The sequence below is a fragment of the Papio anubis genome, chromosome 2 (genome assembly GCF_008728515.1).
Source record: "Papio anubis isolate 15944 chromosome 2, Panubis1.0, whole genome shotgun sequence".
NCBI lineage: Eukaryota > Metazoa > Chordata > Mammalia > Primates > Cercopithecidae > Papio > Papio anubis.
The window spans coordinates 97,549,685-97,621,579 of NC_044977.1; the positions used below are offsets into that span (position 1 = coordinate 97,549,685).

Genomic DNA, 71,895 nt, shown 5'->3' on the forward strand with positions numbered 1-71,895 from the left:
TACTCTGGCCTCATTTTTCTGATGTGGACACAGCTTCCATTGGATTATCTGGCTTCCCATTTCCCCACTTGCTTTGAGTCTGAAGATAACTTTTAAAGACCCAAATAGATGCATGGGTTTTAAACTGAGTAGCGTTATAACAAGTTGCTAGAATTTCTTCATGCATTTAACAGACAAGTACTTTTTAAAAAATCTTATATACTTTTTGAAATGGCTAATATATATAGGGCCACCCTGTAACAGAAGAGTAGAAGCAAGACTGGAGGAGGATGAGGGGAAAAGATAGATATTACAGGAATTTACATAACTTGGCAGTGGGGAGGGAGAGGGAGCAGAAGGGGTGCAGCGTGGCATTGGGGAGAATGGAGGGAGAGATGGCAGGTCAGAGATGCTAGTGTGGCATCACACCAAGCTGGGTTTCATCTCTGTGCCTCCATTTGCTAGCTACATGGCCTGAGGCAAGACATTGAATGACTTAGCCTCAGTTTTTTCATCTGTAAACTAGGGACAAAAGTAATCTACTGCATAAAGTTGTAGTGAGGATTAAATGACATAATTTCTACATAAAGCCAAACACATGATAGGCACTGAACAGATGGTATCTCTTATTATCATTGTGGTAGGTAACCTCCAAGAAGGTCTACTATGATCCTTGTCTCTTGGTATTCAGCGCCTTGGCATGGTCCCCTCCCAAAATGAATCAGTGCTGACTGATGTGATCAACAAAAGACTGCAGAATTGATAATTTATGAGGCTCTGAGCCTTCTCAAGTGAGATCACAAAAGGAATAGCAGCTTCTGCCTTGGCGTCTTGAATCAATTGCTCTAGAGGAAACAAACCGTCTTGTCTTGAGGACATTCAAGCAGCTGCATAGAAAGGCCTGCATGGAGAGGTGCAAACTTGCCATCCCTTTGAGCTAGCCATCTAGGATGCAGATCCTCCAGGCCCACTCAGTCAATCCTTCAGTTGACTGTAGCCTCAGCTGACATCTGACTGCAACTTTATAAGAACCAATCAGCCAAGTCACTTGCAGATTTTGGACCTAAACAAATGGTGAGATACAACAAATGATCATTGTTGTTTTATGCCACTAAGTTTTGGGGTTATTTGTTATGCAGCAATAGACAACTAATACGGGATGATGATATTCATTATCTAATGCTACATAATCAGATTTGAAAACCTAGTGGCTCAAAAATAACAAAAATCATTGATTATTTATTGTGGTTTCTGTGGGTCAAAAATTTAGATAAAGCACAACAGAGACAGATTAACTTTGCTGTGATGCTCAGGGTATCAGCTAAGATGGATTGAAAGCTATGGGCTTGTATTAGTCTGTTCTTGCACCGCTACAAAGAACTACTTGCTACTGGGTAATGTATGAAGAAAAGAGGCCCAATTGACTCACAGTTCTGCAGGCCATACAGGAAGCATGGCTGGGGAGGCCTCATGAAACTTACAATCGTAATGGAAAGTGAAGGGGGAGCAAGCATATATTCACATGGTGACAGGAGAGAAAGCTTGCAAAGCAGGAAGTGCCACACACTTTTAAACCATCAGGTCTCATGAGATCTCACTCACTATCATTAGAACAGCAAGGGGGAAACCTGCCCCCATGATCCAATTACCTCCCACCTGGTCCTTCCCACAACATTGGGGACTGCAATTCACCATGAGATTTAGGTGGGGACACACAGCCAAACCATATCAGGGCTGGAGTCATCTGAGGGCTAATTCGCTCATACGTCTGGCAATTTATATTGGTTGTCAGTTGAAAGCCTAGCTGGGGCTGCTGGCTGGTATACTCATTGTTATGGACTGAATGATATCCCCCTGCCCTCGAATTCACATGTGGAAGCCCAAACCTTCAATACCTCAGAACGTGACTGTACTTGGATATACAGCCTTTGAGAGGTAATTGAGTTAACATGAGGTGAATAGGCTCATTTTAGGGTTAGGCCATAATCCAATCTGACTGGTATCCTCATAAGAAGAGGAGACTGGGACACAAAAGAGACACAAGGATGGGCATCCACAGGGAAAAGGCATGTGGGGGCTCAGTAAGAAGGCGGCCATCCTCAAGCCATGGAGAGAGGCCTCAGAAGAAACCAACCCTGCTGACACCTCAATCTTGGACTTCCAAGCTCCAGAACTGTGAGAAGTAAATCTTTGTTTTTTAAGCTTCCCAGTGTGTGAAATTTTGGTATGGCAGTTCTAGCATATTAATACACTCATGCATGTCCTTTCCATGTAACCTGAGCTTCCTCACAACATGGTGAATCTGTTCCCAGGGAAACCAGAGAGACAGCAAAAGAGAGAGAGAGAGAGGGAAAGAGAGAGAGAGAGAGAAGCTGTACCACTTTTATGACCCAGTTTCAGAAGTCACATAGCATCACTTCTTACATTTTCTGTTCATTAGAAGTACGTCACTAAGTTATGACCATACTTGAGGAAAAGGGAACTAGACTCCCCCTTTCAAAGGAAAAACAGTCAAATAATTTGTAGACATATTGAAAAACCATCCCAGTCTTTACCATCACCACCATGTTCATCATGCAGATTTTAAGATGCTGGCAGGCCAGGCAGGTGGAGGTGTGTATGCCCCGAGCAACTTGGATTGGGAATGTGGATCTGGAACTCAGGGCTAGAGATGTGGGCTTGGAAGGCATCCACACAGAGAAATAGAAAGGGAACGTGACCCTAGAGAAAGGGAGAGGGCTTGGCCTTGAGGAATGCCAAACTCAGCTTGGTGCACATGAATATGGATTTAAAATGCTGGGAAAGACCTCAAAAAGCCAGCTACCTAACCCAACTTGGATATTTAATAAAAAGAAATGTACTAGTTTTTTCCAGTCTACTAAAGCTTCCTACCAGCAATGCTCCACAGCCAGAATAGTTTTCAAAAAATGATGGACTCAAAGATGATCAGTGTGTGCAAACTGGGTCCTAGGTGACCTGCAGGCCATCCTGTTAGATCCTATCCAGGAGATTCGGCTTTGGCCAGAACCCAATCCCTGTCCACCTCCAGCAAGGGGCTGCTCTCTTGGGCTGTTAGGTGCCTCTTTCCATCAGTGACTATGACTGGCTATCTTGTGGAGACTCATAAACTCAACATAGGAGCTTTTTAAAACATAGAAGTTTTTAAAACAACTTGTATTTAAAATAACAAAACAATATATGTTCATTTCAGAAATAAATTCATACAGGTAACCAGCAAGATGGCAATAAAAACACCCATAATCTTACCACACTGGGTCATGGCTCATTGAAATTTTGTTGATATCCTTCTGTGCTCTGTGCTCTTACTGTGCACAAATATGTTCTTTTTAAAAATGGGATCATATGGAATGTTTGATACTTTTTTCATTAAATATGATATAATGTGAAATATCTTCCACTGCATTAAGTAAATATTATTTTGCAGCATCCTTTTAATGATTTCTGAGATGATCTGTGATTTTACTTAATCCTGTATGACTGAGGAATTAAGCAATTTCCAAATTTGTTTGGTTTCTTTTTTCCTACTTTTTATCTTGAAATAATTACAGATTTGTGAAAATCTATAATAAGATAGCACAGAGAGGAATCTCTTCATCCAGTTTCCCCCAATGGTTACATTGTACATAATTATAATACAATATAAAAATCAGGAATTTAACCTTGGTAGAAAGTTTGTGTGTAGTTTTAGTCATTTTATCACATGTGTAAATTTGTGTAACCACTACCACAATCAAGACAAATAACTATTTCATCAGTACAAAGATTTCCCTCCTGTTACCCTTATATATTCACACCTACACCCTGTCTTCAACCTCTGACAACCACTAATATTTTCTCCATCTCTATAGTTTTGACATTTCAAGAATGTTATACAAATGGGAACCATGCAGTATGTAACCTTTTGAGACTGAATTTTTTCACCCAGCATAATGCCCAAGTTGTGGCATGTGTCAATTGTTCCTTTTTATTGTTGAATGATATTCTTTATATAGATGTAATAACAGTTTATTTAACCATTCACCTATTGAGGGGCATTTTGTTTCTTGACAGTTTTTGACAATTACAAATAAAGAAAGTAGGAACAATTGTGTACAAGTTTGTGTGTTGACATAAGTTTCCATTTCTCTGTGATAAATGCCCAAGAGTGTGACTGACGAGTCATATGGGAGGTATATGCTTAGTTTTTTAAAAGAAACTACCAAGCTATTCCCACTAGTCAGTAATATATGAGAGATCCAGTTCTTTGCATACTCACAGCATTTGGTATTTTATTTTTTAAGCTGTCTTTTGTTGTTGTTGTTGTTGTTGTTGTTTGTTTGTTTTTGAGATGGAATCTTGCTCTGTCGCCCAGGCTGGAGTACAATGGCGTGATCTCGGCTCACTGCAACCTCCGCCTCCTGGGTTTAAGTGATTCTCCCCTGCCTCAGCCTCCTGAGTAGCTGGGTTTACAGACACGCGCAACTATGTCCAGCTATTTTTTGTATTTTCAGTAGAGACGAGGTTTCACTATGTTGGCCAGGCTGGTCTCGAACTCCTGACCTCGTGATCCGCCCACTACGGCCTCCCAAAGTCCTAGGATTACAGGCATAAGCCATCATGTTATGTCTTTTTAAGTTGTTTTAATAGATGTATGGTGATACCTCAGCATAGTCTTAATTTGCATTTCCTTAATGGCTAGTGATGTTGAACATTTGTCCATATTTGCCATCTGTATATCTACTTTGGTAAAATATATGTTAATGTCTTCTGTATTTTTTAAAATTTATGACCCAGGATAAAGTTTATCTTAATATATATACCTTGGTTGCTTGAAAAGAATGTGTATTCTGTTGGTGGGTGAAGTATTATGTAAATGTCAATTAGATCAGGTTGGTTTTAGTGTTGAGCTTTTCTATATCCTTGCTGACTTTCTGTCTAGTGTTCTATCAGTTGTTGAGAGAGGGATGTTGAAATCTCCAATTACAATTGCAGAGTTGTCTATTTCTAATTATAGTTCTATCATTTGATTTATTTATGTTGAGGCTATGTTGTTAGGTGCATCCACATTTAGAATTATGGCTTCTTGGTGAATTGACCCTTTTATCATTATATAATTATCCCTTTTTTATTCCTGGTAATTTTCCTCGCTCTCGATTCTACTCTCTGTGAAAGTAGTATCACCACTTCAGCCTTTCAGTTTATTATCATCTAAACAACTCTATTCAGCCTTTGCAGTCATCCACAATTAATAGAAATTCTTGGTTAGAGGCTTTTGACTACATGTTTTTAAAGGCTTTGGGCTGAACTGACAAATTGCCCTGCATAAATTTACCAACTTAATACCTAAACATTTGGGCTAATTTAAAATCATTATAAACTAAAGGCATGGCTTTCCCAATTTGATAGGCAGAAATCTTATAACCCTATGGAGGTGGAGTTGGTGGTGATAGGTGCATCTCTAGATGACTTAAATTCAAAAAAAGTCAAGAGATCTAAGAAAGAAGTCAATAGATCTAAAATTCATAAATTGAGAAATAGGGGCATATGTATATTCTTAGAATCCGCGGGAATGCCAGATGCCACAGCCATAAGTAGCTGCCCTTGAGGACTGGACAGCCAGGACTGGACAGTGGGATAAGGTGACAGCTGGTTAATGAAATGGTGCCGCAGAGGACTGGTACTTTTGTATTTAAGTTCTCTGTAGCATTACAATTTTTAAAAGCATGTAAACCTATTACCCTGACTTTACAAATGACATTTGGTTGTTCGTTAAGCTTGCATTTAAATTTATTATCAGAACTCCCATAACTGTGTAATCCTAACACTAAATAAAACTCAGCCTCTCTGGGAGCAAATTGTCACTCTCAACATTCCGCAGGCTGGTGGCGGCGCGGGCTGTCCTCGGACGCAAACTACACCTCCCAGGATTCCGCGAGCCAAGGGGGTGGTTCTGGCCGGGACCGGAGCGACTGAACTCGCGGCTTTGCGCACGCGCACAGGCTCCGCGCCGGGCTCGCCAGCCGGGCAGGCGCACGAGGGACACCTGCGAACCTGGAGGTGGCGGAGGCTGCGAACCCGGCGGCGCGGCCAAACCTGCGCTGGCTGCATGGGCCTCCTGGGCCAGGAGCTGGCGCTGGGGGCGGCGGCGGTGTGGGAAAGTGGCGCCGCAGTGGGGCCTCCTGGACGTGTTGGCGGAGGTGGCTTCAGTCCCGCGGAGCCCAGGCTTCAGGTAAGACGCGCGCGCTCGGGGCTGGCGCGGACTCTGACACCCGCCTGGGACTTGGAGTGGAGGGGCCGAACCCTCGACCCCCTGGAGGAGACGATGCGGTGCCGGGCCCCAGAGTGAGGGGGAGGTTCTAGGACGCCTTCCGGAGATAGGAGAGTTTGCAGAACTGAGGGGTGTCGTGTGAAGCGAGCTGAGGGAGGCGCGGGAGGTGGGCGGGGCGGGGGTGGACCCTCAGGGTCGGAGGCCGAGGACCGGGGCAGCGCCCTGGGGCTTGCCAGTTGGAGGCCTCAGCTCGTGGCAGGCACTGGCGTTGGGTCCTCAAGCCCTTTTGCTTTGGGAGGTGATGGGTGGTGCGCATTTGACGCGGGCGGTGGGGAGCCACGCGAGGTGCGCGGAGCGGGTCTGGGCCTCCCGAACTGCCAACTCGGGCAGGCCTGCAGCTGATCCCTGGGCGCCTTGGGGGCGAGTGGGGCACGTACCATGTGTGTCCGGTGTAAGAGCTTGCCACGGCCTGCTTGGCAGTGCCGGGGTAGCCTCTGAAGTAGGAACCCAGTGGACTCCTGACTCCGTGTGTGTGTAGGAACCCGTCTCCCGCTCACTGATGGGAACTCTGCTAACGTATGTGACCCTCAGGCTGGAGTCTTGCACCAGGTGCAGAGCGACCAGTGTCCGCCTACTTCATGCCAGCCAACACTTAGAGCCTGCTCTTGGGAGAAACAAGGATCCGCGTGGAAAGGGATGACTTCAGGGTTATGGGGCGAGCTTGGTAGGACTTAGTAGCTAAGAGCATAGACAGAGGAGGTTTCTTCACCAAATGTTTACTATAGTAAGCGCCCGGCCTTCAAATCCTGGTTCTCCGCCACTAGCGGTGTGCGCTTGAGCAAGTCATTTATCGTCTCTGAGCCTCTGTTTCTTTCTCTGTGAAGTGGAGATGAAAGTACAATGCCTTTATCACGGGGTTGCAGTGAGGATGAAATAATGCCAGGCAAGTCCGCAGCCCAGTATGTCTAAACAGTGAGTGTGCAGCAAATATCAGCAGTCGTGGTGACTAACGATAGAAACTGTTTGAGGTGCTTGGAGTCCAGGTTCATCTTTACTGGGACTAGCTGCCCTCTCTGGCTCTCGTGAATCTTGCCAGATCTTCCAGCTCATCCTTTCATATTAGTCATGAGGAATCTCAGTCCCGCAGAGCTAGGAAAGAGCATAGGTCCCCTCATCCCCAGGGATGGTCAGCACGTTCCTTCCTGCGCCTTGGGCCCCTGCGAGAAGAAGAGGAGAGTGGAGATCTTCAGCAGAAAGGAAGACATGGTGCTGGTGGCTGGACCCTCCGTGGCCATGTAAGTATGCTGGCTAGCAAGTTCTTGCTCTGAGCCTTGCTTTAGAAAATATTTAGCAATAAACAAAGCCTTCTAGTAAACATTGCACTAACTAGAAAATTAGATTACCAAATCCCCCATTCCCCAATGGTCCTTGACAATCTCAGCTTGGTTGTCAGTGGAATACTTTCCCCCCGGGAGCTGCTAATCACGTGATTCCCAAGGTTTCTTAAATTGGATGAAATAATAAATGTGAAAGGTGGAACCTACAAATGTCATCATGGGCTTTGGAGTCAGTCTTGGTTTTGAATCCTAACCCCTCCACTTAATCGCTGTGTGATGTTGGGCAATTCACTTAATGCCTTTAAGCATACTTCCTTAAATGTGAAATTGAATTAATAGCATTTACTTCAGGTTTGTAGTGGGGAATAAATGAGATAATAATGTAAAGCAGTTAGCACTGTGCCTGGCTGAGAGTGAAAGCCAGTGAACAGGAGTTATTTTACCATTATGATTAATAATAATATTAGAAAAATAATTGTCAGGCATGGTGCTTTGCCTTTGCTGTCTCTTTGAATTCACAAAACCACCCTGTGAAGTAGGCATAATTTTGTTTTTCAAATCAGGAAATGAAGGCTTGGAGAGGTTAAGAATTGGCCTAGGGTCACATAGCGGCTAAGTGACAGGGTTGGGAACTCATATCCTGACATCTCCAGCTCCAGAACTGGTGCCATGTAATTCTCCTTCTCTGCTGCCCATCATCCTTGCTGTTGTTGCATTCTTGAAGCCTAGTTATGACCTGGGGCAGCCTCCAGTCTTGCAGCAGGGAGTCTTCTCACACCAAGTGGGTGGGAGGCAGGACCCTGCAGCCTGGCTGTGTGCTTCCTCTCTGTGGCTGGTGTTGGGTGCGTGGTGAAGCTGTAGGGGACAGTCCCTGAGTGAGTTCAGGGGAGGAGGTGTTAGGAAGAGGCAGCCCAGGCAAGGCCTGTGACCTCTTTAGGGTCTCATCACCGGATGGCAGGGCCGGGTGAGGGTGCAGGCTGGGTGGGACCTGGGAAGCTTGTGTATGAGAAGAAATGCCTTCGTTTAGCTCCTGGGAAATGTTCTGGGGCTGCACAATTATCTGAGCCTGATCTCTGCTTTGTGAAGGAGAGCAGACCTTGAGCTGTGGATGTGAGGAGAAGGAGCCCCGGACTGAGAGCTAATATGCTGCCATTTTAATCCTGGCTGCCTGTGAGAGCTCACAGTGCCTCTCAAGATCTCTTTTATGAAATAAAGAGTTGGAGGAAATCATTTCTAAGGGTTCTTGTAGCTCTAAAGGTCAGTGGTTTTGTAATTCTAAATTGATGGCTTAACCCTCTCAGCACAGTACTAGGGCACATGGGATAATTATCACACTAATATGTTACCTAGACTCCTTAGGGTGAGAGAATGTTCACAGCTCCCTAAGCCACCTGTCATAGCCGGGTACTCTCTGCCTGGCTGGGTGGGGAGGAATTACAGCAAGAAGCCTTGGGTTGCTAAGTTACAGTCTAGGGCCTGTGGTTCTACATTTCCAGGGCCACCACACCTGCTGTGCCCTTGACTAATAAAAACTCACAGCTCTACAGTTTACTCTGCTTCTCTGCCATTGAGTGTTCCTCCAAGTCTGATGACAGATGAGCACAGTACTAAGAACAAGACCTCTGGAGTGAGAGACAGGTTCAAATCCTGGTGCCCCTTCTTGAGCTTTAGGAACTTAAGCAAGGTACTTAACTCCACTAAAACTTGGTTTTCTCATGCTAAAAGAAAGTGGGGATAATACTGGTACTGCATTGGAGGGTGAGGCTTAAATGAAATAGGTCAGGAAAAGGGCTTAAGACAGCGCCTCTCACATAGTAGGTGCTCAGTAAAGTAAGATGGTGAGACTGTTCATCTCTTTCCCCTACCCAGAGGCCAACATCCTCTTTCTTAGCTAACCTGGACAAGGATCAATCCTTTTGTTTTCTCTGACTTCCCATGTCCTCACTGGTACATACTCCAGCACCTGTAAGAGAATCAGATCTTTCACTCTGCCAGTAGTGACTGCCATTGGTACAATCTTATGCTACAAATTTCTGTTTTCTCCATTCTGAAAAGGCTAAGAGAGGGCCCCTTCTTTGCTGTGTAGTTGCTCCTCAGCCCTGAGCTAAGCCTCAGGAAGGGGTTGGGGACCTGGTCTGCTGTATTGCCACACCCAGTGATGAAACAGACCCCGGGGTCCTTTGACAGTGGAGGTTTGTGGCAGGAATCATGGCACATCCTGGAGTGGCATCTGGAGTTGCCACAGTTGTGCTGGGTCACAGAGCTTCAAAGAGAGTCACACAGTAGCCATTGTAAGGAACTGGAGATGCTGTCCAAATTTGCTCTATTCAGGGGCTCCTTTCTCAGGGGACCTACCTCCTCTCTGCTGGCTTGCAGGGATGGCCTTCTCCCTATGTCCCCAGCTGGTGGCTGCTTTAGACCCAGGCTCCATCCTTAGTCCATTTAGCTGTGGCCAAGAGGTCTGGTCTCATTTCTTGCCACTCCCATACCACAAGTGGTGCACTTTGTGTGGGAAGGAATGGGTTGGGGCAACTTGTTTCAAAAGAGAGCTTAGAGTCTGGCAGGCTTCTCAGATTTCCCCAGAGCTTAGGCTTATGCATCATCTTAGCAAAAGCTGGGAACAGAATTTATTTAGCCTTTACTGATACTGATGGGGAGAGTTATTCTCAATTGAATCAGTTGTTTAACCTGGGCTAGCTAGAAATGCCTTGCTGAGTATCGCAAAATTGTGAAATGTTAGAAGAACCTTAGAGCAGTTCTCTCAGTATTGTGCACACATTAAGAATCACCTGGAAGCTTTATTAAGACACAGTTCCTAGGTCGTCCTCTCAGAGAGATTCTGGTTCTGCAGGTCTGAAGTGGGGCCCAGGATTCTGCATTTCTCAGATCCCAGGTGATGCTGCTACAACAGGTCCATGGATCCACTGAGTCCTGCTTTGGAGGACACCATGGCCAGCCCTACTCCCCGCTATGGAGTAGCCCACATGGGTTGTTCTTGTTTTTTGCTAGACCACTTCCAGGTAGGGGGTTCACTGCCCTACAAAGTAGCTCATTCCTCCATGCTCAAACAGTTATAGTCTTTAGAGAAGTCTTCCTCCAGCCGATCATGCTGAGCTCCACCTCCCCATGACTTCTTTTTGCAGTTCTTACTCTAGGTCCCTGGAGCAGCTGGCACACCTGTGCTGGGCAGGACAGAATGGGAATCATACGTGCCACAGTCCACACTTGTGCCTGGGGCTTGGGTTGCACGTGTCACCATCATCCACGTGTGTCCAGTCAGGTAGAAGGGATTGTATCCACTCCTTAGGAGCGGCCTCACTCTTGTTGTGCAGCAACTCAGGTATTTGAAGACGCATGGGTGCACGGGCTTCTTTTCTCCAGGAAAGTGTCCCTACTCCTTCTAGCATCCTACACAGTATAGGGGTTCTCAGTCCTTCCTCATCCTGGCTGCTCCAAGGTGAGTGTCCCAGAAAGATTCACATAGGGTGGGGTCGTATTAATGACTAATTGTACAGACTCTAATTCCTGACGAAAATGCGTAACCTGAACCTAATCATGAGAAAACATCAGACATTGAGGAATATACTAGAAAATAGCTGGCCCTGACTCTTAAAGGTTGTCAAGATCATAAGTCGAAGATAGACTGAGAAGCTGCCCCAGATTGGAAAGGAGTAGAGAGATGTGATAACTGGATGCCATGCTTCATCCCAGACTGGATTCTGGACCAGAAAATAGAAATCATATGTTAATAGTATTATCATTATAGTATCAATATTCATTTCATGAATTTTTGTTGTGTAACAGAAGGTTTTCATTCTTAGAAAATACATGCTAAAGTATTGAGGGCTAAAGGGGCCAGATTTCTCCATCTTATTTTAAAATGATTCAGAAAAGAGAGAGAATTTGTATACAGTTGCCCTCCTCAGGGAGACTTGTTCCAGGACCCCCCACAGATAACAAAATCCAAGGATGCTCAAGTCCCTGTTATAATATGGTGCCATTATTTGCATATAACCTACGCAGTCCTCCTGTATACTTTAAATCATCTCTAAATTCTTTATAATACCTAATACAATGTAAATGCTATGTAAATAGTTGTTATACTATATTGTTTTTAAATTGATACTTTTTTATTTTATTTTTTTTTTTGAATATTTTTGATCCACAGTTGTTTGAAGTCACATATGCAGAACCTGTAGATATAGAGGGCTGACTGTATATAGAGAGAGTGATAAAACAAAGATGTCAAATTAGCAGTTGGTGAATCTGGGTAAGAGTGTAGAAGAGTTCTTTGTCCTATACATGCCACTATTTTGTAAGTTTAAAATTATTTCCAGATAAAAAGAAGGAGATCGCAGACCCTGTAGCCAGCCTACCTGGGTTAGTCTTATCATTGCTTCCTCTGTAAACCTGGCTTTCTAACCTCCCTGAGCTTTGATTTTTACCATCTATAAAATAAGGATCATCATTGCAGAGTGAAGAACCTGGCACCTAGTGATTGGCCAGTGGATCTTAGCTATGATAATATCATTATTATTAGGAAAGGGAGGAGTTCAGGGTGACACAGTGGTAATGAGACCAAAGGAAAACTCAGCCTTATCCTGTCACCTCCTTCTGCTTGCTAATGTGGGATCTCAGGCTCCCTGGGTGTCTGGCAGGGACCTGGCTGCTGTAAAGCGTCACCCTGCAGAAGGCTTTGCAGGTAGTCACCTGAGCCCATAGGGTTCCAATGTTGAAACCCAGGTCTCCTGGCAGCTTTATCCCCTGCCTTCCCTGGCACTTCTGTGCCTGCCCCACAGCCTGGGCTCCCCAGGCTCTACCTGTCTGGGTATGCAGTGCCCACTGAACTGCACATGGCTTTGGACCTGGCCATCACTGCCCATGGCTTGGAGGCCTCATGGTTTGCTGGACATATGTGAGAACTAGACAGTGATGCTTATCTTACTGTGGACAGATTGTAGCAGTCATGAGTAATTGGGACATGTAGACACATAACAGAGATGCTCATCTTATCCTCCATCACCACCAAAACACCTCCAAAAACTTGCTCAAAACTCACCCACCCTCCAGCCAGCTTCCCTGGACGATTTCCTGTTGTGCACACTGCCTCGTGTTTCTTTGTGAATATTTTATGCTTCATATACAGGGTGTCTTCGGACTCTCTTGATCAGTTCAACCCTCTCAAATTGGGCCTGACGGTCCATCTGGATGTGTGTACACACTGGCGTCTGAGCATTCCCTGTAAGAATTGTTTTCATTTGATTTTGCAGTTCCACCTAGAAAACCTGGTGTAGGTGTGTTCTCCGTTACCTTTGTGAGCCACACAGCAGAGGTTCCCACCATTCTGTTCCCTGTTTGCGTCCCTCTTTATAACCACATTGGTACACAGTGATGCCAGAGAGGACCAATACAGGCACATGTCACTTCCAAGTGACCCATTTGCGCTAAGCAAAAGCCAGATGACACGGCAGGCTATGTGGCAAGCAAAGGTTTCTGCGTTATTTGGAGGCTGAACACCGGTGAGAGGGTTGCAGATGAGCTGGTGGAAAGCCGAATGTCCTGCCCCATACTCAAACCTTGGTTTATCCTCAACAAAGACTGACATCACCCTTCTCACCAAAGTAGTACTTTGTAGTAGTATACAGATGACTGTGACTTAATTCTGTTGGAGGTTTTCCTGCTTTGAAGGGGTTCCTTTTCTATTGATAAGGCAATATAGTCACAGTCATCAGCTATTGATGGTGGATTAATGTCTCCAGCTTTGACTTTGCTTTGCTCTTTATTCTAAAGCAAGAAGATACTACCCATGTCAAAGTTTTAATCTAAAAAAGTGAGCCCTTAACTAAATGTTAAATATGCCTTGATAATTAAACTTACTAAGTTTTACAAGAACCACTCAGGCTGCCAGGATTTTGCCAAAGGATAAATAACCTTGGTCAGAAAACCTGATCTATAAATGCCTGAATTTATCAATAGCATTAGGTTAATATTTAGGAGCAAATGTAAGCATTATATTATTAATACCAGTTCCATGTACTACTTCTGATAACCAAAAAGAAAAAAAAAAAGAAAAAAGAAGGGGGAAAGAGATTATTCCAAGGATAAGGTTGAGTTAATGAAACATGTTTACTCCTTACTAATTCACAACATATAAGACCACAAATCAATACAGGACTGAAAGCTTCCACAATCTAGCACTAGTACTTCAGGCTGCATTTAGGACAAAGACGCTTTTCAGTGACAAAATAAGAATTCTGTAATTTTCAATTGAAAGTGTGAACAATCCTTAAAAGTCAAATTGCTGTAAAAGTAATATAAACCCTTCTGCACCATTGCTGACCCCCTCCTGGCTGGGGCCCTGCCTGATCTTCTGCAGCCTGGGTCTGGCAGGTGCTGGCTGTCTGGTCCCTCCACCTCTGTAACCCTTCTCATGGAGGAGTGACCGGTGAGCAGCTGGTTCTGTCAGTCACACAGCTGGGAACCCGGGCACAGGCCATGGTGAGGCCAGCAGGACAGGGGATTTGCTTTAGACCAGAGCTAGCAAACCAGCGTCCATTTTTACCCGGCAGCAGTGAGGCCAGCAGCCCCAGGCCTTGGTGCATGTTGTCTTCCCCCAATTTGAATAATTGTGAGAAGTTACAAATTAGGACATTTCACATTTTCAATAGGTTTATTGCTTCTCTGGGAAGATCAGAAGAGGGTTGCTATGGACTGAATCATGTTCCCCCCATTTATATGTTGAAGACCTAACCCCCATGTGATTATGTTTAGAGATAGGTTGTCCTAATAATAAAGCTTAAATGAGGTCATAAGGGTAGGGCCCTAATCTGATAGAACTGGTGTCCTTATATGAAGAGGAAAAGAGATCAGAGTGTTTCTCTCTGTCTCTCTCCCCACCTCCCTCCCTCCCCTTGCTTTCTCTCTCTCTTTCCCCCTCCCTCGCCTGACCCTCTCCTCCCTCCCCACCACACAGAGAAGAGGCCATCTACAAGCCAAGAAGAGAGGCCTTACCAGAAACCAACCCTGACAGACCTGTGAGAAAATTCTGTCATTTAAAGCACCCAGTCTGGTGTTCTGTTATGGCAGCCCAAGCAGACTGATACAGATAGGTACCACCAGACTGCTTTCGTGCCATTCTCTCATCAGCTGGCATTAGGTGTTCAGTCTCCAGGTCACACAGCCCACCTTCAGCTTTACTTTCTCCATTGGCTCCGGCCCTAGCAGGCATGTGAGTGTGCACCTCCTACTCTGGGCCCAGAATTTCTGGGGCTTTTACTCCTTATCAAACCTCAAGGCCCTTGTGGGCTTTTCTGTGCCCATGTCTGGGGCTGGCCAGGTCCCCCAGAATGGAGCCTGCACCCAGCACCAATGACCAGCCTCACATGGTGAGGCCCCCCCGCCCCAGGCAAGTGGCCCCACCCCAGCTGCTCAGCTGTTACTGGGGTCTGCAGATGTGACAACATTATCGACGCTATCCTCTGATGCTCACAACAGCTGGGGTCCTAGAAAGGAAGATTCACTAAGTCTGGGAATCTGATAACATTTAGCTGCTCTTGGGAGCTTAGTAAAGTGGTTTGGGGGAGTGAATTGATAGCTTGCTCCTGCCTCCCTCAGTTTCTAAAGGGATTTTCTAGGCATGTTTTTAATCTCTTGTTGATTTCTTTTTTCCCTGTCTTTTGAAAAAAATTTTGTTTTATCATGCTTTGTCCTGGCTGAGTCACTAAGCTCTTTGTTCCCCACTCCAGGTGGTCTCTAAATTTGGTGCCCAGTGTAGAGGCAGAAGCAGATAAACATGGTGGTGTTGGAGTACCCTGGTCTGTGTGACCCTGGAATGCCGAGAAGGCGAGGTCCAAATGGTGCCTGGGCTGTTAGCATAAGACAGTGCTTAGAATCCATGTTCAAATCCTGCCTCCATTCCATACATGCTCAGGGACTTGGACACATTTACTTAGCTTCTCCCAGCCTCTGTGTCCCGATCTATAAATGGGTAATAGAAATAGTGGTGTTAGCCTCTTAATATTGGTTTGAAGATTGAATGAGAAAATATACCTACAGTGTTCAGTATACTGCCTGGAACATAAAGTGTTGGAGGCTGGTGGTTCTGAGTGTGTGTTTCAAGGTAAGAGTGGGTTCATATTTAATAGTTGCTGGTAATCTGGGAATCAATTTTAGGTGCTGATTGGATCCTTGGTAGCAGGATGGGACGGGAGGTACAGCACAGAATCACTTGCTCGCCCGGAGCAGTGGAGGGACCAAAACTCTGCTTAGGGCACGAGTAAGAGGAGTGATGGGAAGAGGCAGCTTTTCCTAGTTTGATTACCTCTGCTTTTCTAAAGGAAAGCAAACAAATAAGGATCAAGGTTGTCATGTCCCCCTTGAAGCCCTTTTGTCTCCTTCAAGAGTTTCACCGCTGAGCATGGTGATCACATCCACCCAGCATTCACTCATCTTCCCTTCTCCCTGCTCCACAGCCTGATGACTCTCAGCTGGTCAGCCAGTGGCATTCTCTGGTCATTGTCATGGGTCCAGGAGGGGACTGGGCTACAAAGTTGGGTGGGATGTGTGTGCCCTTATTTGGGCTTGCTCCTCCCTGATTGAGTCCTCTGAATGTCTGAGGTGTTTCTTTCTCTTCTCTGCGCCTTGCCCCACTTTAATGAAGACTGGATCTTCTGTATCTTGAGGGTGGTTTTCAACACAGTCTTTAGAGTTCGAGAACACTGGGTTAAGACCTAACCTTGGACAAGTCACTGAAACTCTCCAACCTCCGATTCCTCATCTAAAAATAGGGAATAATGATACTTCATAGGCTTGCGGTAAGTACATAGAGGAACGCTTTAGGGCGAGACAGCCAGGAAGCACTGAGCACACAGCTGTCCTGGCTTGGAGCAGGGGCAAGACTGGAGAACCCTTTGTTAGGGCACCTGCCATGTCCTTGCCCAAGCAGGAAAAGGGCTGATCTGTTTTTTTTTCTCTGTGTGGAATGGCTCATGTCAGAGACCATCTGTCCTGTGCTGATCCCATCTCATTGGAGGCTCTGTAAGCCCAGAGGGTGGTGGGGTGCTTTGCATCAGTGACCATTGGACCTTCATGCCCACCCGCACATCCTAAAGAATCAGCCTCTGTTTTCAGGAAGGCACTAAGTAGAGACAAAATGTATTATCCTGGGTGGCCCATGCCTCCAAGTACCACCTCTCACCTCCTCATGACAAGACTCTGTCTGGGCAGCCCTTGTCTCTTGAGAGGCAGCACAGGTGGAGATGCTTGGGGTTGAATCCTGGACTGTCAACACATGGCTCAGCCTCTGAGCCTGTCGCTGAATGGAAAATGGAGACAAAGTGCACCACCCTGCTGAGCAGGGGTAAGGAAGGATTTAGCGAGGCTGTGTGTGCGTGTGTGAGGGACCTAGCATAGCACTGGGACGTAGCAGGAGCTCAACAGGTTGGGGTGCTAGCCAGATCTGACTGCAGACAGGGTGACCTTGCATGACTGCTCAGAAGTGGGTTCACTGGGGGACAGAATTAAGGACAGCAGGTGCAGGAGAGGCACATTCCAGCTCTGCTTTTGTGCTCTCAGAGTAAGTGCACAAAGGAGGGTGGGCTGCTTAGGACTGAGAGGGAGTTCCTCGTCACTGCACAGTCAGATTTCTTGTGATGCTGGGATCCTGGCCCCTGCCCATTTCAGCAAAGCCAGGAGACAGATGAAGTGGGGAATGGAGGTCTTCAGTCTGAAAGAGTTCTTATCCCTTTGTCGCCAGTGCTCTGGGGAGGCAGTTGGTGCACAGAGGTGCTCTGAACGATCAGACATTAGGACCAAGCAGACAGTGTCTGTCAGACCAGGCTGCAGTCCTGTGGAAGACAGTGGCTTAGCTTCAAGTCTCTTCAGGCTCCAAGGCCAAGGAGGGCCACCTGGGCTCTCTCACGCCCTGAACCTCGTTGCTGCTGTTCTGTTGTCAGTGAGACTGGCAGCCTCTCCAGGCTGTGATAGCCCCACAGCAGTGTAAATTGGCCCAGAGAAAGGGGAAATCACTGGGTCTGTTGCCCAGTAAGCAACTTGGCCCAGTTATTCTTCACCATTGTGAATTTTCCTCCTAGAGAAGTATGCGTTTATTATCCAGGAACATTTCGATGTGGTGAAGAGGAAAGGCCTCTTTATCTTCTTTGGGGCTGGAGATCCGATTAATGTACTCCTTGCCTCCATCTGTTGTCTTTTGAAAACCTTCCTGAAGATTTTGCATGATCCTTCAGTTCAGCTGGCTTATGCAGGCTGTTGGGAGGAGGGGCAGGTGCCACCGGGGTGTGGGAAACAGGCTGACAGTGTTTTGTAGTGACACTGACTGCTCAAGTACTTGTTGGCTTCCTACTACCACACTGTGGCTACCTACTTCACAGTAGGCAGAAGTGCAAGGGTGGCTTTCCATGTCTCCACAGTGACAAAATACAGTAATATCTGTTTATTAAGGTTCCCCTCTGGATTCAGGACTAGATCTATTATTTTTTTTAAGTCTCCCAGGAGCAGATCCTGAGATCCTAAGACAAGGATTCTTTAGCAAGTAGATGATTTGTATTCAGTCCCAATGGACATGTAAACATGAATGGGGAGTGAGAAAGTGAGAGAGGGAAGGGAAGGCAGCCAAAAAGGGTGTGTGTCACGCTTGTTACCATTGTGGACAGCTGGAGCTTAATCCCACTGGGGACCCCTGGGAGCCAGTGTAGAACATGTCTCAAAGCTAACCTGCCTGCGGAGTATGGGAGTGGGGTATTCATCCGACAGTGGTGTAGGCTACCTGCTTGTAAGTGGTAAAGTTGGTAGAAACTCCCAGGCAATCAGAACTCCAGGACCTGATTGTTGCTCTGTCCGTCTCCAGCAAACCTTTCTTCCCATTTTCCCCTTGGAAGGGTAACTCGGAAACCTGAAATGCCCAGTGCAGGTCCATGCAGGCCAGTCTGTCCTGCCTTCCATCAACACTATTCTGGCAGGGCCTGAGAGTGGGGATAGGAGGATGGGAGTTGGGAGGGATTAGGGACTGGGGGATTGGGAAGACTTAGCAGCTAATTAGAAGCAGCCCCCGTGTCCCCCAGTCTCGAAGGCTGGTCTCTACTTAGTTGCCAATTTGCCTCACAAGGCCCCCACCCATGTTTCCTAGTTTATGAGCTTTGCCCTAAGGCCCTGATATCAGTGCTTTGCTGGGATTGTCCACTGCATGTACACAGTCAGTCAGGTCCAGATGTGGACCCTAGACTCCTGCCTGCCTGTGGCTACTGCCCCATATCCCCACCTGCTGCCAAGCCTGCCTTAGAGAGGGGCAGGTGGCAGAATGATCACTAGAGAGATGATGAATACCTGGAATACCTGGGGGCTGAGATGCCCACTCACGTTGGAGGTAAGTCTTTCCTCTCTTCTTTCCGTATCTCCGTGAGGGTCTGGCTATTTGATATTCCCTGGGTTTGTCTGTTTTGGCTTTAGCTTCTATTGGAAGCTATTCTTTGATCAGGGCAAAATGTGTGTCAGCTCATAGGACATGCATCTGCCTCCCGTCTCTCCAGAGAGGGCTTAGTTTTGTTTTTTCTGAATATCAATTTATTTCTTGTTTACTCTTCAAAATTCTCTTGTTTATAAATAGTGATTTATTTAATTCTTTATTGTTTCCTTTTTAGTGTATTTATTATGTCAAGTAAACACAAAAGTGTACAAACATATAAAGAACCCCACCATCCCCCACCATCTTCCACAGTGATCAGTATTCCCCTGTCGGGTTCTGTCTGTCTACTTTGTTTGCTGGAGCAAACCACATTCATGTCATTTTACATGTCATTACCATTTATAAAGACTCATGTTCTCAGCTGGGTGCGGTGGTTCACACCTGTAATTCCAACATTTTGGGAGGTTGAGGCAGGAGGATTGCTTGAGGACAAGAGTTTAATACCAGCCTAGGCAACATGGCCAGACCCCTTTCTCTACAAAAAATTTAAAAATTAGCCAGGCTAGTGGCCCGTGCCCATAGTCCTACCTACTTGGGAGGCTGAGATGGGAGGATCGCCTGAGCCCAGGAATTCGAAGTTGCAGTGAGCTGGTATCATGCCACTGTGCTGTAGCCTGGGCAAAGCAACAGTGAGACGCTGTCTCAAAAATAAAAAATAAAAAATAAAAAAATAAAAATTCACGTTTCTTATGTAATTTATTTTAAAAATAAATAACTTTTTTATTTTGAATACATTTTAGACTTACAAAAAAGTTGCATAAACCACTTCTCCCCACTTCCCCTACTATTAACATCTTACAGAGCATAGTATAATGATCAAAACCAGGAAATTCACACAACACATTAAACCACAGACCTTATTCAAATTCTGCCTGTTGTCCCATTAATGTTCCTTTTCTGGTCCAGGATGCAAGCTAGAATCCCACACTGCATTAAGTTGCTGTGTCTCCTTAGTCTCCTCCAATCTGAGGCAGCTCCTCCATCTTCCCTTGTCTTTTATGACTTTAGCCCTGTCAAGTACTGGCCAGGTATTTGGTAGAACATCCCTTAATTTGAGTTTGAGGTTTTCTCTATTAGCTAACCTACAGACCTTATTCAGAGCCAGAACTGGAGCTAGAACCATGGATCCCCATTTAGAAATATAGATTGAAGTTACACATTTTGGGCAGGAAAACCATAGAAGTGAGGTCCTGTCTCAGTGCATCATATAAAGGGGTACATGATGTCAGTGTTATTACAGGTGATGTTAATTTTGATTACTTGGTTCGGGGCATGTCTGGCAGGCTTCTCTACAGTAGTTTCCATTTTTACTTTTGTAATTAATATGCACCTCATGGGGAGATACTTTGAGACTATGCAAATATCCTCTCATCATACTTTTTCACCCACTAATTTTAGCATCTATCAGCAGATCTTGCCTGCAACAGTTATCACTGTGATGTTTGCCAAATGGTGATCTTCTAGTTCCATGATTGCCTCTATATTTTTTAATTGAAATTCTCTAAGGAAGATCTGTCCATTCTCTCCTAATTATTTATTCATATCAATATTGACTCATGGATATTTTATTCTATGGGTTATAATTCATTACTATTACTTTTTAATTTTGGTACTAAAATTATACAAGATTTAGCTGTTGGGAGCTCTTTGATGCTGGCTCCTGTGCCTATTCACTGTCTCCTCATCTTTTTTTTTTTTTTTTTAAATACTTTTACATTCTGGCACTACAAAATGTTCCAAGCTCGTCTTGTACTTTCCCTGCCCTAGCCCTGGAATAAACCATTTCTCCAAGGAGCTCTGGTTCCTTTTGTAGAGAAAGATTTTTAGAAAGCTAGTTCTGGGTGCTGGGTATACTGATTGCTGCTGCACTGTCACTGCTTCCAGGCCCTCTTGGTGAACTGAACTATAATTCCAACCTTTTCCTTAGCTATGACAGTTATCACTAGACACTTTGTGGGAGGAGAATCAGTGTCTGAAATTAGCACCTTGATCTTTTGTATATACAAAAAGTGTTTGAGCTGTGCTTGACGTAGTTCCTCTTACAAATGTCAGTCCAGTCATTCGTTTAGGGTAAACACTCACAAATATTGCCACTGCTCCCCCTGCTCATGTTCCTCCCTGGTGCCTTCCTCCCTGCCACCCCAGCATGAGCTCCTCTTCAGTTCCCTGGTTTAGATCTGAGCTGAGGACCTTGGGGTGATCTCCCTTCCACCCACTGGTAAGACAGTCTCTCCCTGTCTTTCCAGTCTCTTTTGAAACCTTTTTGTCCCTTTTCTAATTTTATCCTTTATTTTTTTTCTTCTCCTAACCTCAAATGTTAATGAACTCTCCCTCTTCCTGGTCTCTTTCTAGCTCCTGGCTTCTCCTCTTTCCTCCTAGAGATCAGATGTCAGAACTCCAGCTGAGGGCATGTCTTACTGGTCACATAGGTGTTCTCTCTTGAGAAGAACTGTCCATACCTTGGTGGTGGTAAGGATACCTGGTTCTTATGGCAGGACCACGGGACACTGGTCAAAAATAGTCATATCAGCACTTTAATGTGGTTCAGCACAGTGGTTCTTAGCTGGTGGGGTTGTATGGAGAATGTCCACTTGGGGGCATGCCTATTTGAAAGAGCATATCCAGTGATATAATTTTACATTGAAAAGTAAAATATATAGATAGATGTTGATATAAAATACCGACATCAGAAAGTAAAGGTTGATGGAATTCACTGGTCTTGAGGAGTAGACGTTGCAGAAGAGAGTCTTATGAATGAGGGAGAAGGGGATGTTGAACTTTACAGGTCAGTTTGGGGCATGAGAGAATTTCTCTTTATTATCAATGGGTGAATGGGTTGAAAAGACTGAGGAAACACTGAGTTTAATTAGATTTCTCAGCTTCAGGGTTTCTAGGCTCACAGAGACACTCCCCTAGAGATGAACAAGGCTGACGGGAGGTGCTGTTAAAACCCAGCTAAGAAGGCAGCCACAGAGCTCTGGCCTCTCACCTGTGGCTGGCCCAGAAGTTCTCAGCCCGTGTTCCACAAGAGCCTTGAAGACTTGAATGAAGGACATGAAGTCAGGGCCCCACTATATTCTCCTTTCTGCAGGGCCCTCAAGATAGCTGTGACTTTATCCTCTTCTCTTACCACCAAGAAGGCCCATTAAGATGTGAAAGAGTGGAAGTTTTATTAAAGGATGAGCTTTGAGGTTGTGAGAATTTATTTAAATTTAAATCATCTGCAGACTTTGGGACTTGAATTGCCATCAGGAACATGCTGCTGTGCCCCCTTCATGCAGAGTGTGACCCACCAGCTTCCTCTGTGTGCTCCCTTCTGGGCGCCCCCATTCTAACACTCAGGCTCTCCTCTCCTGTATTAAATGGGGAGACACTGAGCTTGGGAGCTCCTAATTGGTTTTTTCCTACCTCTATTCTCCCAGAGAACCTCCAAGCTGCTCTGTTCCAAGACTTATAATAGCTCCCCATTGCCTATAGGATATAATTCAAACTCCTTGATCTGGCATCACACCCTCGGCTGATTCTTCTAAGTTTCTCTCTACTTCTTCTCCTTGTGAACCATCCATTCCAACCAGACCGGACTGTGTTGTGGCCTTGGGTCACATTCCCTGGACTGCCTCCTACCCCCTGCCTTTGTACTGTTCAGATATCACATCTCTGTCCCTCTGAAAGCTCCAGGAAACAGCCACACCAGAGGACTTGTTTGCTCCTCAGGAGGGGTCTGGCACTTCCTGCCTGCAGGGCCCACTGAAGCCTACCTTCTGCCCGTGCTGTGACACTTTGGTGGCCTTAGTTCTCATTCCCTACTGGCAGATGGCACCTGTGTAGAAAATTGTCACAGATCCTCTATTTGATTGTTTTCATGTCTCATGAAAAGGTTTCTTAGGGAGAAGGCTTCATTTACCCAAGTTATAGAAGAGTCCAGGGGAAACTGTTGCGAAATAATCCCCCAGGCTGGAGCACAGAGCTCAGAAACAGGAGACGCAGCCAGACCCTGCATGTTTGCCACATGCATGACACTTTGCAAACAGGTTCTCCTTCCATACCAGTTGGAATGTTCTGGCTGTGGGAAGCCAAAATCCCAACCCAGCCTAGCTTCAGCAATGAGGAAAGTTACCATTTCTCACAGCAGGATGTCCGAGATGGGGCTCGGAGATGTCACCAGGGTCCTCTATACCTCTTTGGCCATGCCGTCCTAGGCATTGTCTTTGCCTCAAGCTGGTTCCCTCATGGTCAGCAGATGGCAGCCAGCAGCCCTGAGACATCTTCTTTTTCTGTCTAGTGAGTGGGAACATGACATGTGACACCTCATTCCTCAGCTGAATTGGTCCCACTCGGGTAACTTGCCATGGCTGGACCAGTACCTGGCCCCAGAAGTAGGCTCTGCTAACAGTCCGTCCACCTGAGGTGCAAGGTCTGAGCTTCTCTGAACCTCATGGGTATCAGCCGGAGGGTGGCTCTCTGGACACACTGGGGATGTTATTAGGAAGAGGAAGAGGGCAGTGGCTGCTAGGGGAAGCAACGGTGTCCATTATGTCATCTGTCAGTACACTCGACCTGGATGCCCAAGAAGCAGTGGGTTGGCGACTGACCGGGCCCAAGGTGCCACCAGTGACACAGTGACAGCGTTCACTGTCTGGTCTGTCTCCATCTTCTTTGGAAGGAATCTTCTCCTGCTTAGCTTTAAAATCCTTTGTTTCAAATGACTGTGATGAAAAGTGACAGTTCCTGCCTCACCACTGATCAGTTTTTGCTTTGAGTCAGATGAAGGTAGCCAAGTGTGTCCAAACTGTTTTAAAATGCCAGTGTTTTGTCTATATCCCAGTGGCCCTTTATTAGCTACCTGGTGCCTTAAAACCTTTTTATTTTCCTCTCCGCTATATACCGCACCTGTTAGGTTCAACCTGATGGAATGAAATTGTGATTTTTATAAGATAAAAGTGGTTATCACCATTCACAAAATTCAACTAATACATCATTTCTGACTTCCACTTTCCTGTGAGGTGGGTGCTGTGTCCCCATTTTCATTGATGAGGAGCCTGAGTGTAGAAAGGACATGCAGTAGGTCGAGGAGCTGGGGTTTGAACCCGAGTCTTTCTGTCTTTATCCTCATACTTATCCAGACAGTGCATATCCTCTTCTGGGAGCTACCTGCAGCCAGTAGTGCATTGGAAGCTGAGAGCCAGGCTGGTTTGGGAGACGATGTGATAGCTACTGATTGATCAGTGATACCTTCAAAGGTGTCTCCAGAAGAGCAAACCCACAAGTTAAACTAATGTATGGAGTTGGCTTCCCAAGACTGAGGTGTTCTGACTCTTCTAGATCCAAGTAAGTTCCCCACCCCTCAAGAGGGTTTGAGCAGCTCATCCATATCAGACTGGCCCAGGCCCTGGAGCTAGGCAGGTAGATGGTGAAGCGGAGACTTAATTTCATGAGAACCTGAACACAGAAGCTGCACCAGCTGGGCCTGCTGGTGACCTGCTGGTCTCCCCAGTTGTCCCCACTGGGAGGCAGCGCTGCAGCAGGTGTGTTTTAGAACACTTCTGTTCTTATTCCTGATTTGCTGTGTGATGTTGGGCAAATTGCTTTTGTGGGCAAAATGAGGACTTGCTTAGTGGTTGTTAACCTTTATAGCAATGGAATTCCTTCTTAAGAGCACAGAACCCCTTTTTCAAATGAATTATTATGGTCCCTATATTAGTTTTCTAGAGCTGCTGCAACAAATTACCACACATTTGGTGGCTTAAAATGAAAGAAATTTATTTTCTCCCAGTTCTGGAAGCCAGAAGTCCAAGATTGAGGTGTCAGCAGGGCCATGCTCCCTCTGAAGGCTCTAGGGGAGAATCCTTCCTTGCTTCTATTTTGCTTCTAATGGTTTTGGTCATCCGGGCTGGTTCTTTGGCTTATAACAGCATCACTCCAGTCTCTGTCTTCCGTCGTCACATGGCCTCTGTTTCTCTGTATGTCCTTTTCTGTCTCTTTTAAGGGTAGTCACATTGGATTTATGACCCATCCTCATCCAGTATGATCTCATTTCAAGATTCTTATCTAATTGTCTGTGCAAAGAGCCTTTTTCCAAATAAGGTCATCTTCTAAGGTTAGACATGATTGCCTGAGTGGGAGTCACCTCTCCTTTCTGCCTTGTGAGAACAAAAAATGAAGCCACTCCTTTGTATCCTGGCTTAGCTGGGCTTATGTTTATTGCTTGCATCCTGCTTCATAGTTGATTGCTAAGCAGGTGAGAAGCCAAGGTCAGCCTGATGCTTTATCTGATCATCCAGGCACCCAGGAGCCAGAGAGGCATAGCAACATGTCCAGTGTCATGCAGCAAAGTGATAGACCTAATCTGAAGTTCTGCAGGGTTCTGGCTGCAACATTTGGCCCTTTGTCTTTCCCCCATAGTATGTGATAGGGAAGAGTCACATGCATAGCATACTCCTGTGGGCATACAGGTGTTGTTGAAACCCAAAAGATATTTTGCAGTGAAGTAGAGCAGAACAGTAACTCATACTAGCTGTTGCTATTAATAAGGCATAACTAACACATAGGCTGCTCACTGCTGCCCACAGCTTAGGCAGTGGGGTTGTGGGTTCTTGTGCCAGCTAAACAGTGATCCTCATCTTCCTGATTCAAGATGTATCAGAAAGCAATTGAGTGATGGTGATGTGATTATAAGGATAACATTGAGCCTACTTTAATTTATATACAAAAGAAATAGGAAAACATTTCCAAGCTTTTAAACTGATAAGTGGTAATGTGTTTCATGGCCTGCTTCTTTGATTAAGAACTACTTGGTTTTCCTCAAATCTGTTTGTACCCCAGAATCACCTGGGAGCTTGGTTAAAAAAAAAAAGTAGATGCCAAGGATACCTCAGGTTCTGGTCAAAATGGAGTAGACAAAATTATCCGTATCCCTCTTACTAATATAGCTAAAAATACTGGACATTATATATAAAACACTGGAAGACTGAAAGGTGGAGAAAGGAGTGAACCAACTAGGGACTCTGGAACTCACAGAACAATGTAATGGTGAGTTCTCTGGGTTTTCTTCTTGCCTCCTATATATTCTACCCTGGGTGCTACTGAAGCCCACAGTCCAGGAATGCCAGTGAGCACAGAACAAAACAAAGCCCCAAGGAAGCTTGGTCTCTTTTGTCAAAGGACTGGAAGAAGGAACAGTATAGCACAACTGTTTTGTTTTTTTGTTTTTTTTTCTATAAATACTCCATTCCTGCAAAACACCAGAGAAAATTGCCTCCCCCTCCAGTCCTTAGTTTTAGTAAAGGCCAAATGGATAGCGTATTAGTCTGTTTTCATGCCAATAAAGACATACCCAAGACTGGGCAATTCACAAAAGAAAGGTTTATTGGACTTACAGTTCCACAAGGCTGGGGAGGCCTCACAATCATGGCAGAGGGCAAGAAGGAACAAGGCACATCTTACATGAATGGCAGCAGGCAAAGAGAGAGCTTGTGCAGAGAAACTCCTATTTTTAAAACCATCAGATCTAGTGAGACCCATTCACTATCATGAGAACAGCACAGGAAAGAACCCCCCCGACCCAAGATTCAGTCATCTCACACCAGGTCCCTCCCACAACATGTGGGAACTACGGGAGCTACAAGATGAGATTTGGGTGGGGACACAGAGCCAAACCGTATCAGATAGCCTAGACTTCCACCTTTGTCTAGTGGTAACCAGCTGCCCCACACCCTCCCCACTTGATGGGAAGCCTAGACTTCCACCACCGCCTAGTAGTAGTGTACATCCTTCACTGTGATAGTCCTCTTGGGGCCTAGACTTCCATCCACACCCCAGGGTGTCATTGGAGGCCAACTGCAGAGCCTGGGTTTTGACCCCCTGACATACACTCTGTGCTGAGTATCCCTCACCCTCCCAGCCACAATGGTGTTGGTGGAGGCTGAGTAGGGAGCCTGGACGCCCACCCCCAACCAACAGTAAGAGTCAATGCTCTCCTTTCCCCGACCAGTACGGTTTTAACAGAAGCTACTAAAACAAGATTTAAGTAAGATCCAGAGTATCATAACATTATAACCAAAATGTCCAGTATAAGTTTTAGCAAAAAAAAAAAAAAGTTATAAAAACTAAATGGAAATTTTAGATATGAAAAATAGAGTAACCAAAATTTTTAAATTACTGGATGGGCTCAATCGAGAATGGAGAGGACACAGGAAAGAATCAGTGAACATGAAGCCAGAATGATAGAAATCATCCAGTCTGAACAACAGGGAGAAAAAATACTGGAAAAAAATTAACAGAGCTTCAGAGATATGTGGGACAATACAGTTTTTTTTTTTTTTTAATCTACGATTGGTGTAATTGGAGTCCTAGTAGAGCAGTGTGGGGCTGCAGAAGTTTTCAAGGAACTAATGGCTATGTCCCACATTTGGGGGAAGGCAAGAGCCTACAGATTCAGGAATCTGAACAAACCCCAAAGAGGATAAACCCAAAGAAATACATGCCAAGGCACCTCAGAGTCAGACTTTTGAGAACTCAACAAGATCTTAAGAGCAGCAGGAGACGATGCATTTCCCTCCAGGGAAAAACAATTCGAAGGGTAGCAGTTCCTCATCAGCAGTCACAGAGGCCAGATCACACAGCATCATTTTTCACATACTGAAAGAAGGAAAATCTATACCCCAAATTCTATACTCAGTGAAGATATCCTTTAGGATATGAAGCTAAAATCAGACATTTTGACATGAAGGAAAACTAAGATAATTTGTTGCCAAGAAATTAACCCTTAAAGAATAGCAAACTAATAGAAGTTCTTCAAAGAAGGGATGTAGGAATGGAAGGAAACCTGGAACATCAGGAATGAGGAACGAACATAAAGAGTAAAAATATGGGTGAATATAATAGATGATCCTTTCCCTCTTGAGGAAATCATACTCGACAGTTGAAGCCAAAATTACTGTCTGATGTGGGTCTCATTATATGTAGAGGAAACATGTAAGACAATTATATTATAAAAGAACCTAGGTGGAGGTAAAGTTTCTACACTTATTTGAAAAGTAAAATGTCAATACCAGTAGGCTGTGATAAGTTACAGGTTATAATATGATGCCTAGAGCAACCACTAGAAAATCTATATCAAGAGATGTACTCAAAAACACTGCTGATAAATCAAAGTGGAATTCAAGCAATTCACAAGAAGGCAGGAAATAAAAGAAACAAATAATGCAGATGGCTGAGCCATACTCCAGACCTACTGAATCAGAACCTCCAGGACTGGTGCCTGGGAATATGGATTTTTATTTAGCAACTACTCCTGAGGATTCCAGTAATCAGCCAGGCTTGAGAACATCTGGAGTAGACAAGTATTTTTTAAACAGCAAGTTGCCAACCTGGTGAGTTAATTAAGATGATTATGGGCAGGTTTTTTTTGTTGTTGTTGTTAATGAGCTTAGACTAAAGTGTGCTAGAAAAAACTAGAATGTATGATATTTGTTCAGGGTAATTCTCATTTCCTGATATTTGGGGGTGGGGAGTATATAATATATTCATATGTATGGGCTCAACCTTTGGATAAGAGTAGGCCAGAAGAGATCTCATGCCTCCAGGAATGGCCTTCAACTAAGTAATGCCCAACAGGATTTGATAGACATGTATCCCAGCTTCCATACTATATCCAGCATATGATCATGGGAGGAAGGCTACACAGGGCATTAACTGCTCATTAAGGTACCCTGTATGTGTTGGCTTTGGTCCCTTCTGTGTCTCACTTTCCCACTCTCCTACAGGTGTTTCATGGGATAATTTCTCAAACTGTTTGGATTCAAATCCTTGCCCCTGACTCTGCTTCTTAGGGAACCTAGCTGAAGACACCTTCTCTTTCTAGGCAAGATGCACTTGGATTCTTTTCATCACAGGGAGGTAGGAATTGCATCAGGACCTAGCCACAAGAGAATAAAGGAACAGCTACTCCCTCCCGGTGCAGTGCCAGGCAGGTGTCAGGTGTTACCTGTGCTGCTCCTGTGTCACAAAGGATGAGCTTCTTCACTGTCTGAATAATCCTGGGTCCCAGAGCAGGCATGATACCCTTCACAATATCACAAGAAGAGGGAGTAAATGCTCACCCCTAGCCAGGCCTCTCTGTCAGTGTGTGTATGTGGGAGAGGGCATTTAAAACCCTGTTGGGTTTTTTTTTGGCTCAGTATACAAAACATTTTTCAATGATGACACCCAGATACAATTATCTTACCACTGAGGGGACGAGTTTCTACCCTTCTCTTAAGGGATTCTAAAGCCAGCAGGCATGATTTCTAAAGGAACTTTAAGCAGGAGCAAAGCTTAGCTGACCATACATGTGTGTGTCTCAGGTGGCATACCGGGGTCTTGTACAACCTGGGAACAGTGTTCATAGATCTCCAATGCCAGTTGTTCTCATTTAATGGAAAGTCATTACCCAGAGTCCAGGAATGTCAGGCCCCTGCAAGGGATTTTCCTATGGCCTGTCATCACAGATACCTCTCTTGGTAGGCTTTTGCTGCAGCAGTGCTTCATCACAAACAGCCCCAGAATTTCAGGGATGTTTAATCAGCTGTTGTTCAGCCCCGATGTCTATGTGTTAGCTGATCTTGGCTGGGTTTGGCTGATGGCACTGCTGCTCTTGGCTGGGCCCACTCAGTCATGAGGGATCAGCTGAACTAGAACAGGGTATGGCCGGAGCAGTTGTGCTTCGTGCGTAACTCGCTCCTCTTGGGGCCAGCAAGTTAGCCTGAATACATTCTTCTTATGCCAGTGTCATAAAGAGGGCAAGGCCAGGCCAAACACTTTCCAAACCTTTGATTATGTTCTGTCTGCTGACATCTCACTGGCCAAAGCAAGTTAAATGGCTAAGCCCAAAGTCAGGTATGGGGATGCACTCTCCAACATGGAGGCGATGGGGAGGGAGTAAATATTTTAAACAATGGTCTAATCTACTATGCCTACCAATGAGCACAATGGCTGCACGGATCCAGTGCCGTAGTGGGCACACAGAGCCTAGCACAGCGCCTGGCATATAGCAGGAGCTTGTAATGATGCCAGGCAGACTGTGCCAACTCCTTTTTCTTTTCCTTCTCTCCTGCAGGCTTTCACCAGTTCTCGGGATGCCCATAGGGATGGGTGAAGCCCGCCTGGCCTGTGGTGCTTCCCAGTGGCCGTCATCTCACTAGGGCCCCACAGTGGCATTAGGATGCACCTCTCTGCGGTGTTCAACGCCCTCCTGGTGTCGGTGCTGGCGGCGGTCCTGTGGAAGCATGTGCGACTGCGTGAGCATGCAGCTACGCTGGAGGAGGAGCTGGCCCTCGGCCGACAGGCCACAGAGCCAGCCCCAGCGCTGAGGATCGACTACCCGAAGGCACTGCAGATCCTCATGGAGGGTGGCACACACATGGTGTGCACAGGCCGCACACACACAGACCGCATCTGCCGCTTCAAGTGGCTCTGTTACTCCAACGAGGCCGAGGAGTTTATCTTCTTCCATGGCAACACCTCTGTCATGCTACCCAACCTGGGTTCCCGGCGCTTCCAGCCAGCCCTGCTCGACCTGTCCACCGTGGAGGACCACAACACCCAGTACTTCAACTTCGTGGAGCTGCCTGCTGCTGCCCTGCGCTTCATGCCCAAGCCGGTGTTTGTGCCAGATGTGGCCCTTATCGCCAACCGCTTCAACCCCGACAACCTCATGCATGTCTTTCACGACGACCTGCTGCCACTCTTCTACACCCTGCGGCAGTTTCCCGGCCTGGCCCACGAGGCACGGCTCTTCTTCATGGAGGGCTGGGGCGAGGGTGCACACTTCGACCTCTACAAGCTGCTCAGCCCCAAGCAGCCTCTCCTGCGGGCACAGCTGAAGACGCTGGGCCGGCTGCTGTGCTTCTCCCATGCTTTTGTGGGCCTCTCCAAGATCACTACCTGGTACCAGTATGGCTTTGTCCAGCCCCAGGGCCCGAAAGCCAACATCCTGGTCTCAGGCAATGAGATCCGGCAGTTTGCACGGTTCATGACAGAAAAGCTGAACGTAAGCCACACAGGAGCCCCTCTAGGCGAGGAGTACATTCTGGTCTTTAGCCGAACCCAGAACAGACTCATCCTGAATGAGGCAGAGCTGCTGCTGGCACTGGCCCAGGAGTTCCAGATGAAGACAGTGACAGTGTCCCTGGAGGACCACGCCTTCGCTGATGTCGTGCGACTGGTCAGCAACGCCTCCATGCTGGTCAGCATGCATGGGGCCCAGCTGGTCACCACCCTCTTCCTGCCCCGTGGGGCAACTGTGGTAGAGCTCTTCCCATATGCTGTCAATCCCGACCACTACACTCCCTATAAGACGCTGGCCATGCTGCCTGGCATGGACCTCCAGTATGTAGCCTGGAGGAACATGATGCCGGAGAACACAGTCACACACCCTGAGCGGCCCTGGGACCAGGGGGGCATCACCCATCTGGACCGGGCTGAGCAAGCCCGTATCCTGCAAAGCCGTGAGGTCCCACGGCATCTCTGTTGCCGGAACCCCGAGTGGCTCTTCCGAATCTACCAGGACACCAAGGTGGACATCCCATCCCTCATTCAAACCATACGGCGCGTGGTGAAGGGCCGGCCAGGACCACGGAAGCAGAAGTGGACAGTCGGCCTATATCCAGGCAAGGTGCGGGAGGCACGGTGCCAGGCGTCAGTGCATGGCGCCTCCGAGGCCCGCCTCACTGTCTCCTGGCAGATCCCATGGAACCTTAAGTACCTGAAGGTGAGGGAGGTGAAGTATGAGGTGTGGCTGCAGGAGCAGGGGGAGAACACCTATGTGCCTTACATCCTGGCCCTGCAGAACCACACCTTCACTGAGAACATCAAGCCATTCACCACCTACCTGGTGTGGGTCCGCTGCATCTTCAACAAGATCCTCCTGGGACCCTTTGCAGATGTGCTGGTGTGCAGCACGTAGCGAGCGGGCCACAGCCCGGCCTCGGGAGGGTGGCTTCTGCAGTTCAGCATCCCTGGGCCCGTTAATCCCACTGTGGAGACTTCTGGGAACTGTCTATTTATTGAGCAGGCCTGCCCCAGGCCTGTGCCTCCACGTCATCTTGTTGCCCCGGGGGTGTGGTGTCACAGCACTCCTCTTTGTCCTAGAGATACGGGAGCCGACTTCCCCTTCTCCCATCCTGAACATTTGTACCCCTGGAGAAGTTCCTTAGCAGGGCGGAGGAAGAGGAGAGGAGGAAGGAAAGAAAGAATCACAAGGAACCTCTGGCTAGGTGATCCTGATGTTTCCTACTGAGTTTTTCTGGTATCCAGATTTCTGGAAACCGAGTAATCATGTACTGTTTGATTGGGTGGTTCATCTGCTTCCATCCCAGTGAAATTTACCTGTAGCCCAGTTAAGGGTGTGTTTGGAACAGTCATTAAATGATTCTAAGCATCTTGGTCAAGTCTTCTTATTGGATGGGAGGAAGGGGAGCCGGTCTTCAAAACCCAGGTGCCCTTTAATCTTGATTGTTAACTACGGAGACGTGGCAATGGGAAAGCGTCCAGGATGGCAAAGTGAGCAAGCTGGTTGGATTTCATCTTGACTAGCTGAGCTAATATCACAGTTCCACCTACATGGGATAAAAGCCTAGAAGTAGGTAGGAGAGGGCAGAGGGGAGAAAGAGCTGTATCTACCATGAGTTTTTCTTAGGCTCAACTAGACATTCAGATTTGCAAGACCTGGACAGACCACACCTGGCGTCAGAGTTTCGTAGAAGGGTGGAGATAGATGCTCAGCATGCCAGCAGGGCCATGTCAGCAGTTCCCTTCCACACGAGCAGTCCTCACATCAGTAGTTCTGAGGGCCATCTTGATTCAGAAGCCCATGTCCCATAGGAGTTAACGTGTTTTCAACAACCCACAATCAGAGTTCCCAGGGTACCTCAAGGGACATGCCCAGTTACGAATTTCTGCACTTGGGGAAGCCTAAGGCCATGCTTTCTTACCAGATGGTATAGCTTATTCTTTGTCCTTCCAGCCCAGGTGTAGCTTATCAATCAGAGGTCAAAAACTCCCATGGGCAGTTTGGCCTAATACCGCACCTGACATCCAGCTAACTGGCTTGTCTGACTTCCCTGGGAGCAGAGCTAGAAAGTTAGCCCAAGATCAAATCTGTCCTGAAGAAAGAGGAGTTTTGGCCTTTTATTGTTGGGGAGACGTGCTGCAGGTCTGACTCCTGTAAGGGGCAGAGGGAAAGAAGCCAGGGAGAGGAGGTGGAGCCTAGGCTGTAGCTCAGTGCTGAGAACCTCTCAGCAGGCTGATTAGGGAGTTCTTGAGCCAAAGGTGTCCATTAGATAAGTATCCCTCCCCCCGCCCACCACCCAGTGCTAGTCGTCACCTGGGAGCTGCAGTGGGAAATGTGGCCTCAGCATCAGTACTTGGTGGATTCAGCATGGCAGCTGGGCCATCCCCTTGTTCTCTGCTGCAGGAGATCTGAATGGTGCATTTTCATGGTCGCCATGGATCTTTATGACATTCCTTTTACCCAGAATATCTTTCTCCCTAACTGTAGTGTCCATCTGCCACCACCATAAACTGCCATGAGAACCCACACATCAAGACTCAGCTCAAAGCCAGAGATCTCAGACACTGCTGGGGCTGGGGGAGTGAAATGGTACAACCCCTTGGAAAACCATTTGGCGGTTTTTACTAAAGCTGAGCACTTAGTTGCCCTATCTCTCAGCAATTCCACTTCTTGAGATATACCCAAGAGAAATGAGTGCTTATGTCAGCAAAAAGACATGTCTTCAAATGTCCATGGTTCTACTCTTAATGGCCAAACACCATAAACAATTCAAGTGTTCATCAACAGGTATATTCATACAATGGACACGACAATTTTAAAAAGAATGAAGTGAATGTCAGACAACATTGAGTAAAAGAAGGCAGACCCAAAAGAATACTTACTGTGTGATTCCATTTGTATGAAGTCCTAGAACAGGAATACAAACATAGCAATGGAAGTCAGAATGGTGGTTACCGGGAAGGGAGGTAAAGACTGGGATGGACACAAGTGGGTTGTGTGTTGGCAACATTGTGGTCTGGATGGTGGTTGCACCGTGGACATTGAGGAAAGCCACCATCTTGCTTACACGGCACATTAGTGCATTCACTCACCTCTGTGCTTTCTGTACGGCACACCTTGATTTAAAAGGAAGACCACTTAGCCCAAGGGCCAGCTCTCTTGAAAACCCAGTTTGTCACACCCACAAAGCCTTACCCCTGCTGGCCCCGCCACTGTCTCCCGGGAAGCACTTACCTCTCCATGAGGCATTGCTCACAGGCTGGGAGCTCAGTGAGGGTTTGTGTCATGTGGGTCACAGCCAAGTCAATGAATGGTTCCTTGGCTCAATGAATATACGTATCTCTGCCTTTGTCCAAACTTTTTTACAAATTGGGAATCTGCTTTATGTGAAACTTTGCCCCCCCCCCCTTTTTTTCCTCTAACATTATGACATGACCACTGCCATGTCACTGACAACTACTCTTTGGAAACAAGACTGGTTAGCTAGAGAATGTTGTGTACAGTCACTAGGAGATTAACCTTCTTCCCCCAGGCTCCACGGAGGAGCTGGATCCATGCCCAGCAGCCCAGGCCACCCCTTGACAGCACTAAGTAGTAGCAGCATTTTTTCTTTTGCCGCTGCTGCTGTTTAAAAAAACCATTTACTGGCGTTTATGTTGAAATACACAGATCTTCAGTGTAGAGTTACATGAATTTTGACACATACATACATCAATGTAACACACACATCCCTACACAATAGAGACCATCTCCATCATCTCCATATTCATAGGGGGATGAATGTATAAATAATCTCTTATGACTCCTATACACACACACACACAGGAGTGATTAAGAGCTTACGTAACATCAAGGGCATTTACATTTCTCTATCCTGTTTATTATGAATCTGCATCTTAACCATCAAAGAGTCAGGTGAAGGGAAGAGCACAAGAGAGAGCTGAGGTCTGGGATATGCAGACAGCTACTAAGCCAAAGTCTGTCACAAGTAACCCAGTGGCTCCCGGGGCCAGAGCTCCTCAGCCCTTGGCTTCTGCTCCTCTTCCCCCTGACTTCCGCCGTAAGTCCACTCTGAAACCATCCTGCTGGCTGTAGGTGGGGTGGCAGCAGGGGCGTGCCACATCTGGGCAGGGGGGCCACGTGATAACTTAAACCCATAAGGAATGCCTCAGGTGTTCCTCAGCCCCTGACCAGCCTCCAGCTGTTCCAATCAGCCACAGCCCGATATAGTCAGGCTGTCCAGGTGCCCAACAGTCCATGTGGCCTACAGCTGACGGAAGACCTAGTTAAGCCAGGGTTTCCACCCTTCAGGACAGGAGGGCAGTTTCAGGCCTCCAAGTAGTCCTTTTCCAGATGCAGGGAAGGACAGAAGGCAGGCAGCCTCCTGCTGCCACCACTGGTCTCTGCAGAAGTGCAGCCCTGCACCCTCCCAGTCCAAGTGATGGTGGTGATGATGGCCTGGCTAGGCCCCTGCAGTCAGCACCAGAGGCAGCGAACCAAGGCTGCATTGACCTGTGGACCGGCACTGTGGGCCTCCCTTCAGGAGGGTACAGGTTGTGGGGCCCAGGTCCCACCGCAGAAGCAGCACAAAGCCAGCCTCGCAGTCCGCTCTAGCCACACTGAGCCTATGGGAAAGCAGGTGGGCAGAGTGAGTTACCTTAAAGGGATGTGGTCTGAAGCCTCCTGTGTCATTTCTGTTTCCATTATGTTTATATATGAATTTCTGAAAGCCAAATAAATTCTAATTAACATTTTAAAAAACACACCCCTTCCAAACAGCAGCATAGTCAGCTATGTTTGTCCTTTAACCAAAGGAGTTTCATTTCTCAAAGAAAAAAATTCATGAAGTCACACACAACTAATTTAGAATTTGAGATAATTCTATCCTGGATCCTGGGAATAAAAAGTACAAGAAGATGTAATCTTTGCCTTCTGGGAGCTTACATTTAGTGGAAATAATCAAATGATGCGTTTTTGAGTGTTGTACTTTCAGACTTTTGACTGGTTCGGGTAGGTCAGCCTTTTCCTAGGGTTGCTAAATTTAGCAAACAAAAGTAGGGGACACCCAGTTCAATGTGAATTTCTGATAAACAATGTTTTGCAATACTACCTTTTCCAACTAATGGAAAATGGGGGTGGGGGTGGATTACTGTATAACTGTGAGGTTAATATCCCCCAGTATCCCCAAATCATCCCCATTTTCCAAGTTCAAATATAGAGACACTGTTGGAGAGGGAAGACTCAACCATGCCTCCACTAAAATAAGAAACAGCAACAATACCAAATGCCAGCAATCATGCAGAACAACTGGGTTTACATTCATTGCTGGTAAGAATGTAAAATGGTACTCTGTGAAATAGATGAGCAGTTTCTTAAGAAATTAAACATGTACTTATCCTATGACTCAGAAATTGGACTCCTGGGCATTTACCCCAGAGAAATGAAAATGATGTTCACACAAAAGCCTGTACACAAATGTTCCAAGCAGATTTGTTTGCAATAGTCAAGAACTGAAAATGACCCAGATGTCCTTCAATGGGCAAATCGTTAAACAAACCGTGGCACATCTGTACCACGGAATACTACTCAGCAACAAAAGGGATTGGGTTACTGATACATCGACAACTTGGATGATCTCGAGGACATTGTGCTGAGTGGAAGAAAAGCCAACCTCAAAAGTTTACATCCTGGGTGGTTCCATTTATGTAACATTCCTCTTGAAATGAGAAAATTTTAGAAATGGAGAACAGATTTGTGGTTGCCAGGGATTAGGAATGGGAGAGAGTGAAAGGGGTAGGTGTGACTATATAGGAGTGCAGGAGATCTTTGTGGCAATGAAACAGTTCTTTATCTTGATTGCCGAGGTGTTTGATGAGTGTACACGTGATAACAGGACTGTGGAATCACACATATTGTACCAATGTCAAGTTCTTGGTTTTGATATCACACTACAATTAAGGAGGATGTAACTACAGGGGAATCTAGGTGAAGGGTACACAGGACCTCCCTGTACTATCTTTGCAACTTCTGTGAATTTATGATTTCTTCCAAAACAGAAAGTGTTTAGCAAATCCTTGGAAGGGCTGGGGGAGTGTGCTCTAGAGTCAGCCTCAAGGAACAATTCTGCAAACGCCGCAACCCCAGCGGCTGCTGCTGTGGCTGTGAGTTCAAGAACCACAAATGGAGCTGGGATGTAGGGATGAGGATGCTGTTACCAGTGTCACAACCACCTCTCAACCATCACAAAGCTGGTGACTGGGCACTGGAATCATAGTCCAGCCCCACTCTGCCAGCCTCGCACCCTTGGGACCCAGAAAGCTGGCAGGTGGATACTGAAGCCTGCTCTAGAACACCTCTCATCTCCACCACTTTGCCTGTGAACTGAAAATAGCTAAAAGGCACAGGAGGACGTCCATACAGGAAGACAGCCCTCCCAGGAGAGCATCTGAAAGGTAGAGTCTAATTTGCATCCAGAGCCCAGCTGCAAGGGAGCCTGGGTAATGGAGTGTGCAGCATTTCAGTCTCAGCAGTGCAGGAGGCTCCGTAGAAAGAGGGTGGGGTGGAGGTTGGGCAGCCCAATCCCTGACATTCACCATGGTCACCCACCAGAACTAGGTGTGCCTTCATGTGGGCAGCAGAACTTCCATGTGGGCAGGGCAGAGAAAGGATGCATCCATTCATTCCCGATGTGAAAATCATCCAAGATGCCTGGGATCCTACCCCACTGTTGTGTGTGGGTGTGTGTTTTAAATGAAGCAGCAGTCGTGAGAACCAGGCAATCAGATGTCCAAGAAGCAGGGCACCCTTAGCATTCCCTTTAGGCACGGCTTCCCGGGTCATGCTCCTCATACCCAAGGTGATGCCCAGCGCACTACTCACTTGACACATGGACACAGGGAGGGCAAGGCCTTGTGTCCTGTTGTTATGCAGAGTCTGTGGTATACAATGATCCATGGCAAATGTGGCTGGGAACACACACACAGGAGACTGTAAAAATCCATATCCTCATATCCATCAGCTTTAAGTGACTTTACCTGTACCTACACTTTGAGGGTCCCTGGACCTCCATTCCCTCGGGCACTAGGGACCTTCCAGAGCTCACCCAGCTTAGCCTGCTCTGGGTCAGGGGACATGCCTGTGTTGGACCTATCACTCCACCTTCTACTCTCTCCCTGCGCCTGCCTCAAAAGGCCAGATGTTCCCTAGGAATCCTTACGAGGAGCTAGGTCCTACAGTGGAATTTTGGACACTAGCAGTAGGTCAGCAGGGCCAAGTTAGACTTTCCTAGCATTTCTCAGATCACACCTCACATGTGGCTCCTTCTTCATCTACAAGTAAGCCTGCTGCTTTCTTGCAGGCCAAGCCCCTCCCATCACCAGCACCCCTCCAACCAACACCACCACTGGGGTTCCCTGGGCCTCACTCCACCATCTCCCCAAGAGGTGCTTCCTCCTCTGCCCCACAGCCTCCCAGAGTCCTGCAGTCCAGCACTCTCCCCTACCCAGCCTCCTCCAAGTCCACTGGACCCATGACCCCTACTGCTATTTTCCTGCACAAACTGGGTGCTGCTACCTCTGCTGCTGTGTGAGATGTGTCGAACCCTGAGTTTCCACCTAGAGACACTTTCCTCTCTGGTTACATTGCCTTGGAGACTCAGTGATTCTTCCCTGGTTGCTTGGACAAAACCACCCCATGTGCCCTGCCCAGAGGTCCCAGAGGCTGAGCTCTCAGGCACCCCAAAAGTCTTCAGTGCCTATACCCAAATGCCATATCTCCAGCCCCCCCAAATGAGCACCCCTGAGCAATGCTAACCAGAACCCAAGATAGTTCAGGAGAGGCCTCAGGCAGCACTTTTGCTGGTCCAGGGTTGGGAGAGTGAGGCAACAGAGGAGGAAGAACTCCACAGTTCCTCGGAGAGATCATAAGAAATCCCCCTGGGCCTCCTCCCCATTGAAGAGACCTTGGGGCAGAGTAGGTGCATGTATGAGGGGAGGAAAGACCAGTGTTGGTAGCAAGGCAGGCTTCAGAGCCAAAACCTCCTGCCTGGGCAAAAGGAAAATGGGTAGTCCAGGAGTGGGATGGAGGAAGTCTACCTGAGCCGGCCAGCGCACCTCAGAGGGTCAGGTGGTGGCTGTTTACTCACCCACAAGCCCAGGCCAAGTGAAAATATCTCCAGATATTCACAGAGGTCTCTCCTGCATTTCTGTGTAGGCAGAGATCTTCCTTTGACCCCCTTTTGCCAACAGTGCTGTGTCTACCCTCCCAGGCTTTCTGGATCCTCAGTTACAGGAGACGTGCTTACCATACACAACACCAAGACACAGACAGTGACAGCCAGACGGAATATGGAAGACTGGGCCTGTCCCCAAACATCTGGAACGTGGGGCCACCACAGCATGGCCTCTTACTCCTTCCAAATTCTACGTTCTCTGTGGGAAATTTGCTTGATAATAATTGTTGAATAAGTGAATGAATGAATGAATGTAAGAAGGAAGGAAGAATGCTATAGTGGTTGGGATCAAGGGCTCTGGAGTCAAACAGACCTGGGTCCAAATCCCAGCTCCACTAGTTACCTGCTGTGTGACCTTGGGCAAGTGACCCAGCCTCTCTGAGCATTAGTTTCCTTATCTGTCAAGTGGGAACAATAATGCCTACCTTGTGGAGTTGTGAGAGTTTGAGATGAGGAAGTATCTAAAGCTTCTGGCATGGTGTGAGACCACTGTAAATGTTCAGAACATGCCAGGTGGTGCTTATGGCTGTCTTAGAGTGAGCCTCCTCCCTCAGACAAGCTCAATGCTGCCCATTCACAAGGCAATGCAAGGGTGACATGTTCCAGTCAGGGATGCAGGGACAGGCTTCTCACAAGCAGAGTGGTTTATCGTTCCCTTCATACCTTTTGAAACATCATGTGGCCTGGGCATCCCCTCATCCCACACCACCTGCTTCCGCCACCAGCCCCTTTGGGGTAAGCTACAGCTCCTGGCAGCTGCCTCCCTGGAGTCACCCAGGCGCTCCTGTTGAGGAACAATGACCATATTTCTCTCCACCAACAGGGGGCAGCATTTTCTGCCTGGGATTCCTGCAAGGAGCTGGTGTGGCTTCCCCACCCAGCTGTCTTCCCTAAGTGGACCTGAAATCTGGAGACCCCTCTGGCATTCCTCAGGGGGACCATCCTTTCCAGCAGCTCTCCAAAGCAAAGAGCCCTGAATTGTAGCATTTACTGATTTCCATGGTATAAATACTCCTACCGTGGCAGATTCCAGGCCACCAGTGTGACATCACTGAATGCAGAGTTGGAAAGAAATGCATAGTAGTGCACACTTACACAGTGTTTCCACTGTACAGATATACGATAGATGTAAATAACCTCGAGATCATAGATGATAGCAAAATATAGTAAAATAATTGTGAGTGGTATATTTTGAATACTTATTACTTCTGTTTCAATGTAATTTATTTAATGGTAACTATATATAGGTTTTTTTTTCTCTTTTTTAATACCCTTCAATTGGGATATGCTTTTTTTAAAAAAATAATGAGGTGGGGCCTCGCTATATTGCCTAGTCTTGAAATACTGAGCTCAAGGGATCCTCCTACCTCAGCCTCCCAAGTAGCTAGGATTACAGGCATGCGCTACCACACCCAGCATATAGTTTAATTTTTTAAATAATGGCTGTGCTTTACAACATAAGCTCTTAAAAGCCGATATGAACAGACTACAGTATTTCACTGTGGCAGGCTGAAAGAATGGCCCTCCAAAGAAATATTCACTTCCTACTCCCCAGAATCTACAATTATTACCTTAAATGCAAAAGACTGAATATTATTTTATTTGGTGAAAGTGATATCTAAAAATTCTGAGAGGAGGCTCTTACCCTGGATTATCCAGGTGGGCCCTAGATCTAATAACAAGTGAAGTGTCCTTGTACGAGCAAGGCCGCAGGAGATTCGACACAGACACACATGGAGTGGAGAAGGCAATGTGAAAACAGAGGTGAGGATTGGAGTGATGCAGCCACAAACCAAAACACAAAACAAGACCAGGCGTGGTGGCTCACGCCTGTAATCCTAGCACTTTGGGAGGCCGAGGCGGGTGGATACCTGAGGTCAGGAGTTCAAGACCAACCTGACCAACATGGAGAAACCCCATCTCTACCAAAAATACAAAATTAGCCAGGTGTGGTGGCACATGCCCGTAGTCCCAGCTACTTGGGAGGCTGAGGCAGGAGAATCACTTGAACCTGGGAGGTGGAGGTTGCAGTGAGCTGAGATGTCGTCATTGCACTTCAGTCTGGGCAATAAAAGTGCAACTCCATCTCAAAACAAACAAACAAACAAAACAGGAGGAATGCCAAGCAGCCAGCACATGCTAGAAGCAGCATGCGACAGATTCTCTCCAGAGCCTCAGGTGGCAGCACGGACCTGCCAACACCTTGATTTTGACTCACCCCCAGAACTATGGTTTTGAACCACCCATTGGTGGTAGATTGTCATGGCAGCCTCAGAAAACAGTTACAGGCCTGACGCTTCTTCTCACATGGACCTCAGGTATTTGTCTTGTCCTTAAGCAAACCAAAACCAATGGCTGCCTTCTTTGCAGAGATTTCTTCCTTTGGATTAAAAGCTGGGTTAAACTCCTATCCCTCCTGAGTCTTCCTATCAGTCTCCAAACTCTCCTTTTGGAGGGACTTACATAGTTCAGGTTTTGCTAGAATAAGCTGTTTGCTTAGTTCTCAAATACATTATAGAATGATTCCATCACAATTTCCAAATTGCCTGGCATTTTCATAAACTCCAGAAAGGCTCCACCTTTTCCTTAACAGCAAAGACTTGAAAAATGTTATGCCTGGACCGGCAGTGCCAGTAGTACCTGGAACTTGATAGAAATACAGATTCTCAGGCCATGCCCCAGGCCCACTGAGTCAGAAATTCTGAGGGTGGGGCCCAGCAATCTGTGTTTCAACAAGATCTCCAGATGATTCTGATGCTGGCTCAAGTTCGCAGCTGCAGCCACAGACGGATGGTTTCAGAGTCTGCTCAGGCTCTCAGACTCAGCAGCAGGCCAGGGGACCCGGGATGATGTCTGAGAGTTGGGGTGGAGCTAGCCCAGAGCTCCTGCACTGAGGAGGTTGCTCAGGACTCCACGCATGTGAGCTGCACACTGCAGGAATTAGAGCACAAGGAAGAGACCAGCTCCTGCCAGGAGGGGCAGACCCTCCAGCCTGGGTGGAGCCCTGCCATCCAGATGGCTTAGGCTATGGGAACTTCTGCCCATTCTTCCCACTGCCATTCTCGTCTGTCGGAGCACTCGCTCTCTGGATCAGCCACAAGCTCTCTGGTGCCTTTGAAACAGAGTGCCTGGAGGTGCGGACAGAGGAGCAGAAGCACTCATGCTTCCTACTTCCACTCAGTTGATAAGAGTCTGCCCAGCACGGGCCTACAGTATGGCAGAAGTCAGTTAAACCTCAGCCCACTGAGGCACGTGGGCCAGCTCCTCACATCCCCTCCAGCCTCATGGGGGATGAACGGGCCAAGAGGCTGCTTGGCTTCCTTCCAATCTCCTGGCTCCCAACCCAACTCAGGGAACCCGCGTCTGACATTCCACTTAGGGTGGGGGCCGTGGCTAGGGGAGGAGGAGCATCGCATTCACCCCTCCAGGGAAGAGCCATTGCCTGCATCCTTGGCCAGGCCTTCCTGTCCCTGGATTTCAGGATCCTTGTCTGCAGAACAGAGGGGTTTGAGCCAAGTCAGGATGGCTCAAAGTGCATCTTGAGGAATGCTGACAGATGTTACTTAACGCCTCTGTGCCTCATCTGTAAAACGGAGATAACAACAGCAATACCAAGGCCACAAAAAAACAAAAGAAGGGCTCTTTGACAAAAGCTTAGGAAGGGCTGCACTGAACAGGGCGGTAGCCTCAGGATCACAGAGCCTTCAGATGCTGCGGTGGCCACATGGCCAAGATGCACCACACCCAGAGCCTCCACCTTGGAAACTTCTGAAGTCAAAGATCTCAGGATCCCTGAAGCATCTGTCCAGTATCACAGGTTAAAATCTGCTGCTCACATCTGTGTGGCCTCAGGCAAGCCACCTCTTTCTTTTCCCTCCCCGCTACCTCTGTCGTTCGTTCCTTATCTGTAGGGTAACCATAATCAAATTGAGGTTGTTGTAAGTCATTCATAAAATAATCTGTATAAAGCCCGTAGTATGACTTATTACAGGTCTGTCCAGAATCCCATACTCAAACCCTGGGGGCCAGATGTGATTCAGAATTCTGAATCTTTCAGATTTAGAAAGGTAATATGGTGCACATGCCGTGCATTATGCAGTACCCTCAGCAGAGTCTGAGGGTACACCCAATAACAAAACACATCACTATTTCTGCAGTAAGTTGTATAAGTATTCACACTGAGTGGGACATGAGTTTTGGCATCAAACATACAAAAAAGCTTTTGATTTTCATGCTCTCGGGAATTGTTGGAATTGCATCTAGAAGGTTGTGAACCTATGTTACTATCATCAGCTCCTCCAGCTTGGAAACCATCATTTTTCTTGGAACAGCCCATTCAGCTGGGGATGCAGGAGGAGCAGGTTGGACCTGGGGTGAGGCCTGTCTGGCAGCACGGAGGCTGGCAATCATGATTGCCTCAGCAGAGCCTCTGAGGCCGGTTTGCCTGAAGCGGAGCAGAACCCCCACCCCACCCCACCCACTGCAGACCCATGGCAGCTCCAACCCTACAGACTCTTGTAAGGTTAGTGGGAACATCCTATTTCCAGCTGTTTGCTTCACTTGGCACATGGTTCTCATTCCAGAGGGAACAGCTGGGTGAACAGCAAGCACTGAGGTGAAGAGGCTTTCTTGAAAAGGATAAAAGTGGATGAAGTTTCCAGTTTGCAGGAAAGACACAGCTAATAGATTAGGCAGACTTTAACAAGCAAAGAGCCAAATGCATGTGAATGTGCTTGACCAGGAGTTGCAGTTTGCGGCTCCCCGGTCCAGAGAACCAGCCCTGCCACATCATTAACAGAAAGTTCTTCTGCTAATCCTTCTGAATCCAAAGGAATTAACAGAAGAGGAACTGTCAGGGTGGCTAGGCTGGGCAGCGTGGTGGGAAAAGTGGTGGTCTTGGAGGCGAGACTTGCTAGCACAGTTCCTGCTGGGTTTGAAGTCCCACCCTTCTACCTACAAGCTGGGTGACCTCAGGTATGTTATTTAACCCCTCTGTGCCTCATCTGTAAAATGAAGATAGTAACAATCACACTTCCCCATGTGGTTGCTGTGAGGTTAAAAGCTTTGATCCATGTAAACCACCTATCCTAGGGAGCCTGTCCTTCTCCCAACCCCAGGGAGGAAGAGGTCAGTGTTGATGGGAGTGCCCGGAAATGGTGTCCTTGCCAGATAAGCTAAGGAGGGAGAGCTGACCCTATGCCACAGTGCTACAAGTGGTTGCACTGGGCAGGCTGAGAGGGGCCACTCCATATCTGCCCACATGGCCCCCGTCTGTGCTGAGTAGACCTGTTCACGTCAGCACACAAAAGGGCTTGGTGCAAGCTGGGGCCTTGCTCACTGACAGGAAGAGTCTGGCATGGTCTTTTCAAAGAGAAACTCTACACACACACACACACACACACACACACAAAACCAGGCAACCCTGCCAGGCAGATTTCCCCTCCTTTCTTAGGCGGCCACCTCTGCCCCATTTCAGTGTAAAGGAAATCTGCTCGCCGGATGTGGCTCAGTTTGCCTGCTCTTCAAGGTGCTGGGCCACTGCATTCACCTGGATTACCAGCTAACTTTGTTTAATCCTCACAGCCAGGCAGTATGGAAATCAACAAAGACCACCCAAGGGAGAATAGACAGAGGCTTGCTATGGCAAGGGGGTCAACACCATCACTTGCATTTGGCAGGGACTCCGAGACAGGCAGGGACTGGGAAAGCTTTATAGTGAGAAAGAAAAGGAAGGCTCCAGGTGCACCCTGATTGGAGGCTGCTGGCACGAGAGACACTGGAGGAGGGCAAACTAGAAGTGGGGCATCCTAAGTGATTGATTAGGGGAGCATATTTGGCTTTCTCTGATTGATCCTGAGTTGGAAGTAGGGACAAAAGTAAGAAAGCTGGCAGTCACTGACTAGTTCCTCACCCTACTGGGCAGATGCTACAGACATTGTGGTTGGTTCTCTGAGCTGCTACAGAGGTGGTGGGTAGAGTTTTATTATTATATGTAGTTTGGTCATTGTCCACTTGCATGTTCAGTCTCTCGGTGGTGAGACAGGATTAGATCTGTTTTATTTCAAAGGGGCTGTTTAAGTCACAAAGTAGAATGAGCCTCATCCTGATGTGAGAGCCCCAACTCTGCTTTGCAATGAAATGTTTCTTTGTATTCCTTTCTCCTTGACATTTTCTAGGATGACAAGTGTCTCACTCCCACCTCTGGCTGAGTGTAGGTCTACCAGGCAGAAGGCAAAGCAGAGACTGTTAAACAGAAACTGGTTGAGGCCTGGAGGAGCAGCATCACTTGATAAGGGTATCCTTGGAAAGAAGTGAGAACACAGGAAGAAGAGAGGAGAAAAGACAAAAAATCAAAGTCAAAAAAACATTGGTGACCTTAAAAGAAATGCCTGAACTCTCTAAATCCAAACTCCCTTTTCCAAGGGCCTGAGTCTTGCCCAGGACACTTCTACATTTCCACGCCCACTGAATATGCCAGGCATGTTGGTTTATTGCAGGCCCCTGCTACCTATCTCCTACAGTAGGTTGTAAAAGATCTAGCAAAAGGCACAGGGCCCAGATGGTTTTATGGGAGAGTGCTATAAAACTTTTGAGGAATAAATGGTTCTTATTTAAACTGTTACAAAGCATTAAAAAGATAATATAATTCTGAATTTATTTTATGAGGTATGTTTAAATTTAATAGTAAGACAGCCATGGAGTGCCCAAAAAAGAAAACCTTATGAATGTATATACAAAGATTATAAATAAAATATTTGCAAGTTAAATTCTGCAGTCCCCAAAATACTAACATACCTCAGCCAGATAGGTTTATTCTGAGAATGTAAACATTATTCAGCATTAGAAAATAAAGGAGAAAAACTAAATGCCCAATATATATTGAAAAGGGCATTTAATAAAATTCAATCCCCATTCTTGATTTTTGAAAAATTATTTTAGTAAGCTAAGAATAAAAAGAAACTTCCTTAACTTGATGAAAGATATTTATCAGAATGATTTCATTAAACCTGACAAAACTTAGTAGAAACCACAGAGGTGTTCCCATTAAAGTCTGGAATAAGATGTGGATGCCTACTATTGTTGCTCTCCAGAAAGCTCCCAACCTAAGTAATAAGACAATATAAATAAATGAGAGGAGTACACAAACACTCTTGTGAAATACAAATGTAAAATTATCATTATTTGAAAGTATTATTTTCTACTTAAAAACTATAAGATATGCACCTAAAAGTCTATCTAGAAAAATCTAATCAAGAAAAAGAACTCATTCTCAATAGGAGTAAAAATTACAAGCTAACTTTAAAATGAGCTTATTTGTCAAAGAAATCTTTAAAATGTTACTAGAGTTCAGTGGCTCATGCCTGTAATCCCAGCACTTTGGAGGCTGGGATGGGCGGATGCTTTGAGCTCAAGAGTTCAAGACCAGCCTGGGCAATATGGCAAAATCCCATCTCTACAAAACAATACAAAAATTAGCTGGTCGTGGTGGTGTGCACTTGCCATCCCAGCTACTCAGGAGACTGAGGTGAGAGGATCACCCGAGCCCGGGAGGCTGAGGCTGCAGTGAGCTGAGATCTTGCCACTGCACTCCAGCCTGGGTGACAGAGTGAGACCCTGTCTCAATAAACAAAAAAATATTGCTAGAGATTATCAAAGAATAGGTGGATTGATAAACCAAGAATAGGTGGATTGATAAATCTGAATGAGAGCACTCAATATTCAAATAAGTCAGATTCCCACTAATTATAAATTCAATATAATCACAACCAAAACACCAATGGGACTTTGAGGATAATAGGAGAGGGGTGGCATGCTTCATAGATTGACGTTATCACATGAAAGACAAATGCACAAAAATAGCAAAGGAAAAAAACTAAAGTAGAAGAAAAATATGGGAACTCAGTCTACCAGACAGCAAAAAAGAAAAGAATAAAGTAACTTTAATTAAAACACTGTCATACTAATGCAGGAACTGAAAAATAATATCAGAACACAGTTCACAAATGGACCTCCGTGCATGTGGGAACCTAGTATCTGATAAGAGTATACTTTCACAGCAGTAGAGAAAGAATAGACTATGAAATAATGTTATAGCAACTAACTATCCATTTGAAGGGAAATGAAACTTGTTAGATCCCTAACTCACACCATTCTCTGCTTAAATCCACATAAAATATAGGTTTTATATATGAATTTACAGGGAATATATAAGAAGTATATGAAAATATATAGTAAATACTACATAATATATAAGAAATATTATATAATACTAGAAGAAACACAGGAGATTATTTCAATAATCTTGAAGTGGTGACAACCTTTCTAAGAAGGCATGAAACTCAAAAGACTTAAAGGGAAAGATAAACAAATTTGACTACGTGGAAATTAACATTTTACACATGGCAAAAGACTATAAACAAAGTTAAGAGACAAATGATAGGCTGGAAGAAAACATTTACACCAAGTCAACAGAGAAAAGATTGATTATACTCATTAGAGTCAAAGATTTCCAACAAATTAACAAGCAAAGGGCAAGCATCTTAAAAGAAAAGGACAATGCAGAAAAGAAAATACAAATGTCTGACAAATAAGTAGAAAGATGACTTCATTCATGATTAAGGAAATGCAGTTTTTAAATAGGTTTTCCTCCTAAAAACCAAAAGTCTAAGAATGTTAAGTGTTGGTGAGGGCGTAGAAAAATAATCACTCTCCTACCCTCTTGGGAGAAATGTAAATTGACACCACCATTTCGGACAGCAATTTGGCAGTTTCTTTCAGAATACTGAATGCCCATACCCTTTGCCCCAGAAATCCCTTACGGAAATCTGACTCGCAGAAATATTTGCACGCCACGCAGTCATGTTCACGGCAGCAATGTCTGTAATTGATGAAAACTTGGAGCTACTTAAATGTTCATGATTATGGGACCAGCTAAAGAAAATATGACACATCCCTGCCTTGGAATTTCATGCAGTCACCAATAAAGATTGGGTCAAATCAGATGGCTGATACAGAATATAGTTAATAAAGTAAAAATATAGTGAGTTGACAAACAAAGCATGACCGCACTTTTATTTTTTAATTTGCAAGTAGTGTGACCATGAATAACACACACACACACACACACACACACACTGCTAGAGAGTTTGTGGAACTTATGCTTTTTGTCATATGCTTCCATTATTTATGAACTTGTTTTTACTGAGCATGTATTACTTTTAGACTTTTATAATTTTTTAAACCAAAAAACATAACTGAGTAATAATTGAAAAGTTAAAGTCTATAAAGACAAACACATTATGTGTCGTTTATTAGACCTGAGTCTACTTTCAGCCAGAGCAACCCTGGGCTGCAAGTGCAGTTCTATGAAGATTTTACCTTTATTGGGTTTGTCTCATGTATTGCATGCAGGCACGCACACATGCCACCCACACCTACACACCTCTACACACACACAAAGTTCCCCAGCTCTGCATATGCACGTGCATCACACATTTTTACAGTATCTTGAGCAGCTCCAGAACATTTTTTAATGTATTTGTTGGTGCAGGGGAATAAATAGCCAGAGCCGAGAAAGCAGAAAGGGATGCACTGAGATTGAAAACCCCATGCTACCTCCACCATCCCGGGCAGGTGAAATATCCCATGACATCCTTGTGCCCCTCTGGCTTCTGGCTTTTCCCATTTGTCCTCAAGATGACTGAGCCCAAGAAAATGTGGCCATCAGGATGGATGCTCATTGACTCAGGGCTGGTGTGAGGCTCACGGGTCCTCGTCCCTGAAGAGTGTGAGGTTGTGCTTTCGGATGTGTCCCAGCAGCACCTGTCCTCGCCGCTCCAGGGTCTGGAGGACCTGCTTCAGCCCCTGGGCCCCACCTTGGCTTTCCCAGAACACGGAGTCCATCTGCAGCGACTTAAGCAGCATATTCTGTAGACACCCTGATGCGAGAACCTTCACGGCAGACTCAGGAAACCTGGAGCGAAGGCCCCAGAACCCCATAACAGAAAGAAAAAGCAACAGTGATCTCAGAGAATTTCAATAACAGGTGAAGCCAGATGGCCAGAGCTTGCACAGTTGAGGAACTCTGGCAAAGTCACCCTGCAAACTCCCCAGGCCTGCAGCTGCTATCTCATTAACAGAGGACCCTTTGCCTAGCTCTGCTGTGAAGGCAGGGGATAGACCTTTCAGATGGGTCCCATCCTACAGAGAAGCCAGGTGAAAAAATGCTGCTATCCCAGGCTCCATTTGGCAAATGCAGGGCCAGAAAAAATCCTGGGAAGGCAGAGCTGCCTGCCAAGAGTGAGCAGGGAGGGGTAGACTCTTCAGCCTAGCTCTCCCACCCAGAACAAGGGAAGGACTAGCCTCTCCACACCCTAGCAATGCAGCTAGTATTCTGCAGGCACAGGAGGCCCTCTGGATATTGGGGTAGGCCCTGCCAACTGTGTCCCCTCTCAGCTTTCCCAGGGCTCCCCACCACCACCTAAAGTTCTGATCCAACAGCTTGTCTGATGGACCATGGGCTTCTCAGGGCCATAGTTCAAGGTCCCAAGGTTTGCAGCAAGGCCGTCAGGTCTCAGTCCCGTGAACTTCCACCCGACCCTTTTGACCCTCACCCATCTATGCCCTCCAGCAGCCGAAAGTTCAGCTTGTCCTCAGGGTGCTGAAGGTTGCCGGCGTTATCGATGTAGACCAGGTGAGATGGATTGCTCCTCCGGACCTCAGGGAAGAGGGCGGACAGAGAGAGAGGTGGGTAAGGGTGCAGCTACAGCTGGCACCTATGGACTTGGTCAAGATTAAGGGGCTGAGAGCCCTGAGCTGTCAGTCCCACAGTCCATGCTAACAAACAGTCCTCACAGCTGAGCACTTACTCTATGCTGGGCACTGTGCTAAGTGCTTCCAGGCATCCTGTCAGTTAATTCTCCCAGTAACCTTAGGAAGCGGGCACTAGTGTTAGCCCTATTTTACAGAAATGGTGGCACCTTAAGTTAAGCAATTTGCACAAAATCACACAGCTGGTAAGTAGCTGGGCTGTTTCAAACCTGGACCCATAGGGCTAAGGCAGAGCACCATCTGCTAAATTGCAAGGCCAAAGGACTGATCCTGTTTCGGTGGCTGAAGGGGTGAGGAGCACAGGTGGGAATCGGCAGGTGCCGAGGTAGCCTGCTCCTCAGGGCCATCACTGTGAGAGGCATCACACATGTGCTGCTCACATGTGTACACACTCAGTCACCCCTTTGTGCCACCTGTGCCTATGCACCTGGGCATCCCCCTTAGCATCACTGAGAGCACACAGAGATGTCCTTTATCCTCGAAAAGCAGTGACCACACTCTGTTTCTACAGAAGAGTTTAGCAGCTCCTAAACATTTTGAAAACCAAAATCAGCACCGGAGAATTCTTTAGTACCTTAAAGAATATGGTGTGGTTGTGAATGGGAGACCATCTCTTCTGGTCCCCACTCCCACGCACACACTCCTTTCCCACATAGCCTCCAAAAGCCCATGGGCATTTCCCACAATCCTCTCCAGCGGCCTAGGCTTAAGCTATGAACTTCTGTTTCCAGGACCCCAGCTTCCCTTCTCTCTGCCTCTTCTCCTTTCTCACCCCACTCCACATGTCAGGATCACTTTTTGCTCAAAGCTGGGTGGCTCTTCCCTCTAGAAACTGCTGTCCTAAAAGATCTGTGAAATGCCTGCTCACCAGGGGTAAACAATGGCTATTAAAGCTTTGTCTCTCCCGTGGATATTTACCTTTGACAAGGGAAAAGGAGAGATGGCTCTGGGGGTAGAGGAGGAGAATTGCCAGCACCCCCACTAAGCAATCCTGGCCTCTGGGTGATGTGGCCTCCCTGAAGCCCATCCCTGGACACCATGCTGACAGCTACCCTCCAAGAGGAAAGGGAGGCTGTGGGGACACTATGCCTCACTGCAGGAGAAGATAGAGAAGCCCTTCCCTGGGGGAAGCACTTTGCTTCTTATGCAGAGGAAATGGTTATTCTGCCCTCTCCAATGGCCACAGCACATTGCTTCCCACCCTGGACTCTAGTTTTGACAGGAGCAGCAGCAGCCTATGAGCCACTGGGGTCTTGGGTTCATGCCCTAATGCTGCTACCATATGGCCTTGGAGATTCCTTTCCCTCCAGACTGCAACTCCTCATTTACTGGCACAACGAGGATGTTGACTGTCTAGACACACCATTCTCAAACTCTACTTCCAGGAGCCCTAGTTGTTCTCTGGAGTCTCTTAGGGGCAGTGGAGACAGTGAAAACGGGGCTCCAGCCCTCATGCCACACTCCTCCTCAGGCACATTCTTAAAACTCCATTTTATCAGTTTACATATTGCAGACTCCTGGAAATATTCAAACAACTGGTTTTGCTGAAAAGAACAAGACTGGGAAACCCCAGCAACAAATGATTTTTGAAACTTGTTAGCATCTTCTGAAGGACACAGGAAGACCTGGTTCTGGGGTGACAAGGGGATGGTGTGGAGACGTACCAGGATGTGGACCAGCCGCAGCTCGGCCGGGTTCCGGCATTTCTCTCGGAGCCTCTCTTCTACACAGGGGTCTGAGGGCTCAGGCTCGAAGCCACAACAGTAGCGATCCAAGCGGTCGTGGACCTGTGGAGACACCCAGCCTTTGGTAGGGTGAGGCAGGGCAGGGGGCCTGCCTCCACCAGGCACAGCACGGAGGCCACCTGACCTGCTGTTTCCTACATGACGCTGGGGCCACAGCAGGGGTGACTCTCAGTGGTTCTCTGTGCTGGTCATTACTAAATGGGGCTTCCGCTTTCCTCCTCTGGCCAGCTCACTCTGCACACCAGGAGCTGTTTGCTCATGCCTCAGGCCAGTGTGGATTTTCACCCAGTGCCCACAGCTTGACCTACACTGTTGCCCTTGAGCTCTAGCCTAGCACCACTGGGGCTCCGAATGCTGACCGTCTGCCTGTCTACCCAGGGAGATTCTACATCACTCTATTTTTTCTTTAAGCAGCAAATGCTACATCAGGGATTCCTCCTTTCTTTAGAGGTGCAAGTCCTTTAATGATCATCTCAACAGCTCCAACTGGACAGCTCTTTCACCCTGCAGCAGGCCTGAATCAAGCCGGGGAAAGAGGAGGGCATCCTCAATGTGGTGTGCGGTCAGTTCTGAGGAGCTTTGCCACCCTTCCCCTGAATAGATGCATACAGATGACACCCACAGCATTTTAGAGTGGATCAGAGGATTCCTAGAATCACGCTTCCCACTCAGTTGCTTCTGCGATGCTTTCTTCAGAAGGAAAGTCACAGCCTACAAGTCAGCAGTAGGAAGAATCGTGGTCTGCCCCAGCCCTGACCTACATGAGGATAGCATCTGCTGTAAGTGTCTAGGACAAAGAGATTGAGGATGGAGAGGCATACAAGCAGAACTGGTAGAGTCCTCTGAGGATGGTTAGGGGAGGGCTTGCTGTGGGGAGAAAGACAGGAAAGGGAGAATAGTCGAACTGAGGAGCTGGTCTGGAGAAGGGTTGGGAGATGCTAGGGAGTGGATGAAAGATGAAGTGAGCGCGGCTGAGCAGCAGGGAATCACCATCACACACAGGATGTGCAAGCCTGGGAAAACTCATTCTATTTTCCTTTTACAAAGGAAACTTGGTTTGATGCAATACCTTGACGAGTGCTTAGGGTAGAAGGTGAAATTACAGGAGGTCTGGGTGTGGGAGGACTTGCTTTGCATGGGACAAGAAGAAAAGTTAGTTTCTTGCTGTGGAAGTGGGAGGACAGAGGAATAGAGAAAGTGAAGGGAAGCAGGGAGCAGCAGAAGGCTGGGGCTGTGAGATGTACTCTCCCATAAGTTCTCCATCCTGCAGTGAAGCTGCTGCCCTTATGAAATGTTTGGTGGATGCTGAGCTTTGAGTTCAGGTTTGGTGTGGGGCAAGTCAAGGTGGTGCTCATGGCACATCAAACAGAAGGAGTCCATCCACTACTTGGGATTTATCCAAATCCTAGGAAGGGCTCCAAACCCCACAGGTTATGGGACCAGGGGTTTTAGTTGTTTTCTTAAATCTCTCAGGTGGTGGTGAAAGTCAGTGGGGAGGCCTTGAGGACCTCTGGGATCTACCAATCAGAACAATGAATCACATAGGTATCTAACTCTCAGGCTGCAAAATGTACTAAGTTCCTGAAAGAGCCTGCAATGGGGAAGACCTAGATTGGACACTCTGATCCCATCTTTGCAGAATGGCTAGTCTGAATTAGAAAGCCTAGGAACACCACTGGAGAGGAAGACATCAGCCTGGGAACTTGGAAACTCAGTATGAAGGGAGCAGAGCAGACCTCATTTCAAGAAAATTGTCATTATCTGAATTGTCTGGTGATTCCCTGGTAAACTCCACTAAAAGGCATGGTTTTTTTGGTTGCCCAGTACTAAAAGCCTTCTCCTGGACGGATAGAGGACATTTGTTGAAAACATTTACTGCCAAATGTTTCAAGAGCATGGCTGTCTGAGACAATGGATAACAGTTGGGACAAACAATAGATTAACCAAAAAGCTTAAAAAGGAAGAGATAAGAAATGAAATGTCCAAGGGGCTGTGAAAAGCTCCAGTATGTTCCTGGAAATCTGGAAGTCCACATGCACATGTGTAGGACTGTGCACATGTTCAGGAAAAACTTGAAAAGACCCTAAGCTCTCACCTCTGGTTGACCTTGAGACTGTACAAGCATGAGTGAAGGCAAAAGCAGATTTATCAACTGCATACATACGTGTTGGAGATGCCTCAACACACACACACACACAGACCCTTTGGCAAACACTAGGAGACTTACTGGCTCCAGAAATTCATGAAAATCTGCTCGATCATCAGCTGATCACTGAACCAACTGAGCAGAAATTTCAGTGGCCATATACAATAAAGAATACAGATGAATATAGAATTTGTTCATAAAAATAAAACAAGCAAATAACAAAGAAAATAACTACAAATGAAAAAAACTACAACAAACAGCAACAACAAAAATCCTGGGGAAAAGAAGAATCTGATTTTCAGAGTGGCCATCTTATATTATTTAAATACTCAGTTTTCAACAAAAAATATGAGACAGTCAAAGAAACAAAGTATGGCCAATATGCATGAAAAAAGGCAATCAATCAAAATTGTTCCTGAGGAAGCCCAGATGTTGGAGAAAAAATTTAAATTAGCTATTTTACATATGTTCAAAGAACTAAAGGAAATCAGGCCTAGAGAAGTAAAGTATGAGAATGATACCTCACCATACAGACTACATGAATAATGAGATAGAAATTATAAAGAGAAACCAAATATAAATTATGGAGTTGAAAAGTACTACAACTTTTAAAAATTCACTGAGAGGATCAAACAGCAGTTATGAGCAGGCAGAAGAACAAATCAGAAAACTTGAAGATAGGTCAACTGAGATTATCAAGTATGAGGAATAAGAAGAAAAAAATGAAGAAAAATAAACAGTGCCTCAGAGACCCATGTAATACCATTAAGTGTACCAACATATATATAAGAGGACTTTTAAAAGGAAGGGAGGAGGATGTGAAAATAATATTAGAATTAATGTACAAAACCTCCCCAAATTTGGTGAAAAGCATTGATCTACACATCCAAGAGGTCCAGTGAACTCCATTAATATAAACTGAAAGAGACCTACACCTAGAATAAAACTGTCAAAAACCAAAGACAGAGAGAGAATCCTAAAAGCAGCAAGAGAGAAGTCACTCATCACATAAAAAGGATTATTTCAAAGAGTGGTTTGGTATCAGATTTATCAAAAACCATGGAGGCCAAAAGGCAGAGGAGCAACATTCAAAGTGTTGAAATTAAATTTAAAAAAAGAGAGTCAGTCAACCAAGAATTTTATATACAGCAAAACTATCCTTCAAAAATTAAGGATAAATGAAGACATTAACAGAACAACAAAAACAGAATTTATTGTCAGCAGGCTTGTTCTACAAGAAATACTAAAAGGGGGCCTTCAGGATGAATGAAAGGATACTAAGTAGTAACTTGAATTAATATCAAGAACTAAAAAGCTCTGTTCAAGATAACTGTATACATAAACATAAAAGACAGTATAAATGTATTTTTTTTTTTGGTCTGGACTTCTTTTTTCCTCTCTGATTTTAAAAAACAACTGCTTAAAGCAATAATTATAATCTATGCTGATGGGCAGAAAATGTATAAAGATGTAATTTGTGACAAGAATAGCATAAAAGTGGGAGGGCAACAGATTTATATAGAAAGAAGGTCTTTTTACATTATTAAATTGCTGGTAATCTGACCTAGATTGTTATAAATCCAGATGTTAATGGTTATCCCAGTGCAACCAACAAGAATATAACTATAGTCCTAGTCACCAATAATCTCATAAAACCAGATGTTGAGAAATGAGACAGCATTCAATAGTCCCAAGTACTGTCCCCAAACATTATTTTCTCTGTTTTATACAGTTGAAAACGGAGAAATCACACCTCAGGTCTAGACAGGCTGAGGGCATTTCTGTGAGGCCACATTAGTAGCAGTAGACCAAATGGATTAAATATATCCACTGATTCTGGTAAAAAAGCAAGTTTATGCACAGAGGCCAATGCACAAAGTCCAGAAGATTGGTCCAGCTTGGCAAAGAACCACAGCCCTGTTTATGCAGTGAGCCAATTAGCAAGACTTCCTGAGGAGGACCCTCTTTACTGCTTTGGCCTCCTGAACTTTGGGTAACCAATACCCAATTTTCCTTCTTTCCTCTAATACCCTATTATGAATAATTCCAAACATACAGCAAATTTGAAATAATTTTATGGTGAATACCCATATACCCATCACCAAAATTCTACCATGAATATTTTACTTATTTTATGACATATCTAACCATCGATACATCTCTATATCCATTCATTAAATCATCTTATTTCTTATTTTTTATGCATTTCAAAGTAAGTTGCAGACATTAGAAATTTCCCTCTAAATATATTGGCATGCACACCGCTCATTAGAGTTCCTGGTTTTCCTATAAGAGAACCAATCTTCCCTGCTAGATACAGTCTGGTGGCATCATCAATCCAAGTACCCTGCACATCCAGCCATGAAGTGAAGATGGGGTCCAAGCTCCTCTAACCATATACCCTCCATCCTTCCCCTGACTCTTCAGGCTTCCCAGGCCTTTTTCTTCCATTCCTTGAAGCCCTTAATGTCTTACCAAATACAGATTCTTTCCTTGCTTATGTTAATCAGAGTTAGTCTCTGTTGCTTGGAATCAAACTCCCTTCAAGTGATGCACCCCCTGAATTTTCCTTCTTCCAGGTTAAAACACACTTGGGTTCTGAAACTATGGTAGATGTTTTTGATGCCCCCAACCCATGAACCTAGGGCTCACCTACAGAAGGTCCCAACCATACAGTGCCCATATGTAGAGGTACTCTTGCCCATAACAGGCTTAACCTACCCATGCAGCAGGCTGAAAGTGCTGGAAAATCAATCCTCCCAGGAGCAAGCTTCAACCAATGACTTATGGCAGTTAGTGTACAAATATCATAGCCCCTCACCTCCCAGGGGAATGATACCCTACAGCAGTGTTCTACAAAGTCTGTCAAGGGCCCTCATCTGGGTTCAGCCTCACTTGCTCATGTGGCAGCCTGCCCTTTACTGTACCCTTCATTAGCTTTTCTTCCTTCCCTGTTTCACTTCCCCATTTGCTCACCAGGTTTCCTAGGACCACCTCCCAAATAAATTGCTCTATTCAAATTCTAGTCAGAGTCTCTTTTTGGGGACCTCAAACCTAGATAGAAACCCGTCACAGTCTCTATTGCTGTCACATGTCCAAGCTCTTGTTGGTCAGTATTCTTGTCATACTTTAGTACCTAGCACTGGACACAACAGCAGAGAATCAAGTTATAGAGTAGCACAGAAACATTGCCTCCCTGATTCCAGATGTTAAGACTAGATTTGCATCTTTGCCAATCTCATCATATTGTTGACACATATTTTGCATGTCCAAAATTAGCAAGTCTCTGTCTCATATATGTCCATTCAGCCAGGGCTTCATTAACCTGCATTTATACCACTGACTCACAGGCCCTCAGTAGAAGACTTTGCATTTAACACTATTCCATTTCCTCCTTTAATCTTTCATTGCAACCCATTGAATATTTTTTCGATGGTTTTGTTGTCACATTCATTTGCTTTTCCTTCCCCTGCCAATTTTAGGTTATGTGCCAGCCAGACCAGTAAGCTACTATACCAATGGGAGTATTTTCAGCCACAAGTAACAGAAAACCTGACTCAAAATGGCTTAAACCACAAGGAAGATTGAGATTATCTACAGAAGGAAGTCTTGAGGAAAGGCAGGCTGGGTGGATTTAGCAGCTCCATATTGTCATGATAAGGACTTGGGTTGCTTTCTGCCCTCCACATACCACCCACAATGTTAACAGCATCCCATTGTTGTCTTAGGATGCCTGCAGGTAGGTGCTGTGGGAATATGTTTCCTTGTTCCTGTCCAGCAGGAGAGAAAGAAAAAGAGTATGAGAGAAGGGGAGAGAGAGAAGGAATCTCTCCCCTCAACAACCATGGAATAGAAGGCCTTCCCTTCAGCCAAATTAAGAGGCACACATTCTTGGACCAATAGCACTCAGTGGAAGATGTTAATGCACTGATCCTTGAACCCATTGCCTCTGAATCCAGGAATAGGTGGAAGGTGAATCAAATCAGGGCTCTGTGAGGAAGGACTACAAGAGACTGGCTGGGTCCCCTACAGCCCAGTGTCCTCATTCAGGCTACTAATAAAAATGTTGGCTAGGACAGGGTTAGAGAGCCCTGCAGCATACCACCAGAGACCTCACAGCCTTCCAGTTCATTTTAAATCACTAAAGCTAGTATCATACCGCCTGTATTAGTCTGTTCTCATGCTGATGCAAGAGATCGTCTCCCAGTCTTGGGCAGCTCTGGCCCTGTAGGGTAGAGACCCCTCCCGACTGCTTTCACTGGCTGGCATTGAGTGTCTGCAGCTTTTCCAAGTGCAACAGTACAAGCTGTCAGTGTATCTACCATTCTGGGGTCTGGAGGATGGTGGCCCTCTTCTCACAGCTCCATGAGGCAGTGCCCCACTGGGGACTCCATGTGGGGGCTCTGACTCCACATTTCCCTTCCACACTGCCCTAGCAGGGGTTCTTCATGAGGGTTCCACCCCTTCAGCAGACTTCTGCCTGGACATCTAGGTGTTTCCATACATCCTCTGAAATACAGGTGAAGGTTCCCAAAGCTCAAGTCTTGTCTTCTGTGTAGCTACAGGCACAACGCCATGTGGAAGCCAATAAGGCTTGGGGCTTGTACCCTCTGAAGCAATGGCCTGAGCTGTACTTTGGCCCCTTTTTGGTGCAGCTGGGATGGAGGGCACCAAGTCCTAAGACTACACAAAGCAGCAAGGCCCTGGACCCGGCCCACACAACCATTTCCTCCTCCCAGGCCTTTGGACCTGTGATGGGAGGGCTGCTGTGAAGACCTCTGACATGCCTTGGAAACATTTTCTCCATTATCTTGGCATTGACATTTGGCTCCTCGTTACTTATGCAAATTTCTGCAGCCAGCTTGAATTTCTCCCCAGAAAATGAGTTTTTCATTTCTACCACATCATCAGGCTGCAAATTTTCCGAACTTTTATGCTCTGATTCCATCTCAATCATAAGTTCCAATTCCAAACCATCTCTGTGAATGCAAAAAACTGAATGCTTCTAAGAGTATCCAGGTCACATCTTGAATGCTTTGCTGCTTAGAAATTTCTTCTGCCAGATACCTTAAATCATCTCTCTCAAGTTCAAAGTTCCACACATCTCTAGGGCAGGGGCAAAATGCCGCCAGTTTCTTTGCTAAAGCATAGCACGAATCACCTTTATTCCAGTTCCCAACAAGTTCTCATCTCCATCTGAGTTCACTTCAGCCTGGACTTCATTGTCCATATCACTATCAGCATTTTGTTCAAAGTTATTCAACAAGTTTCTAGGAAGTTCCAAACTTTCCCACATCTCCCTGTCTTCTTCTGAGCCCTCCAAACTGTTCCAACTTCTGCCTGTTTCCCAGTTCCAAAGTCACTTCCACATTTTTAGGTACCTTTATAGCAGTACCTCCCTCTTTGTGGTACCAATTTACTGTATTAGTCCATTTTCATACTGCTGTAAACAACTGCCCAAGACTAAGTAATTTATAAAGGAAAGAGATTTAATTAACTCACTGGTCTGCATGTCTGAGGAGGCCTCAGGAAATTTACAATTATGGCAGAAGGTGAAGGGAAAGCAAGAAACCTTCTTCCCAAGGTGGCAGGAAGGAGAATGAATGCAGGAGGAACTACCAGGCACTTATAAAACCATCAGATCTCATGAGAACTCACTATCACGAGAACAGCATTGAGGAAACCACCGCCATGATTCAGTTACCTCCACCTGGTCTCTTCCTGGACATGTGGGGATTATGGGGATTACAATCCAAGACGAGATTTTGGGTAGGGACACAGTCAAACCACATCACCACCCATATATGAGCCTACTCCATGCTTTCTTATGCACCCCATCCTTAGCAAGAGTCACCAGAGGCTACCAACACAGTGGTTTACTGCAGAGATCAGAAAACTTCTCTATAAAGGACCAGAGAGTAAATATTTTAGGCATTGAAGGCCATACAGTCTCTGTCATAACTACTTAAATCTGCCACTGTAGTGCATATCTTATATATTATAGATAATACATAAACAAATAGGCATGGCTATATTCCAATATGTTGGTAGAAGAGCTGAGGCAGGACTGGCTTGTCTGTCATAATATGAAAGAGTCTTGGAAGATGTCCAGGGTCCAGGGTCTAAAACTCCTCGTGGCCTTTGGAACACCAAGCTCTATGTCAAAGGGTGGAAGGCTACCCTGCCGCACCACAAATCTAAGCCCAGGGCATAAAACCCCTCATGACTTGGATGGAATCCAGGGCTCAGGGCATAAAACTCCTCGTAGCCTCTGCAATATGCACAGACTTGTTGGTTGCTCTCCCAGGCTTGTAAACATGCTCTCCATTATCTCAAGCAGCAGAGTATATTCTATATGTGTCAAAGAAAATGCTAAACCATCACAGCTACTCTTGATGCACTGCTACATTTCTACCCCTACATCCTCACGCCCTCACCTGTTTACCCCCACATCCTCAATGTCTTCACCATCTGCTTCTTTGTTTGATCACCAGTAAATAGTGTGGGCTCCCAGAGCTCAGGGCCTTCACAGCCTCCATACCAGCGTTGGCCCCCTGGACCCACCTTATGCCCTCTTAACTTGTCTTTTCTCATTCCTTTGACTCCGCCGGACTTTGTAGCCCCCACGGCCTGGTGTTGGGTGTGATCACCCCTTCCCCTTCCACCCTTTGGCACAGAGCTTGGTGTCCCAAAGGCCATGAGGGGTTTTAGACCCTGGACCCAGGACATCTTCCAAGACTCTTTTATATTATGACAGACAAGCCAGTCCTGCCTCAGCTCTTCTACCAACATATTGGAACACAGGCAAAACCTTATGTGCACTGAAATTGAATTTCATATAAATTTAGATGTCCCACAATATTATTCTTTCAATTTTTTTAACCACTTAAAAGTGCTAAAATCATTCTAAACCATTCTACAAACAGGTGAGGAGTAAATTTGGCGACATTGTGGGCCATGGTTTAGTTTGTGACCCCCAGTTTGAAGTTCAGATGAATTTGGGGATGAATACTGCCTCCACTATGTCCTGGCTGTGTGAATTCAGAAAATTGCTCATCTTGCCATGCCTCAGTTTTTTCATCAACAAAATGGGGAGGTGATACTCCCATGGGGCCGTGTTGAGGATCACACAGGATGTAATCCAGGAGGCAGATGTTATGGAGAGTTCCCAGAAGTCTCTGGCCCTGGAGGGGACAGGCCAGTGGTTCTCTCCTAAAAAGCGCTGGCCTCACCCCCCACTCACCCAGCATTACAGGCCTGAGAACCAGAGTCTGACATAAAGGAAGTTATGATGGTCTAGTATCTCTTCCATGCACAAGTCTAGTGTTTGGAGCATGGACATATCTGTGAGACAGAAACCCACCAGCTGAATTACCTTGGGCCAGGAGAGCAAATGTCAGGACAGCTCTAGCAAGCCTGAAGTGCAATAACTGCTCTGGATTTTGCTTCACACCAGCTGCGTGGCCAGCCAAACCACCTTGCTCCCACCAAACCCTCCCTGCTCCCGTCTCAAGGCCTTTCTATGCAGATTTAAACTTGCAGCAGCATTTATTTCCAGAAGAAGCTACAAGAAATACTGGCCCATATGATGCGTGCAGTGCTGGCTTCCCAGAATCTACACCCATTTGAATGTTTCACAGTGAGGGCTTGGCTGGCACACTTGCCAGTTTGATTATTCTGCCGTGCTGTCTGGTTGGCTTTTTCTACAGAAGAGAAATTAGGTTTAAACAGTAGAAGACTAGCAGCCAAACAAGACCAAGCTTAACTTTCATTCCCATATTCCTTCAAGATTTGATTCTTTTCCCCTTTTTGAAAAAATGAAGAGATACCAAGAAAAAATGATAAACCTTTAGAGTTTGGGTTTTCTGGCAGTGTTACATAATCGTGTGGACTGAAGTTTTTGTTTAATTTTAGTTAAGCCATTGTAATGCCCTTACTCTGTGCCAGGAATTATCCTTAGTGCTTTACCTATCACAAGTCATTTGACCCCTGCTAGCAGCCAAGAGATAGATACTGTTATTGTTCCCATTTCAAAGATGAGGCTGAATAATGAGTCACAAATGCTGAGTAATGTGATCCAGCTCCCAGAACATGTTTGTCATAACCAGAGACTTAGTTGAAGGTTTTTGGATGCAAGAACAAATTGAAGCGCATGACTGGCTGCCAGCATGAAGGATATAGTAGGGTCATTGCCTCTGTGACCTCCCAAACAGGACATCTGCATGGGACAAGATACTGCAGTCTGCCAAGGAGGGATACCAGGTCCAGCTGTGGGGGTGGGAAGGTACAGGGTGAAGGCTCTGGGGCCAAGACTCGGGTTCCTCAAGCAGTGCCTGATCTGGGTCTGGTAGAGTCCAGAAGAGCCATCTGCTGTCCCTGGTGTCCCATGCCCCCAGAGCAGAGATGCTTCCCCAAACTGGGAGCAGTCACGGGCCTGGGACCTTCACGGTGGAAAGGGTGGCTGCTGGCTAGGCAGGCTCACTGCCTGGGGGTCAGAGAGTTGCAGCATAGTTGGAGGCAGGAGGAGAGCCAACTCCCCTTCCCATACTCCAAAACCTCTCTCCAAGGAGGGTGGCAGGCTGCTCCCATACTGGCTGGCTGGCTGTTGAAGAATTTGGTGAGGCTTTGGGAAGGTCAGAGTGTGGAAGAGGAGGGAGTTACTCGGCACTGACTCTCACTCTCCTCTAAAGACTCACCTTGCTGTGCTCCTTGCCTTTCCACATACACGGCATCTTCCCTGGAAGCTCCAGGGAGGGAACATCTAGACTGCTTCATCTGCCCAAACCCCGAGGCCAGAAGTCTCAGCACCATCTTTGGAAGCCAGTGAATAGACCAGCTGATGGGCTTTGAGGAGCTGGATTGAGAAGGACTACGGCTTATCTAAAAAGACATCTGTGGAGCCTCCTAAATTTTAAACATCAACACAAAACCCAGCAGCTGTTAAAAGATGAATCCACCACAGCAAAGTAGGTTCTGACCAGGAAAGCTAAGATGAATCACCATTGGAACACTGTCACAAAAGGTCCCCACTTTAATAATTAGGGGGGAAAATATGGTGACCTCTTCCACGATACCCAAAAGGCGTTTGATAAAATTACACATCCATTCCTGACAATGAAACTCTTTTTTTGTTTTTGTTTTCTTTAGAGACAGGGTCTGGCTCTGTCACCCAGGCTGGAGTGCAGTGGTGTGATTACAGCTCACTGCAACTGCCAGCTCCTAAGCCCAAGAGATCCTTCCCCCTCAGTCTCCTGAGTAGCTGTAACTACAGGTGCATGCCACCATGCTTGGCTAATTTTTAATTTTTAATTTTTTTTTTTTTTAGAGACAAGGTCTCCCTATGTTGCCCAGGCTTGTCTTGAGCTCCTGGGCTCAAGCAGTCCTCCCACCTGGCCCACTCAAACTGGAATTACAGTCGTGAGCCACTGCACATGGCCTGAAAACTCTTAATAAAGTAGCAATAATGAATAATTCCTCATATCTTCAGTCAAAAGCCAGCATAGTGTTCAATGGTGAAACACTAGAAATTGTCCCAAATCTGTAAGAAACATGTCATGTCTCTGGGGCCAAGAGGGTTCCTCAAGCAGTGCCTGATCTGGGTCTGATAGAGTCCAGAAGAGCAACCTGCCAGTCCCTGGTGGCCCATGCCCCCAGCACAGAGACGCTTCCCCAAACTGGGAAGAGTCACAGGCCTGGGGCCTTCAGGATGGAAAGTCCTGGGATTACAGGCGTGAGCCACTGCACCTGGCCTGAAAAACTCTTAATAAAGCAGGAATAATGAATAATTCATCACGTCTTTGGTCAAAAGCCAGCATTCTGTTCAATGGTGAAACACTAGAAATTGTCCCAAATCTGTAAGAAACATATCATGTCCATCATTCCATTAATATTTACCATTGCTCTGTGACACCAGTAAATGTAATGAGGTAAGAGTAAGAAGGAGGAAATGAAAAGATAGAATCCAATTTGTTACAGATGAAATGATGGTATGCAGGGGAAGCCCAAGAGGATAAACTGAGCAAACATTAAAAGCAAGATGGGCCGGGCGCGGTGGCTCAAGCCTGTAATCCCAGCACTTTGGGAGGCCGAGACGGGCGGATCACGAGGTCAGGAGATCGAGACCATCCTGGCTAACACGGTGAAACCCCGTCTCTACTAAGAAATACAAAAAACTAGCCGGGCGAGGTGGCGGGCGCCTGTAGTCCCAGCTACCCGGGAGGCTGAGGCCGGAGAATGGCGTGAACCCGGGAGGCGGAGCTTGCAGTGAGCTGAGATCTGGCCACTGCACTCTAGCCTGGGCTACAGAGCGAGACTCCGTCTCAAAAAAAAACAAATAAAAAAATTAAAAAAAAAATAAAAGCAAGATGAAGTCAGAAGGTGGATGGTGGCAAAGTTAATATGCAGAAGAAATAGCTTAAATATGAACAAAGAGCTACCAGCCAGAACATGTAATGAAAGAAAAGGTCCTATTTCCAATAGCCACAAGAAGACAAAATGCCCAGGAATAACCTAACCTGAAAGTGAAGACCCAGCTGAAGAAAACATCAAAATGCTTCTGAGGAACGTGAACAGATGGAGAGGCATAACCTGTTCTCGGCTAGAGTGACTGTATTTCAGGATGTAAACGCTCTCTATATTAATCCACAAAAACTCAACTTGATTTCAAGAAAATCTCAAAAGGATCTGGGAAGGGGAAGGAAGTAACAAGCAAAAAAGTATACAAGAATATCAAAAAAATTCTAAAAAAGAGCAGTGAGAAGGACCAAGTCCTACTAGTTATTAACATAAAATATAAAGCTCAGTAATTCAAACAGTGTGACTCTGGCATATAAATAGACCCTTTGCTGGAACAGAAAAGAGTCCAGAAATAGACCTATATACGTATGGAAATTGGCTCTATGGTAAAGGTAGCCTTTCAAGTTGAGGGAAAGATTGATTATTCAACAAATGTCACTGGGACATTTGGGTTGCCATCTGAAAAAAAAAAATAGTTGTTTTATACCTTATCCCTTACTCCAAAATAACTTCCAGATGGATCAGAGATATATCAAAAACATGAGAGAATTTAAAAAATAACCCTGAAATGAGAATAGCCTTTTAAAATATAACACATGAACCTAGAAATCAGAGAAAAGCCTGGTCATTTTAACAATGTACATTTTTAAAACTTTCTGCACTGCAAAAAGACTACAAACAAAGCTTAATGACAATCTAAGGGAAATATTATATACTACAATGGAAAACAAAGGGCTAAGTTCCTTAATCTATAAAAAGCTCTTAAAATCATTAAGAAAAAGACCAACAACCCAACAGAAAATGGGGCAAAGAACATGGATGGAGCTGGAGGCCATAATCCTAAGCAAACTAACTCAGGAACAGAAAACCAAATACCACATGTTCTCACTTATAAGTGGGAGCTAAACATTGAGTACACATGGACACAAAGAAAGGAATCACAGGGGCCGCACAAAGAAGGGAACAACAGTCAGTCACAGGGGCCTACTTGAAGGTGGAGGGAGAGGATTGAAAAACTACCTCTCGAGTACTATGCTTATTACCTGGGTGACAAAATCATCTGTACGCTAAACAACCATGACACACAATTTACCTGTATAACAAACCTGCACATGTACCCCTGAACTTAAAATAAAAGTTTTAAAAATAAATAAATAAAACCTACCTAGGCTGGGCACAGTGGCTCACACCTGTAATTCCAGCACTTTGGGAGGCCGAGGCGGGCAGATCACCTGTGGTCAGGAGTTCAAGACAAGCCTGGCCAAAATGGCAAAACCCCATCTCTACTAAAAATACAAAAATTAGCCAGATATGTTGGTGGGCGCCTGTAATCACAGCTACTCGGGAGGCTGAGGTAGGAGAATCACTTGAACCTGGGAGGCGGAGTTTGCAATGAGCCAAGATTAGGCCATTGTACTCCAGCCTGGGCGACAGAGTCAGACTCCGTCTCAAAAAAAACAAAACAAAACAAAACAAAAAACCTACCTGGTGGCAGATTGTGCTGGTAGCAAGAAAAATAGATGTTTTAAAAAAGAAAAGAAAATGGGGCAAAGAATATGGATAGTATTTTTGTCTTTTAAAAGGCTTTTAAACAGAAGCAGGACTAAGATTGAGGCCAAAAAAAAAAAAAATCAAAAGAGGTACTCACTTTCTTTTTTTATATATATACTAAAAGAATAAAGATTTTTATTAAGCATTGTAAGTTGCATTCAGTAGCCTTCAGATACACCACAATCCATCAACAGTCAATCAAACCCAACAGCAGTTCATTCTTGCACAATCCATGCGTCAGGGCCGAACTCCCTTCAACTTACAGTAAGATCCTACTTAGTTCTTGTGGGCAGGGGTTGGGGATTACACCTCATTTCTGATCACTAATGTGATGAAGAGCATCAGAAGTATATGAAAATGATAAGAAGTGATTCTGATTTCAAAGTACATTGTTTGGAAACATTAACAAAAACATCAAAATGATAGGAACATACCTGCTTCTACTAAATTCTCAATGGGAAAGTTCTCAAGAACAAGCATTTTGTTTCCTGCTACAGAATGGGGTGTGTGTGTGTGTGTGTGTGTTTTTAAGATCAAAGGGTTTTTTCCCACAGAATTTCATATTTGCTAATATGAAAGCATAAAACAGCAACAAAGAACAACAGTACATACAGCAGTGAATACACCAGTGTAATATTGATGTTCGAAATGGCTAGATAATTTTGGGGGGGCTTTAGAATAAATGCAACAGAGGTCAATAATCATAAAATTGCAAGGTTAGCACAAGATCAGTCAACGACTAAACAGAGTTAACATATTTTCTAGGACTATTACTGATTATTAGCATTTTTGTTTTGCAAATGGGCACATACTGATAAGAATGGAAGAAAGGACGATAACATGCATAATATTAACTACACACTTCAAAAATTACGAACCATGCAGAAGTTTAGCTCAAGTAGTAGTACTAAAGGTCTACATCCGATTCAAAACCACATAGTTCATTGATCACAGATGCATGGTGTGAGTCACGAAAAGTTTCAGAACACATTGTGTTGATTTTGAAAGGTCATTTGCATCTTCTATTTCAACTTTATCTCCATTTAACTTGCTCATAAGTATGTATGATGTATTGTATATTTAAAATCAGCAGAACAGCAATATTACTGTATAATTTTTTAGTTTTGATAGTTGCACTTTTTTTTTAACACAAAAGAACCACATCAACAGTGATGAAATTTAAGAAAGAAAAACTGTGGTTGTGCCTTATTTCTTTCATAGTCATAAACATCAAACCTTAAGGAAAGCTTCATTGTGAAACAGCAATGCAAAATCAAATATAATGGCATGCATATGGTGCCAAATACTAAAAATTGTATTTTAAACTACATATACTTCAAGACTGCCAAAATGTGTTTTCTTTATACTTCAAGAAACACAATTATAGGCTTTTGTCATAACCAGTTTATTAAACTTTATGTGTACCTCATTTTAAGAGTGGGAGTCAAATGCTCTTCATTTTCTTTCTCTTTTTTGTTTTATTATAGCATTTTGACTATAACTGGTTAAAATTTAAAATGTATTGTTTAAATCTCTGATATTAAAAAGGGATCTGAATTTCCAAAGTCCTCATTTTTCTCTTACAGAAAGGACAAAATGTACATAACTGCAAGTTCTTTCTCTCCAGATATTCCTAAATCCTTACCTTCCAGCATCCTTCACCCTCTATAAAAAATACATTTACTCTTCTTTATTTAAGACAGCTGCCTCCAGAGCAGCTTCTCTGCCACAAGGGCTGTCTGTACTTAGTGCATTTAAATGACGATTTGTATTGCACGTTTTAGAGTCATTATTCAAGACACTTTCAGAGTGGCTGGGGGCCCTGGCATCACCTGGGGTCCCGTTCATCTTGGGAGTTGGCTTCTCCTCAGCCATCACTCCATTTTCAGCCAGGGACCCGTCTGAAGACAGAGGACTTCGATTCCCCAGATTTTGACTTAGGTTCTGTGGCCACTTCTTCCGCTGAAGCAGCATAAGGAGGTCTGCCCTGAATTGCTGCCTGGTTTGAGGTACTCACTTTCAGAAGTGTTGTGCAATCGCAGGGTCAGCACCCAAGAGTGAGCATGCTCTTAATTTTCTGCACCTTGGAAACCTCCCTTGCCTCACGTGTTAGTTTTCTATTGCCATGTAAGAAATTACCATGAGCTCAGTGGCTTAAAAGAACATATCTATGATTTCACAGATTCTGTGGGTAAGGAGCCTATACATTTTTGCTAGGTTCTCAGCTCAGGGTTTCCCCAGGCTACAATCAAGGTATGGACCAGGGCTGGATCTCACTCTAGCTCAGGGTCCTCTCTTAAGCTATTCAGGTTGCCAGCTGACACCATTGCTTGCAGTCAGAGGACTGAGGTCCTCAGGGTTGCCACGGTCCTTCTAGATGTCTCCTCTCCCCATAGGCAGTTCATAACATGGCTGTTTACTTTTTTCCTTGAGGCCAGCAGAAGATTCTCTGGTGCTTCACCTTCTTTAAAGATTAGGTCAGGCCCACCCAGGATAATCTATTTAATTAACTCAGAGTTAACTGATCGTAAAGTAATCACTGGAGTAACATTCCTTCATATTTGAAACTGGCCCAATTTTCCAACTAGCTGGATGCCCACAGAACTGAAGCTTAAGAAACGTACATTTGTACAATAAAATGTACCTGCCGCCTGTCGACCGGCTCCTCTTCCATACCCCTAATTCCTGTTTTCCCCCACTGGTTACAATGACACTAGACCGCCTGCTGCCTGTTAACCAACTCCTCTTCCTTGCGCCTGTTGTTTTCCTTCCTGGCTATATAAACTCTTAACTTTGGTCAGGGAGGAAGGATGGATTTGAGATTTGGTGCTCTGTCTCTCTGGCTAGCATCGCTGGTAAAATAATAAAGCCTTCTTCCCTGGCAACACTTGTCTCAATGATTGGCTTTCTGTGAGGCAAGCAATGGGACCTAAACTGAAACCCTGGTGTTCAGTAACAAAGTTTGGTTCTGACCAGAAACACCTTGCTTGTGGGTCGGCTGCCACAGGCTGGGAGAGTTTCAGAAGCCTCCGAAGCTGCTGCCTGACTACATTTGGCCCAGTGGTTGGCTTTGGGCTCTCTCTCTGGCCTCGTCACCGCTGGCCCCAACTGCATTCCTGATTGTCTAGGAAGCCTTTGAGATTTGACATGTGCATCCAGACAAGTGAGTGGCTTTTGTGGGTACCAGACAGCAGGATTGGCTCCTCTCAATTTGGGAGCTGAAGGAATATCCATCTGCATGTTGAACAAGCCCAACTGACTGAGAGAGGAAAGCATCCTGATTGTTTCAGTTTGGAAACTCTTAGGGCTTGTTGCTTGTTGCAGCGGTTGAATTGTATTTTAGTGACTCTGTGTGTGTGTGTGTCAACACAGTCATGGGAGGTCAAAGTTTGATCCCAGAGTGCAGCCCACTTGGGTGCACTCTTCAGGGTTGGTCTGAATGTGTTGTAGGCTGATGGAGCCAGGGAAAGTCTACAGCCATAGCACCCTGAATGTGCCCGATCTCATCTGATCTCGTTAGTACGTGATGTGCTGTGGTGCTGCTTGGCCCAGTGTTCTCTGGAGTCGGGGGCAGGGGTGGCCTTTAAAAAAACAAGCTGCCATAGAAACTGCTTTACCCAAAATTTTGGTTTGCAGCGTTGATTGTGTTACCTATTGGAGCAAGCAAAGTTTAGCCATGTGAACATGTTCATAAAACAGTGAGTTTGTGTTGCTATCTCATGGCTAGAATTCTGACATAAAAGCTATTGAATCTTGCCGGATGTGGTGGCTCATGCCTATAATCCCAGCACTTTAAGAAGCCACAGCAGGCAGATTGCTTGAGCCCAAGAGTTCAAAACCAGCCTGGGCAACATGGCAAAACTCTGTCTCCACAAAAAAATTCAAAAATTAGCTGGGCATGGTGGTGCACACCTGTAGTCCCAGCCACTCAAGAGACTGAGGTGAGTGGATCAATTGAGTGCAGGAGGTCGAGGCTGCAGTGAGCTGTGATCGTGCCACCACATTCTAGCCTGGGCAACAGAGTGAGACACTGTCTGAAAACACAAAACAAATCAAAACAAATATCAAAAAAACTATTGGATCTTTGTGTGTGTGTGTGTGTGTGTGCATGTTTAGATGTATTTACACATACTATATATTGTATCTACCAAATTGGTTTATAAATACAAGAATGCTCATAAATAAGTCCAAGTGTTTTTCAAGTCCGTGTGACTTAAATAAATTTTTAATAAACAAACTGGCCCTGAGATTTTGGTAAAGTAAAAATAGGAGTGGCTTTGGGATTGTCAGCATACCCTTTTGACTGGGTTTTATCTTTGTCTCTGCTAGATATTTTGAGGTGTCAAGGTTTGGCACAGAAGGTTATAAAACTATGATAAACCCAGCCACAACAAAATGATCTCTGTGTGAATTTGTTTTCAGCCTCGGCCACCAGAATGAGAGCAGACCTGAACCCAACCCACAGCTTGCAGCTCAGCTCAGTTGAACCCAACTGACCCACAGATCCTGGAGCAAGAATAAAGAGCTGGCATTGTAAGCTATTGAGTTTTGGAGGTTTGTTACATACACAGTGTTATTTCAGCAATCACTAATAATACAGAGTGTTATATGGGATTTGTGAAGCATAGGTAGGCTTTATAGGGTGTATAAGAGATGTGTATGTGTGCAGGGCTTGTGTTTTGTGCCTAAGTAAATGGGATGTGGAGATGTACACAGGAAAACAAGGCTTTCTACAGGATAAAACCTACCCCAGAGTGGGCTGAACGCAGTTTGTACCCAGCCCCTGATCAAAAGGTTCCTGGGCAGGAAAGCCCACATTCTATAGCCCTGCATCTCTCTGACTTGCCAGTGGTTTCTAGGAAGGTAGCATTAGCCAGACAGGGGGTGTTTGACTGGACTGGCATTCAACAAAGCAGGGAAGAAGTGGCACGAGTCCAGCCGAGTCATGTCTGCCCATACAACCAACCTGTGTGTGTTTTGGCTACAGAGACTTGTCCCCACAGCAGGGCTTGGCAGCTGAGGAAGAGTCCCACGCTGCAACCCTGAGAGGTGAACAGAGGGGCTCTGTGTGGAGCAGAGAGCAGCTGCGAGCACATCAGCTGGACTGGGGCTTTGCAAGGAGCTGTACCTCAGAGATCAAGGCCCCAGGACACCCCTGCAAGCATCCCCTTTTCCTGCCCTCATTCATGGACAGCTGAAGAGTGACTGTGATTCAGAGACTGAGCTCCAGAGTCAGACCATCCAGGCTGCTGCTCAGCCCACCAGCTGCCACCTTGGGCAAGTAACCTAACTTCTCTGGGCCGCGATTTCTCACTCATAAGTTGCCATGAAGAGTGGATGAGTAAATTCCCGTAAAGTGGGATGGTACCTGCTTATTATTGAGTGTGTGCCATCCTCCAGGCACTGTACTAAGTACATTACATGAATGACCTTGCATCCAGAAACTAAGCGTGATCAATGTTATTATCTGACGAAGGCTGGCATCCCCAGAGGACAGACCAGGATTCAACTGAGAGCAGTTTACTTGTGAGCTAACTCCAAGAAACACAAGTAGAGTGGGGAAGAGTCAGCAGTTACCACTGTGAATAACTGGGCTCCAATCCTGCCAGATTAACTGAGAGGTGTGTAGAATATGCATACAGGGCATCTATACACCTACTCTCCTCAGTTATAGTTGGAGGCTGCTCCTGGAGACAGCCTTGTTTGCTCACGACTGTCCCAGCTTCAGCCCTGAAAGTCCTATGATCTATGAACTGGGAAACCCCT

General features: G+C 45.7%; 2 protein-coding genes across 6 annotated transcripts in view; one reads left to right on the plus strand and one right to left on the minus strand.

Moving 5' to 3' along the window:
* Positions 1 to 5,964: 5,964 nt before the first annotated feature.
* POMGNT2 (protein O-linked mannose N-acetylglucosaminyltransferase 2 (beta 1,4-)) lies at positions 5,965 to 32,482 on the plus strand. Of its 5 annotated transcripts, none has more exons than XM_017955530.3 (4): positions 5,965 to 6,208; positions 7,344 to 7,542; positions 8,671 to 8,841; positions 30,159 to 32,482. In XM_017955530.3, the coding sequence occupies exon 4, from the start codon at positions 30,264 to 30,266 to the stop codon at positions 32,004 to 32,006; it is 1,743 nt and encodes a 580-aa protein (XP_017811019.1). In that variant the 5' UTR covers positions 5,965 to 6,208; positions 7,344 to 7,542; positions 8,671 to 8,841; positions 30,159 to 30,263; the 3' UTR covers positions 32,007 to 32,482. The 5 variants fall into 5 exon arrangements, with proteins under 5 accessions (XP_017811019.1, XP_017811021.1, XP_031519293.1 ...); XM_017955532.3 differs by having other exon boundaries at positions 7,429 to 7,542; XM_031663433.1 differs by lacking the exon at positions 8,671 to 8,841.
* Positions 32,483 to 47,807: 15,325 nt separating this feature from the next.
* GASK1A (golgi associated kinase 1A) overlaps positions 47,808 to 71,895 on the minus strand; it is an 81,833-nt gene continuing 57,745 nt past the window's right edge. The window contains exons 3-5 of the mRNA XM_017954693.3: positions 51,837 to 51,959; positions 49,956 to 50,059; positions 47,808 to 49,315 (exon numbers count right to left, since the gene is read on the minus strand). Of these exons, the coding sequence (XP_017810182.3) occupies positions 49,105 to 49,315; positions 49,956 to 50,059; positions 51,837 to 51,959 (438 nt within the window). The 3' untranslated portion in view covers positions 47,808 to 49,104. The remainder of the gene's footprint in view (positions 49,316 to 49,955; positions 50,060 to 51,836; positions 51,960 to 71,895) is intronic.

What these genes read in the sequence shown, in the direction of transcription:
- POMGNT2 (XM_017955530.3), top strand. Translation starts at nt 30,264, where the DNA reads ATGCACCTCTCTGCGGTGTTCAACGCCCTCCTGGTGTCGGTGCTGGCG.